General features: G+C 53.0%; 5 protein-coding genes across 18 annotated transcripts in view; 2 read left to right on the top strand and 3 right to left on the bottom strand.

The window, feature by feature from the left end:
• The first annotated feature begins 15,001 nt into the window (after window positions 1-15,001).
• Window positions 15,002-33,217, top strand: SRRM2 (serine/arginine repetitive matrix 2). 14 transcript variants are annotated; one of them, XM_046666143.1, is made up of 15 exons: window positions 15,007-15,240; window positions 18,455-18,726; window positions 19,599-19,706; window positions 19,898-20,062; window positions 20,232-20,309; window positions 20,747-20,806; window positions 20,897-20,929; window positions 21,140-21,190; window positions 21,362-21,454; window positions 22,098-22,296; window positions 23,407-30,128; window positions 30,853-31,140; window positions 32,220-32,333; window positions 32,476-32,586; window positions 32,677-33,217. In XM_046666143.1, exons 2-15 carry the CDS (start codon window positions 18,485-18,487, stop codon window positions 32,684-32,686), a joined length of 8,274 nt encoding a protein of 2,757 aa, XP_046522099.1. In that variant the 5' UTR covers window positions 15,007-15,240; window positions 18,455-18,484; the 3' UTR covers window positions 32,687-33,217. The 14 variants fall into 14 exon arrangements, with proteins under 14 accessions (XP_046522110.1, XP_046522109.1, XP_046522099.1 ...); XM_046666142.1 differs by having other exon boundaries at window positions 20,744-20,806; window positions 32,479-32,586; XM_046666140.1 differs by having other exon boundaries at window positions 20,744-20,806.
• A 435-nt stretch (window positions 33,218-33,652) lies between these two features.
• Window positions 33,653-38,582, bottom strand: ELOB (elongin B). The gene is made up of 4 exons (XM_046666155.1): window positions 38,447-38,582; window positions 38,206-38,340; window positions 36,845-36,950; window positions 33,653-33,826 (listed from the first exon to the last, which is right to left on the bottom strand). Exons 1-4 carry the CDS (start codon window positions 38,447-38,449, stop codon window positions 33,714-33,716), a joined length of 357 nt encoding a protein of 118 aa, XP_046522111.1. The 5' UTR covers window positions 38,450-38,582; the 3' UTR covers window positions 33,653-33,713.
• A 4,978-nt stretch (window positions 38,583-43,560) lies between these two features.
• On the bottom strand, window positions 43,561-46,395 carry LOC124241952 (serine protease 33). Its single transcript, XM_046666349.1, has 7 exons — window positions 46,386-46,395; window positions 46,188-46,295; window positions 45,821-45,847; window positions 45,533-45,695; window positions 45,014-45,285; window positions 44,591-44,760; window positions 43,561-44,386 (listed from the first exon to the last, which is right to left on the bottom strand). The coding sequence occupies exons 1-7, from the start codon at window positions 46,393-46,395 to the stop codon at window positions 44,228-44,230; spliced, it is 909 nt and encodes a 302-aa protein (XP_046522305.1). The 3' UTR covers window positions 43,561-44,227.
• Window positions 46,396-51,588: 5,193 nt separating this feature from the next.
• Window positions 51,589-59,832, bottom strand: LOC124241951 (serine protease 41-like). Its single transcript, XM_046666348.1, has 6 exons — window positions 59,766-59,832; window positions 59,550-59,668; window positions 59,150-59,427; window positions 58,495-58,568; window positions 52,217-52,371; window positions 51,589-51,834 (listed from the first exon to the last, which is right to left on the bottom strand). The coding sequence occupies exons 1-6, from the start codon at window positions 59,830-59,832 to the stop codon at window positions 51,589-51,591; spliced, it is 939 nt and encodes a 312-aa protein (XP_046522304.1).
• A 4,793-nt stretch (window positions 59,833-64,625) lies between these two features.
• LOC124242952 (serine protease 33-like) overlaps window positions 64,626-68,000 on the top strand; it is a 4,613-nt gene continuing 1,238 nt past the window's right edge. The window contains exons 1-4 of the mRNA XM_046668418.1: window positions 64,626-64,755; window positions 65,267-65,429; window positions 65,987-66,264; window positions 67,708-67,874. Of these exons, the coding sequence (XP_046524374.1) occupies window positions 64,635-64,755; window positions 65,267-65,429; window positions 65,987-66,264; window positions 67,708-67,874 (729 nt within the window). The 5' untranslated portion in view covers window positions 64,626-64,634. The remainder of the gene's footprint in view (window positions 64,756-65,266; window positions 65,430-65,986; window positions 66,265-67,707; window positions 67,875-68,000) is intronic.

The following is a 68,000-nucleotide window of genomic DNA, read 5'->3' as shown; positions in this document are numbered from 1 at the left end:
GCCGGGGCGCGGCCACGGAGTGGGGCCCGGGACCCTCCCCGACCTGCAGGGGCCTGTCCTCACCGGGCACTGGACGGATGGTGATGGCAGCGGGACCCTCCTTCTCCGGCAACCGAGCCGCAGCAGGTCCCGCAGCCTCTGTGCCTCGGGCCCCCGCCTCGGTTCACACCGTCACCTCAAGCTGGGGTCACGGTGCGAGCATGCGCAGCAAGGCTGGGGGGGGAGCTCATTCCTTGAGCCAACTCCCTTTCTCCGGGTCTTCCCCGGGCGGAGACGAACTGTCGGCCTGACCAATCGGCGCGCGGGGGAGGGGCCGCGGCTCGCCAAGGGGGCGTGACAAGCCCGGGATTGGGCGGTGGCCTTCAAGGGCGGAGCGTTGGGGATCCTGCGGCCTGGATTCGAGTCCTGGGCTGGGGTCTCCTAGCGCAAGGGTGTTGGGGTTGACTGAGACCCCCGGACCTCCCCCGAGGAGGGTTTGACCCCGGCTCCCCGCGAGGTAAGCCGGAGCATTTGTTGAAAGGCCTCGGTCACCCCGTCGCTTTCCTGAGCGAGCGGAGGGAGGGTGTCCGTTCATTAACCTACTGGCTCCGCTCAGCGCAGCATCATTGAGGGCGCAGCAGCCCCGCTATCGGTCCAGCCCTAGTCCATTGGTCCCACCCTGGCCCAATAGTACAGCCCTCGCCCATTGGTCCAGCCCTCGCCTATTGGCTCCTCACTCACCATTGGTCCCTCCCTCTCCCGTCGGTCCAGCCATCGCCACTGTCCCGCCCTCGCCCATTGGTCCAGCCGTCGTCCATCCGTCCAGCCGTCGTCCATCCGTCCAGCCTCCAGTAAACAGTGCACAGCCACTGGACGTTTGTCATTCTCCGACCACCCTGTGCGATGGGGACCGGGATTGCTCCGGCGCAAGGAGCTGCGGGTCTGGGCGCTGCTTTCTGGGACACTTGGCGGGTGGCTGCCGGAGCGGCCCCAGGCGTAGGGACGCCCCTGCCTCCCCTCCCGCACTGCGCCTAGGGCCCTACGCTCACCGCGGACCACCATCCCCGCCCCAGCCCTGCGGGGACCCCTTCCTCTATGCGCTCCTTCCGCTCCCCCTCGCCTGGCCGGAGCCCCCAGCCTTTGGGTGCGCGTCCTCAGCGATTGCACAGTGAAGACGCTGCTCCTCTTTAGAAAACCCCACTCTCCCTTGAGACTCCCTCCCCTCCGCCTTCCTCCTCTCTCTATAGAGCTGCTGCTGGAAGTGCCCTCTGAGCTCCAGGAGGTCCACGTCCAGGCCCCATGGGCCGCGCCTGCCCTGGGCCTCCGTGGCATTGCCCATGTCCTTCTGTGTCCTGACCCGCATCCTCTTCTTCCTGTCCAAATATCAGCGGGATCCGCACCCCCTTCAGAAAGGCTCCCTTCTTCCTCCAGGCCCTGGCTCTGCAGATCCCTTCTTCCCACCTTCGGTTCAGCTGCCATGGCTTCCACTGTCCCCCAATCCTTTCTCCGGGGGCCAGGTCATTTCCTGGGCCTTCTCCAATGTCATTCAAAGGACTTCATGAATTTGCCATATCTACTGACCATCCACTGACTACTGGCTGTTTCTAACTTTATTATAAATATCTTTATATATAAATTCCTGACATCACTGATTATTCCCTTTCTTGAAATTCCTAAAAGACATTGAAGAAGGCTAATATTTTAAAAGGCTTTTTAAACATGTTGCCAAATTGTCCCCAAGGAAGTGCACGAGCTTGGGGTCAGATAACTGGGTTCAAATCCCGGCTCTGGCATTTACTAGCTGTGTGAGTTGGGCAATTGCTTCCCCTCTCTGTTCCTCAGTATTTCATCTGGTTAATGGAGATAATAATGGCACCCACCTCATGGAGTCATTGTGAGAATTCACAGAGTGTGATCCAGTGGGTCCTGAGTTTTAATATTTATATTCCTTAGTCCAGTGGTTCTCAAACTTCTTGGTCTTAGAACCCCTTTACACTCCTTATAAATTGTTGAACAGCTCAAAGAGTCTTTGGTTATGTGGGTTATACCTATCAATATTTACAATATTAGAAATTTAACCTGAGAATGTAAAATAGCAATAAATGTACTGTATAACTATATCTTCAAACCAAACAGTGAGTGAGAAGATTGGCCATCTCTGAAAATCTCTTTCATATTGTGTTTGAGAAAACACAGCTGGGTCTTATGTCTGCCTCTGCCTTCACTCTAGTTGGATATATTGTTTTGGGTGAAGTACATGAAGAAAATCCAGCCTCACACAGAGAAGTAATTGGAAAAGGAAGAATTTTAGCAGCCTATCAGATAGTTGTGGGTACTCTTCTTTGATACGACACCAACACTCTACACGTGGTAGTTTTTTGAAGGTTCACGGCAAAATGGAATCTGAAAAGACACCAGGACACTTTCTGTATTCTATTACATTAAACTCCATTGATCTATTTTGCACTTTGAAAGGATCTTTTACCCTCCTGTAATTTTGTAACATCGTGAATTGGTCTTTTAGAAAATTTTGGTTCATTGACTTATGCAGATCTTGCAAATGTTGATGCATTTATTATACAATATAAAAAGTGCGTGACGTTCATTAATATTGCCACCAATCTCAACACAAAAGCCTTGAAATACTGGGAAGCTATGAAGCTAAAGATGGCAGACACAAGTTTTCCAAAATTTTGCTGTTTGCTAGAAGGCTAGAATTTTATCACTGGCAACAAATCCTGTCAGTTTGGTGTTACTGCCCTGATGCATACTAACAGCCACCCCTGTTTTGGCATCATCAGAGCAAAGTCAACACAGTGACAAAGGCAGCCACATCTCAGTATCACCATGGACCTCCCAGAAGGGTTCTGGGAGCCCCCAGGTTCAGCAGACCACACTGTGAGAACTGCTGCGTTATCCACTCTTCTACTGGCTTGTTCAGATTACTGATTTAAGAAATCTTTTTTATGGAACTCAGCTTAACCCTAGCATTCCACATATGGTGGAAATATCGTTTGCATTTGTCAGGGGTGGGAAGGGAAATAGGTGTATGTGTTTATAGAGTTGAATCTAATGGTCTTTTCCAGTTTGAATTTCTTTGTAAAAATTATCCTTCACAAGTTCTTCCCAAACTGACTTGCATAAATATTTGACAGCTCGTGTTAGCTTATCAGAGATGCCAAACAAAGTACCACAAATGAGGGCTTCAGCAGCAGAAACTTGTTGTCTGTAATTCTGCAGGCTGAGAGTCTGGGATCAAGGTTTCCACAGGGTCGTTCCTTCTGAGGGCTGCGAGGGAGAGTCTGTTCCCTGCCTCTCTCCTCGGCTTGTAGTTGCATCACCCCGATCTCTGCTCTTGTCTTCACATGGTGTGTTCCCTGTGTGTGTGTCAGTGTCCCAATTTCCCCTGTTTATAAGGACACCTGGCATAGTGGATTAGGGTCCACCCTAATGACCTCATCTTACTTGATCATCTGCAAAGACCCTGTTTCCAAATAATGTCACATTCACAAGCCCTGGGGGGTAGGACTCAACATCCTTTGTGGGGACATGATTCAACCCACAGCATTTGCTTTTACTGTTTTCTAGGGATGATAATATCTCATTTTCCAATTGATTCTCTCTTGTTCTGGAATTTACTTATTCAACAAATGTGTGTCTAGTACCTACTATTCCCCCAGCACTGTGAACTCGGGAACTTCCGTGAATAAAACAAAGATCTTGGGCCAGTCCGGTGGCACAGTGGTTAAGTTCCCACATTCCACTTTGGTGGCCCGGGGTTCCCCGGTTTGGATCCCGGGTGTGGACATGGCACTGCTTGGCAAGCCATGCTGTGGTAGGCGTCCCACATATAAAGTAGAGGAAGATGGGCACGGATGTGAGCTCAGGGCCAGTCTTCCTCAGCAAAAAGAGGAGGATTGGCAGCAGATGTTAGCTCAGGGCTAATGTTCTTCAAAAAAAAAAAAAAAAAAACAAAGATCTTGCCTCCAGGAGCCTGCATTCTAGGGGCCGTGGAGGAGACAGAATAAATAGATAGAATAAGTAGTTAAGTTATAGTTTGTTTAAAGGTGCTATCTAAGGGAATTTTTTGGGTGTGGGTGAGGAAGATTGGCCCTTAGCTAACATTTGTTGCCAATCTTCCTCCTCTTGCTTGAGGAAGATTATCACTGCGCTAATTGTCACTGAGCTAACATCTCTGTCAATCTTCCCCTGTTTTATGTGGGATGCCGCCCCGGTGTGGCTTGACAAGCCGTGTTAGGTCAGCACCGGGGATCTGAACCTGCATACCTGGGCCTGAAGCCGAACGCGGGGACTTAAACACTACCCCATCTAGGAGGCCCCTGAGGGAACTTCTTAAATGATGGAAATGTTCCATATGTTGATTGGGGTGGAGGTTATATATGGCAAATATACATGTTCAGAAGGGCAAATTTTATTCTATGTCAACTATACTTCACGCAAGTTGATTTTGTAAAAAGGAAGTGCTATGGAAGAAAATGGAAACAGGGAAAGGAGATGGAATGGGGCATTATGTAGGAAGTCAGGTGGAGTAAGGATCTCCCTCGCATTCTCCTGGTAGCTGGCTATCTGCTGGCCCAATCGCCCACGCTCACCCCTGCAGGAGGCACCTTAGAACTGATTCCCGGTCTTTAAAGGGCCTGAGTGAGCGTCCTGGGTCCGCAGCGCAGGACACTCTGAGACTGTGGGGTCGAAGGGCGCTCCCGGTGGCGCTCGCCGCCGGGGTACCAGGAGGGATTCGGACAGCCGCCGAGACCGCGCGCGCCCCCTCCCGGCCGCCAGGAGCATCAACCACATCATCTCCGTGGGCGGGACCTGAGAGACCAGGACCTGGTCTTCACGTTGACCCAGGAAAAGCACAGAGGTCGGGTGCACCAGGGTAACGTGGTGCTTTGTTTGTCTGGCCCCACCCCCACCCCGTTTCTGAATAATTAGAACACCTCCTGTTTATCTCTCTGACTTAGTTGTGTCACACAGTTTCACTCCTTGTCCTTTCCTGAGATGACATGGATTTAGTCACAAGTCTTTTTGAATTATTTATACCAGTGAAACAAATATGCAGTGACTCCGATGTCCATCCCATGACGAACGGAGAAGCAAAGGCGGTCCGTCCCCCCGCTGCAGTGTTGCTCAGCCGTAATAAGCAGCCAAGCGCGGATACATGCTTCACCGCGGAGAAACCTTGAGAACAATGTGCCCAGTGGAAGGAGCCGGTCACCAAAGGCCGCAGTTTATACGGGTGCATTTACGTGAAATGTCCGGATTAGGCAAATCCATAGAGATGGAAAGTAGATTAGTGGCTGCCAGGGGCTGGGAGGTTTGGGGGATGTGGAGTGACTGCTGACGGGGGCGGGGTTTCTTTGGAGTGATGGAGACGTTCTGGGATTAGATAATGGTGATGGTTGCAGAAACTTGTAACTGTACCCAAAGCTGCAGAGTTGTACACTCTAAAGTCATGAATTTTATGGCGTGTGAATTAAACCTCAATTTAAAAAGAAGAAATGAGGGCTCAAGAGAGTGGCAAATATATTAAAATTGCTCCCTCAAAGATGGTTTGGGCATCCATAATTTCATTAGTTTTACACAATTTCATTTTACATGTCAAAAAAGTGAAACTAAAATGTCCTTTTTTTTTTTTTGAGGAAGATTAGCCCTGAGCTAACATCTGCTGCCAATCCTCCTCTTTTTGCTGAGGAAGACTGGCCCCGAGCTAACATCTGTGCCCATCTTCCTCTACTTTATATGCCCCCAGCACGGCTTGACAAGCAGTGTATAGATCCACACCCAGCGTCTGAACTGGTGGATTCTGGGTGCCAAAGCGGAACGTGTGAACTTAACTGCCAGGCCACCAGGCCAGCACCAAATTAAAATGTCTTTTGTTCTTGATTCTAGGCATGCATTTTCTGGGAATTTTCGTAATATCTTTCACACTAAAATTACTAACTGTTTAAACAATACTTGCAAAGATCGCTGATATATTTTGTTTTGATACTGACTTCAAGGGATTCAGCGGACACTGGCTCCACTGTATATAGATTTTTTGATCAGATGAAGTCATGACCTTTACATAAGTGAAGAAAGGAGGTATGTTCCAGCCACTGTGCCGACTTAATCAAATTACACACGTGCCTTCAGCTCAGGTGCACACATCCACACACGAGATGAAGCTCATTTCTAAAGTGTTCAGTTTCTGCCCTGGGATAAATATAGCTGGAATCTTTTTCTGCTAATAGCTTGAAATTTAAACCAATCTATTGTTGATGCGCAAGCTGGCAGATGAGGCCACACATCATTCAATTTCCTGGTTCGTATTTTTGAAATAAAGTAGGACTGATGAAAATTTGGATCCTACACCCATTTTCAATTACTACTAGCTATAAAAATATTCCAGTTGGTTGCCACTTATTGGAGGAGGCTAAAGAGACATGACATATAAATGCATTTGGGAATATGGGTTAGATCCTGTAGCAGACTGGGAGATTAGTGGAAAAACGGGTGACATTTGAGTAAGTTTGGGAGTTTAGGAGTTTAGTTAATGGCATTGTATCAAAGTTAATTTCTATCGTTAATTACTATGGTTACGTAAGCTGGGAACAGTAGGGAAAGCTGAGAGAAGGATGTAAGGGAAATCTCTACACTTTTTTGGTGACTTTTCTTTAAATCTAAAATTATTTGAAAATAAAGTGTTTAAAAAGTGATCATTTGTGGCTAGAGAGATATTTCTTTTCCACAATTTATCATCGAAATACACACATTTATAGTATGATCTCCCTTGTGTATCAAAGAATGTACAATTGTGTGCTCCAAAAGAATATGTTTAAGTCCTACCCCCATATATGTGAAGCTACCCCCAGTAGCTGTGAATCTGGTCTTATCCGGAAATAGGGACTTTGCAGATGTAATTATATAGGACCTTGAGATGAGATCATCATGAATTCACAGTGGGCCCTAGCTCTAATGACTCGTGTCTTTCTAAGAGAAGAGAAAGAGATGGGAATGTAGACACAGAGAGAGACACAGGGGAGGAGGCAGAGACTGGAGCGATGCATCTGCAGGTCCAGGAACACCAGGAGCCTCCAGAAGCTGGAAGAGGCAGGAAGGATGCTCCCCTAGAGCCTGCAGGGGGAGGGACCTTTCGAGTTTGGACTTCTGAACTCCAGAAATGTGAAAATGAATTTCTGTTGTTTTAAGCCACGCAGATGTTCAATTTGTTAGGGCAGCCCTGGGAACTGGTACACCTACTTTGGGTTGTCTTTGCACTGAAAATATTCGGAGGGACGTGGTCCAATCCACTGGACGTGAGGACTGTCCTGAGGGGCAATGGGACCACCCCGACTATCTATTTCCAAACCTGTTTCATCACCAAAAAGGGAACTCTGTACCCAGAAAGCCGTCCTTCCCCAGTTAGTGTCTTCCCAGCCCCTTTCTCTGCCTGGTTTCCTTTTCACACAAATCAGCATAGTCTCCAAGCTCCTTCTGTCCCTGACTTTCACTTAACTGTGTGTCTGGGGGCCATTTCCTGTCAGGAGAGGTACCCTCATTCTGTTTGTTCCTCTAGCCATTCATGACATCACTTAGTCATTCAACATCCACAACTGTTTTGTTGAGACCTGCTCTTTCCCAGGCACCGTTCTAGGCCCTGGGGGTAAGCAGCAAATGAGACAGACAGACACATCCTCGGCCTTGCTGAGCTCACAGCTGCTGCAGGCTCCCTCCTCCAGTGGCAGCTTGGAAACATCTCTTTGCTCCCCAGAACTTTCTGACCAAAGACCCCGTGTGGTTTTCTAGTCCCCACTGTGGCAAGAACAGAGAACTGCACAACTAAACTGTGAAGTGGCAGGTTTCAATACCCAAAGCCAAGTGGCTGCAGTCATGAGACACTCTTACAAATCAATAAGGAAATGGTGAACACCTCAACAGAAAATGGAAAAAGAACCTGAAACGGATACCTCACCGAAAAAGGCCAATTCAAGGCTGATAAACATTGGAAAAATGCTTGACTTCATTTGTGAAGAGAAAAATACACCTTAAAAGCACAAGATTCCCTCTGGGAATGTTGGCCAGTGGTTCAGGGTGTGGCCTCTGTAGCCAGACTGCCTGGGTTCAAACGCCAGCTCCATGGCTTACCAGCTGTGCAACTTTGAGCAAGTTACCCAATAGCTCTGTGCCTTGATTTCTTCATCTATAAGTTGGAGATGCTAATAGTACCCCCTAGGAGGGCTGCTGTGAGGACTAAATGACTGTTTGGGGGTCCCCAAGACCACCCTCAAGTGTGATGATTTTGCAGAAGGATTCACAGAACTCACAAAAGCTGTTCTGGTCATGGTTATGGTTTATTACAGTGAAATGACGCAATTAGAATCAGCAAAGGAAAAGGCATAGGGCAGATCCAGGAGAGACCAGGCGCAGGCTCCCAGCGGTCCCCTCCAGTGGAGGCAGAGGGACAGGACTTAACTGTCCCAGCAATGCTGTGTGACAACATACACGAAGTATTGCCAGCCAGGGCAGCTTACCTGGTGACCACGGTTTTACTGGGGTTTGGTCACATGGGCATGGAGCACCTATGTGGCTGACTTTAGTTACTTAGTGTCGAGCACCCCCCCCCCCACAAGAGGTCTAGCTGATACCAGGTGGCCCATGGACCCCAGCAGAAATCACACTGTTAGAATGAACTCTCTGGTGTGGCCCAAGGCCCCAGGCCTTCTTATCAGGCAGGACAGTCCAAGGGCTATGGGTTTCCTCCCAGGAGCCAGTCAGGGCCAGTCCTTTCTTCAGAATGTGCAGGGTGTGGACAAGCCAGGCCTGCTGAGTTAACCCTTTAGTGCCATGGGAGTTGAGATATGTGACACAGGGCACCTGTCAGTGCCCCTCATATGGGTGGGAATTAAACAGTTCAATGATTTCCAGAATTGCAGAGAGGGCAGGAAATGGACACAATCACTCCCAATACAGAGGGGGACAATTTGGCAGCATCCACAGGTATGATAAATATGAGGCCCAGTTGTGCAAGTCTGTCCAAAAGGAATATTCCATGTGCACAGCAAGTTGTGTTCCGGAATGTTCCCTGCAGCCTTTGGGTAATGGCAAATGACTGGAGATAAATGAGATGGCCATCAGGAGGGGCTGTTAGGTCAAATATGATACAGCAGACAGAAGATGCTAAAGACATGAAAAAATGATGCCAATCCCAATTTGGTGTCAGAAAGATCTCTAATATGCATTTTGGGGGTAAAATATATATAATGTAAACTTTGCCTTTTTAACCACTTTTAAGTGTGTGATTCAGCACACTAATTATATTCACAATGTTGTTCAATCCTCACTCTCTATTTCCAAAGCTTTTTCACCACCGCAAAGAGAAACTCTGTACCCAGTAAGCAATCATCCCGCATTCCTCCCTCCCTCCAGCCACAGAACTGCAAGAGAATAAATCTGTGTTGTGTTCAGCCACTACGTTTGTGGTGAGTTGTTGTGGCAGCAATAGGAAACTACTCTAACCTCCCTCATGCATCCGTTCATTCATTCATTCACTCATTATTAATATTTATAGAGCACTGGCCTTGGGCCAGGCACTGAGGACAGACGAGAGAAGGAAATAGACACAAAACTCTGCCCCTGCCCTAGTGCACATTCTGGGAGGGAGACGGAGCCTCAGTAGCGTGACGGTGACGGGATGGGGGCATCAAGTAGTGTGGGGAGACAGTTAAGGCAGCCCTGAGGGAGCTGTGTTGTGATTCCGTCACACAGGCCCAGAGAAGTTGAGTAATGTGGCTAAGGCCACACAGTAACGTGTAGCACTGGGATGGGAATGGGTGCTATAGGGCTTCCCCACCACTGCCAGGCACCTGCCTGCTTGTTCCCGCCCTGCTTGGACAGGGGACAGCCAGTTGCCACCACAGAGCTCCCTGCAGGACAGAGCACGCTGCTTAGTCCCATGGCTGTGTTTGTGCAGACTCCTTTTGTGACCTGTGGGGTGCCCAGCAGCCCTGGAATCGCCATGGCTGATCATTTATTGTGGGTTTGCCTCTGGGGAGTGGAGCAGAGAGGAGCACTGGGGGAGCCGGTTGGGCAGTGCCCGGGAGGCGGTGCGTGGGCGATGAGAGGTAGTGGACCCAGGCAGCGGGGCCCCCTCGGAGCCCTGTTCCGCAGGCCCAGTGTCAGTCTTTGCTTTGGGAGCATAGGGCCCTCAGCTGCCTCAGGGCCCCAGAGGGATGCGGGCTGTGCAGTAGCATCATCAGAAACATCAATGAACAATGGAAAGAAAGGTCAGAGAGACACAGGCCGCAGCCGTAGCTGGATGCTGGGTCTCTGTCCCCCAAGCACAATCAGCCTATCCTCTGGGGCCCGGGGAGCCTCCCACTCTCAGCAGGGCCTCTACCTCCATCTCCTGTCCACACTGCCCCACCCCTGCAGGGACCTGGGTCAGAAGAATGCAATTCTTCTCTTTTTCATGCTTACAGCTGATTGCTGCTGGGAGTGCTGAGTGTTCTAGAAGAGCCCTCGGCCCTGGTTTGGGACCACAGCCTAGAGGTGACCTGGCAGGGCTCCATGCAGCCCTTTTCCGCTGTCAGCTTCCCTTTTCCTCTGCCTGCCTTTGAGTGTCCGAGGCAAGCGGGGTGGCTGACCCCTTTGCTAGAGTCCATCCGCTGTAGTCCATCCAGGCAGAGGGGACAGAACAGTGGAGAGTGCTGCCAGTCTGGGGCTGGAGGTCACCCCCTCCCCAGAAGGCGAAGAAAGCTCAGTAAGACACCTGCTGGATTTGCTGTGTCTGCATCTGGAGGGGTCGGCTTATGCTGAGGCCAGTGTGTGTGTGTTTGGGGGGTGGGGGCACTGGATGGTCTTTTAAACTGAAAATGACAAAGGTGGTGAAGGCTGGAAAAGAGGTCACCAGGCGAAGTGATGGTGGCCTCATACCTGCTGGAGGTCCCACCACCCCCTTTCAGGTCAAGGGCAGCAGGAAGAGAAACCTCAGCGACCCACCTGGTGAGCAGGCTAGAGGCTGGTTTTCCAGGCTGAGAGGCCAGGGGTATGAGGTCGTGTGACATAAGAAGAAACATAGATGGGTCTCCGCCTGTGGTTCCTCACACCCAGCCCCTAAAGCCCCTGTAATTTCCTGAGCGATAGGGCTGCCAGGATCTCCTTTTGTGCTAATATTTGGTTTTTGACCCCAGCTCCTGACAGAGAGCTCCTAAATCCCTTGGAGTTTCCTGTGTGACAGGAGTGTTTTTGTTCTAATGAGGCAAGTCTGAGTGGGCACCTGTGTCGGGGCTGGTCACCAGATAGACTGAGGCTTGATAAGAAACTTGGAATTTTCGGCCCATCCTCTGGGGAGGGTAGAGGGGCTGGAGCCTGAGTTAATGATTGATCATGGTTACATGATGAAGCCACCATAAAAATCCTTGAACGCCAGGACTCTTAGAGCATTGGGGTTGGTGAACAGGGAGGCACTGGGAGGGTGGTGTCCCCAGAGAGGGCCTGGAAGTTCCCCACCCCTTTCCACACCGTCCATGTGCATCTCTCACATCTGGCTGTTCCTGAGTCGTATCCTTTGTAATAAACCGGTAATCTAGCAGGTAAACTATCTCTTGGGTTTTGTGAGCCCTTCTAGCAAATTATTGAACCCATGGAGGTGTCATGGGAACCCCTGATCTGTAGCCATGTTGGACAGACCTTTGTGGGTCACTTGGGGATCCACTACCTGTGATTGGCATCTGAAGTGGGGGCAGTCTTGTGGGACTGAGCCCTTAACCTGCGGGGTTTGCGGTAACTCCTGTTTTGTCCAAACTGAGTGAAATCTGAGGAAACCCCTTGGTGTCCAGAGAGAACTGGAGACTTGCTTAATTGCTTGGTGTGGGGAATCCCACATATCTGGTGTGGGACGTGCTGGTGCCTGCCCGCAAGGGGAACGGGGGTGGCACAGAGCTGTCCTTCCTTTTCCAGGCCCTGAGGTCATGGAGGACCCAGAAGAGGATCCGGGGGTCTGGGAGATGGCCCAGGCCAGGTGGCCCCGGGGAAGGGCCAGCTGGGAGCCAGTCAGGGGCAGGGAGGCCCCATGGCTGGAGGCACTGGAGCTGGGTCTCAGAGGACCCAGAATCCTGGGATTCAGAGTTGGGTTCTGGAAATGAGTCAGGCACACAGTAGGCACTCAATAAATGCCATTCAACGAATTCTTTTTTTGCCTTAAACTTGACTTTCTTCATACCCTAAATGTCAACTGTGCATAGCATGTTGTCTCATGACATTCTCATCCCCAGGAAGGTGGGGTCTCTCTTTCCGCTGGGGGCTTAGAGAGGATTCTTGTCAATAGTGTGTGGTTCTCTTTCATTTCATCTGCAAGAGAAGAGGGGTGAGGAGGGCCCAGAGCCGACGACAGGAGGAGCGTGAGGGTGGCCAGCTGGGAGGGGCCCCACTGCCTTCTCTGGACCTGACCTGCGCCTCCCCCAAACCATTCCCGGGCCTCGCTCATACTCATGGGCATCCTCCACCTCTGTGCCCACAGCCATCCCGGGTCCTCCCAGGTGCTAATCCCAGGCCTGCAGTGACCTGTTTCAAGAGATAACAGGTGACCCCTGCGACAACCAGAAATGCAGTGAAGACTGGCGACAGCTTACACACAACGAGGCCCACAGGTCAGCACTAATGTGACCTGTCCTGAGATCACTACTTCCACCGGTATTTCATGATTCTATATGGGAGAAGAGTGGGGTGGGGTGACTTCAGTGACCTAGGCCCACCCTACAGGACAGAGATGCTGGGGGGACTGTGGGGGGCTCAGGGTCCCAGGCTGAAAGAAATGAATCAAAGCATATCTCAAATGAATAACATAAACACACTGAAGGGTGAGAAAAAATAAAACCCACTATCTCAAGTAACTTTTGAATATAGTATTTCGAGCGTATGACCCGAGGCTAAACACAAAGAACTCTAAACACATATTGACCTCTAACGGGTAGGCTTTTTTGTGTGTTTTTTTCTGGTTTGTTTTTGCAGAAGTGTGGATGAACAATTCTGAAGCTACTTCTTGTAATTCCAGGATCGAGCAAATAAATAAAAATACTGACGAAATGGAAGCCACGTTCCTCACAGTTGGAGCATGTAGTTACAAATGCTGAGAGGGGAAAGGAGAGAATGGCCCCTGTAGCTCAGATTGGAACTGGAGATGCCCCTGTTAACTCGTGGATGTGTATATCTCGTCCATTTCCCAGCTCTATCCTCCAAAAAGGCCTAGAAGTAATGATGCACAGTGACTATAAGTACACCCAGTACCCATGGTGTACTTGGTTTCTCCACACATTTCCCCCAGATCCTTTTTTTTAAAAACTACTAAGGGTAAACTAGAAATTTTTACAGCAGAGAAACCTGGTTGACCTCTTCTTTACCAAAGTCAGGTTGGTAGTAATGGCACCAGTGGGCAGCATCTCTCTCTTCACGCTATGCACCGAGGACAGAGCATCACCTCCACAGTCCTCCTGCCTAAAGTATATAACCTGAATCTAAACAGGACGAAACATCAGACAAACCCAAATGGAGAGACACTCCGCAAAATCAATGGCCTGTAGTCTTCAAAAATGGCAATGTCACGAATTACAAAGAATTAGGAACTGTTCCAGGTTAAGGGTCTAAAAACGACATGATAACAATGCAAGGCACACATGGTTTTGAATCTTCTTTTGCTACAAAGGATACTACCGGAAAACTGACACCTCAACAAGGTCCGCAGATCATAGTATTGTGCCAACGTTCCTTTCCCGAGTTTGAAGGCTGCCCTGGGGCTATGTAAGGGAATTCACTGTTGTCCCCAGAGGATGAGGCGGCCACCACCTACCCCACGGGGTGCGCGAGCATGCACCTACAGAATTTAGCACAAAATATTCCGGAGACCTAGGGAAGGGTATCAGTGGGAAGTCGGTGACAGGAAAGGGTCTCAGTGGTGGCGGGGGGCTTTAAGAAACCACCACGCCACACTCTCAACCTCAGAAATACCAGCTCAGGCCCAGAAAGACCAAGGCTGAGTGTCTCCAGAGGGGCTTCTAGCAAGGTCCAAAGGCAGGACCAGCCCCGAGGCGGCTTCACCCTCCAGGCGGGCAGGGGAAGGACAAAATGCAGCCACATCAAACACAGCCCCTCAGCCTCAGGCCACCACGCCTGTCACGTGTCACCTGGCGGCCGGCAGGGGGTCATCAGGCCAAGCCTTGGGCTCAAAAACACGGACTTAGAAACAGGGGACATTCTCAGGGGGGTGAGAAATTCAAGGGTGTGTGGAACCTTTCCCTCTTGCCACGTGTAACGCATCCCAGGTTCTGCAGGAGGAATCGCGTTGCCGCCGGGCCGCCTTACCCAGGGGTCATAGGAAATGACCCCCCAGGGCAGCTGCCCGGGCAGCACTGTCCGCAGCAGGAGGAAGCTGCAAACTCCACACAGCCTGGCTGGGCCTTTGCCCCAGGCCCTGGGCCTGAAGCGGGTCTGGGTTCCGAGGGTGCCCGGTGGCTGGGGTCTCAGGGGGCTTCTCCCGGGTGCGGAAGGCCTGGAGCGGCGCGGCCACGGGCTCGCCCCGGAAAGGCCGGCGGTCATATGGAAGCAGTGGCCTGTCTGGTCGCAGGCCATCGCCTCCTAACATGGGAAGACAAAATGGCGGCCGCGCCCCGGGCCTAAGCTACATACGGGTTCCGCGCCACGTTACAACTACAACTCCCGGAATGCTCTGCGTCTAAGGCGGGAGACCGATGTGCGCTCCACCGTCCCTCGCTGTGGCGCTAGGCCCTGTGCTCCGCCCGCCCAGCGGAAACCCCTCGGAATACGTTGTCTCCTCTGGTCCGCTACCCAGCCCTTCCTCGCATTGGCCGACGGGAGTCGTAGTTCTTCGTCAACGAAGTTGAACGTCCATCGCGCCTTAAGAAACTACACTTCCCGGTGTCATTTCGGCGCCTGCGCATAAGGCCACTGGGCATACTACGGTTCCCGGCGGGCCCTGCGATGCGCGCGGCGGCGTGCTGACGCGCTTAGTTGGTCGTGCTGACGTGCGGCGCTGCCCAGGCGGGGTGCGAGTGGCGCAGTCGGAGCCTGCTGCGGCCCCTGAGGAAGCGAAGAGGCGTCGGTGTCGGCTGAGGCGGGCGGACCGGCGAGGCGAGGCGGCGGCTCTAGGCCCCGAGGGACTCGGGAGCTCGAGCGGCAGCAGCAGTAGCGGCAGCACCTCTCCCCCTCGGAGGCGGCGGGCGGAGGCGGAGGCGGCGGCGGCGGCGGCGGGTGAGAGGGTGAGGGAGCGCGCGAGCCTGGTGGGGGAGGGGCGGCGGCCCCGGCTCGAGGCCAAAGCGCGCGGAGAACGGCCCAGGCCGCCGCGCGCACGCGCACTCGCCGCCGCTAGCTCGCGCTCGCCCTCGCTGGCCTGCCTCCCCTCCCCCTCCCCGCGTTCCTGTCGCGCGCGGGCTTTTACTCCCCTTCCCGTCCCCCATGGCAACGGCGCGCGCCGCCGACTGCGCTCGGGCTCGCGCGCGCTCTCGGCGAGGCGGGGGGAGCGCGCGGCTCGGCTTCTCGCCTCCCCCACGCGTGCGGCCGAGGAGGCCCTCGGCCCTCGGCAGCTGCCCCTTCCGACATTTTCTCGGCGGGGAGGGGCGGCGGCAGGGCCTGCTCCCGGGTCCGTGCCCCGCGCCTCTCCAGCGTCCGGCTTCCTTTCCCTTCTGGGGCCCGAGGCCCGGCCCGGAGCCTCCCAGACGCCAGGGCGTCGCGCAGCCCCCTCCCCCATCCCGCGAGGCCGAAAATAGGCCTTGGCGGCCCGGCCGTGCGGAGAAGGCCCTGAACTAAATGGCCCGGAGAGAGAGAGAGTTCGGACTCGTTATTGTTCGCCACGGAGCGTTAGGGAGAGAAGGCCCCAAACCCTCCCCAAAACACGTTTACGTACTCGGCCCAGGTATGTAAGGGCAGACCGAGTGCGCCTTTTTTTGCGCTTTTTCATCATCTTCCCAAAAGTTGTATTCAAACGAGGGAGGAGGCTGTTGGAGCCCTTCCCTGGGAAGAAAACGCTGGACTCTGTTTCAGCCGTTGTTTGGCACACAACTCTGAGCCTTGGTTTCCACTCTTCGCTTATCTAAGGTGGTTTCTGGACCAAAAATTCTGCGTTTTGTCTTCTTCCATGTGTGGGCTTAGATCGTTCCTGAGCTCGCATTAGCTTTCTGGGTTTCCTGGTGTCCACTCGGCGCCTACAGTGCCCAGTGCTGAGCTCGCTGTGCTTCCCTCTGTCCGTTTTCCCGCACCCCTCCCCCCACCTTTAACGTGTTTCTTTTCTTCAGTAGCCTGATAGTAAATTTCAAGACTTTCTTCTGTCTTCCTGAGTTTACCATCTTGATAATTCTCCAACAGAAAAAAAATTCTCTTTTATCGTCCTTTGCAGCTTGCTTTTAATTTTTGCCTTTAGCTTGGGTAACTTTTGCATACTCAGTCTCTGGACCCCAGTTTAAGAATCCCTGTCTTGCAAAGTTAACCTGGTTTTGGTGATTAGTGTGTGTGTTGTCGATGTACCCCCTTGGTCCGTCCTTCCTCTTCCTTTTAGTGTGTGTTGAGCACTGGCTTGGATGCTACTTTTTTTTTTTCCTTTTGGCTCATTCCTTAAAAGTTCTCCGATTCTTTGCGACTTAATACCCTTTGCTTAGCAGCTCCTGGTTTTCCCTCCCTAGGGAGTGGGAGGATTTTCGTGTGAGGTGGTATGGAAGTGTGGGTGAATGGTTAACATGTAGAATTGTGGATCAGGAGCATTCTGCAAAGGAAGCTGAAATTAGGTGGGGGTAGAGAGGCAAGGAAGGGCCTAGGTTTAGAACCGGGAGGATTGGTATTTGAGAAAAGGAAAGTGAGGGTTAGACAATAAAACTGATTTCTTGTTCTGTAAAGAAGTTTTGCATTTCTTTATGCATTTCTACTTGGCCTTTCCTAGATTTAGCCTCATCTGTCACTCCTCTACTGGGGCATGGTTATCTTTGTTTTCGGTTTTTGGGGGTGGGGTGGGGGGAGGTCTAGAGTTAAACTATCTCCCTTCCATTCAACATTTCTGTACGTATGTACACACACACGTATATGTAGGCTTTAGTATGTTTTTTCATGTATTTGTATGATGTTTATTGTAGAATATTTTTAAATGTAGCCTTCCCTTTTAGCCAATTCTCTATTCCCTCTACCTTCACTAATTTCTCCATTTTGTTCCTTGAGTCTTTTCCTGGGGTAGTTTTTCCTCACACATTTACTATGAAACTGTCTTGCACAGGGTGAGTTGTAGAAAAATAGAAATAGGAGAAAGGAATAGAGTATGCGTAGCCAAGAAATCTGACCTGAAAAACTGGGGCTTGAGGGCTCTTCATAGTCCTGCTGGGGTTGGGACAGGTTGAGAGGATAGAACCTGATGGGAGGCGTGGAGATAATGTGAGAGGGATAAGGCAGGGCTGGAAAAGAAAACTAGGAAATGTGAGATACAGGGGACTGGTAGGGAAAGCTGACAGCTTGTTAATGAAAGTGAGATAGAAAAAGAGGGGTTTTAATAAGTTTAAGAATAAAGTTTAGGGCAAGGAATTTAGAAAAGGTAGGGGAACAGTTGCAACATAGGAGACTAGTTTAATGTGTTTGGAGGATGGAGCTGAAAATAGATAATATCTAACAGGAGCTAGTGAGACTTGGGTGAGCTGCAAATCATGTGGGAAATCTTATTGGGAAGGAAATTGACGGTATATGGTGTCAGTCAGGGTAGTTGGTAGGAGATAGAAATATTTGGAGCTGAGGAAGTGGCCGTTTCCCTGAGAGGGGAAGTATAAGAGCATTACGTATCCAAGGTTCATGTGTGTTTCTGATGTGCACGCTGGCCTTTGGTCTGGGTGTGAGGCTGCACAGGACGCTGTAGGTTTTATCTTACGAACCAGTCGGTCCATCTGTTTGGATATTTAGGGGCTGTTTAGTCAGTTTGTATTCGTAACACGGTAGTCTGAAATCCTTAGGTTAGTTCTTCTAAGAGTCCTTAGAGTTGGACTGCAGGCCCTCAGGTGCCACAGATCTGTTTGGTGTTTGTCGTGTACCCTGTTTGGAGACCTCGGTCAGTTGCTAGAGATTAGGAATTAGAGTAGTTGGTGAAGACCCTGCTTGTGCATATTGGGGCCAAAGGAGAATAAAGGGACTGTGTGGAGAAATTTGAGAGAAATAGAATCATTGTTTGGGGTGGAAAAAGAAGAAAATCTAGGTGCAAGCAGGAACAGCTCTTGTACATTGAGGGGAAAAAGTGGGAAGAGCTGAGCTGTGATTTGGTAGAAAGCAGTGTGGGAAGGATGAGGAAGGGGTTTTGTTAAGAGACCAGAAGGATTATGCAGCTAAAGGATGTTAGGATGGAGGTCCATGTTGAAATAGGATGGAGTTGAGCAGGGATTTGGGTGGTGGTAAGTGGTTAGTTTGGGGCCAGGGGCCTGACCCGTGTCTCCCCGCTCCCCTTCAGGAGCGGTGGTGCCCCTCCGGGCACGGGGCCATGTACAACGGGATCGGGCTGCCGACGCCCCGGGGCAGCGGCACCAACGGCTACGTCCAGCGCAACCTGTCCCTGGTGCGGGGCCGCCGGGGTGAGCGGCCTGACTACAAGGGAGAGGAGGAACTGCGGCGCCTGGAGGCTGCCCTGGTGAAGCGGCCTAATCCTGACATCCTGGACCACGAGCGCAAGCGGCGCGTGGAGCTGCGATGCCTCGAGCTGGAGGAGATGATGGAAGAGCAGGGGTGAGGGGAGGGCTGGGGGAGAGCCAAGCACTGAGTGAGTGCAGAATTGGGGGAGTTATGTGGGATGTAAGGAGCTTAGGGCTGGTTGAAAGAGGCCTGGAGAAGAGTTGTAGGAGGGGAGGAGGTAAAGGAGCTAGCAAATTGAAAGGAGTTAAAGGACAGTTCAAAGTGGGAGATGTGGAAACTGTGTGAGGGAGTCTGAATTATTTAGACGGAGGCGCTTAGGGAAAGAGAGGGGCCATTGAGAAACAAAAATGTGCTTTAAGGGAGAGGTAGGAAAGCAGAGACCAGATAAGAGAAGAGATAGGTAAGCTGACAGGTGTTGTCATTGGTAGAGAAGAGGAAGACAAATGAATTTAAGGCTTGAGGCCTTGGAAAGTAGCAAAGGCAGGAAAACAGGAACTAGAATAATATCTGGATAAGAAGGGATCATGGGTTGGTTAGGGAAGTGAAATTTTGGAGCAGGAGGGCATTCAGGCAGAAAACCTTTTAGAGCAGTGGTTTTCAAACTTCAGCAGTGGCGCCCCTTTTATACAATGCATCTGATTTTGAAACCCCAGGAAATGAAAGACCTGTTCTTGTTGAAGTTGGGGAGGAGCACCTAGAACTCTGCCTGCTTAACTTTTCTCTCTTGGCCCCTGGAGTGTAGCATGTTTAAAATCCACTGTTCTAGAGGGTGTAGTAAGTGGAGGGAAGGAAGACAACAGGAAAAGATCGGGAGGATTTAAGAGAAGGGCCCTTTGGGTGACAGTGAGTGAAAAGTTCTATGTGTGCATGGAAAGGGAAGGGACTGCTGGGAATGAGGGACCTGTAAACCTGGACTGGGCAAAGTGTCTAGTCAAGCTCTAACCCGGAAGGGATTTATTCTTCAGGTACGAGGAACAGCAAATTCAGGAAAAAGTGGCGACCTTTCGACTCATGTTGCTGGAGAAGGATGTGAACCCTGGGGGCAAGGAGGAGACCCCAGGGCAGAGGCCAGCGTGAGTGTTTTGCTGTCCCTTGAGTTCCTCTGGACTCTGTACTGCTGCTTCTGCTGTCGTTTTTACCTTGGACTTTCTCCCTCCTCTTTTCTTCCTTTTCCCATGCCCGTTTGGTTCCTGCCTACAATTGTGTCAATGTGACTGCCATTTGCTCTCTATCTCCTTCAGACCGTTGCTCTTTTTTCCTCTAGGGTAACTGAGACTCACCAGTTGGCAGAATTGAATGAGAAGAAGAATGAACGACTCCGTGCTGCCTTTGGCATCAGTGATTCCTATGTGGATGGCAGCTCTTTTGATCCTCAGCGTCGTGCTCGAGAAGCTAAACAACCAGCTCCCGAGCCTCCCAAACCTTACAGGTACACAAGACCAAGAAACTAGTCGCAGTTTCTCTACTAATTCTAAACATTCAGCTCTATCTTTTTGGTGGACTCTCTCTTTCCAAATTCTTTAGATTTTGTTCTCTCAAGGTGAAATGTCTAAGGAAACTTGTCTTAGCACTTCCGTTTTATTTTCATCTTTACCCAGCCTTGTCCGGGAGTCCAGCAGTTCTCGCTCACCAACCCCAAAGCAAAAAAAGAAGAAAAAGAAGAAAGACAGAGGACGGTAAGATAGTTGGAAAGTTAGTCTAGTAGCTAGAGGACCAGCCCTGTCATACTGTCTCTCTGGAAATAAAATTCATGCTTCTAGGAAGCAGGAGAGAGTTGTCAGGGAAGAGGGAGTTACCATTCTGGTTTCAGCCAGGAGAATAAATGTGTGCTTCTTCAGTGGGGAAGGTTTAATTTTGTAGCTCTGCCAATTAAGAACTGGCTAGCAGCATTGTGGATTTCTGGGATTTTCCTTTTAATTTTGAGGTTTGTGATTTAAGGAGGAGGTACCTGTGCTTCTGGGAGAGTAAATAAATCCTGGGCTTAGGTCTGGGACATCAGTGTTGTTGGAGTTGTTTGGTGCTTTAGAAGCCTTTTTTGGGGGTGGATTGTAAGTGGGAGGGCCAGGGAAGTAGCCAAGCAGAATGACCTTGTTTCTGAACCCATTTTTAGCAGGTCAGAGAGCAGCTCTCCTCGACGAGAAAGGAAGAAGAGCTCTAAGAAGAAGAAGCACAGGTATGAGGTGGGAGTACTTGGAGTGATTGGGGAGGCTTGATGAATCCAGGCATAGGTATTGGTTTATGTTTTATGTTTTTTCCCCAACAGGTCAGAGTCTGAATCCAAGAAACGGAAGCATAGGTAAGAGCTCTTTAGGGCGTAGGGGACATAGTTGGACATGGAGTGGTGAACCATTGCTTGATGGCCTTGCTTGCTCTCTGAGAGAGGAGGAGGGGGTTCTTTTTCTTGGAGCAAAGCTCACTTCCTTGATGTTGTGTTGTCAGTTATCAATTCTTTTCACTTTTTAAAAAAAATTATAATTATTTTTAATAGTCTTGCTTTATTTCCCAGGTCTCCCACTCCAAAGAGCAAGCGTAAATCTAAGGACAAGAAGCGGAAGCGGTGAGTGAACTTGTGTGAATTGGAGCGAAATTTGCTGAGCCAAGTAGATGAATGGCACTTAGGGGAATAGGGTAGAATCAGCAATGTCCCTGTAAATGGTTGAAGCATGGATGAGGGTAATCCAGTACAGGTGTGACAGCACCCTGAGCTGTGGTGGTGGTCTTCCTTCAGGTCTCGAAGTACAACACCAGCACCCAAGAGTCGCCGGGCCCACCGTTCAACTTCTGCTGACTCTGCTTCCTCTTCTGATACTTCCCGTAGTCGGTAAGGGGGGGTCCAGGAGGAAGGGAGGGAGAGGGACTTGCGGGTTAATCAATTTAATATTTATTGAGCGCCCACGGTGTGCTAGGCGCTGCACAGACCATTCGGAAGACACGGTCCCTGCCCTCTAGGAGCTGACAGGCTAAAGCAACAGGATGGACAGACATATACATTTCCCCTTCTCTTTTTTTGTTTTGTTTTTGTTTATTTTGTTATTTTTTGTTTTGTTCTGATGTATATGGACTGCCAGAATAGGGGGGGTGGTGGTTTGTTCGTGGTGTCTGGGGGAGGAAGGAATCCTTACCCTGGCTTCCTTAATCGGGGAAGGCTTCCTGAAGGAGGTGGGCTCAGAGGTGAGTTGTGAATGAAGTGGGTAGGGAGTGGGCTGGGTGGAGGGTTTGGGGAGGATTGGGGGAGGTGAATAAAGGGGTAAAGGGAGAACATTTTTTGGGATTGTTGAGAAGAGAAGGACCAGAGTGAACTGGGCTTGATTTTCAATATGAGTGATTTGAGTCTTGTAAATAAGAGAAGGCTTTTTGGAAGAGGGTTGTAGTCAGGAAAGGTGGATGGGAGCTGGGGAGGGGGTTTTCTGTTCTCCCCTGAGCTGATTTCCTTCCTCTTCCCCGTCCTCAATTACCTCCCTTAGGTCTCGAAGTGCTGCAGCTAAAACCCATACAACTACCTTGACTGGGCGAAGTCCTTCTCCTGCCTCAGGGCATCGAGGGGAGGGAGATGTACCTTCCAAGGAACCAGGTACCACCAACACAGGGCAGCCTAGCAGCCCAGAGCCCTCTACAAAGCATCCTAGCAGCCCTTATGAAGACAAAGATAAAGACATCAAGGAGGTATGTTCCTGAGTTAATGGATGTTCATTGGGTGATAAAGCTGTAGGTTTGAGGATAGGTGTTTGAAGCGGAGGAGAGAAGTAAGAGCTTATTAAAGAGAAATGTATTCAGTTGTTTTTTTCTGCGTTCGTTTTTCAGGTATTTATCAAAGTTCTCTTTCCTATCTACAAATCCTTTAGAATTGTGGCTTTCAAACTTCACTGGATATTAATAGGTTTTACATCATTATCCTGTTTGTACACATACATAAAACTTGAACAGGTGTTTCTTCAAACTATAAATAGCCTTACTATTTATTGATTCCTCTCCTTTCTTTCATTAAATGCTGGTTGTGGCTCACTAAAATTTTTCAGCCTATTGGGTTGCTGCCTGCAGTCTGGAAACACTACGTTGAAATGGTCTTTTCCATACCTCTTCTTTTATACTTGCTATTCTAAATCAAGTCCTAATCATGTTTTCTTGTTTCAGTTATTACGGTATATTTTAATTACTCTTGCTAAATTCCTGGTGCTGCTGTCCATTTGCCATGTCATCCAGAGTTAACTTTTCAAAATATAAGTTGGATCACTTCAGAAATTTAATTTACTTCCTGTTGCTCTTGACTCATCTAAGGCTTATGTAACTTGGTCTTCTTTTCTGTCTTTTTCCTGTACTCCGTTTTAGTCTTTCTTATTTATATAAATCTTGTCCTCAAACCTTTATCTTTGTTGTTTTACTATATTATAGTTATTTTTCATGGGTGAAGTCAGATGCTACCCACTTTGGGAAATTGCTTTATCTTTCCATTTAAAAACACCTTTATGTTGTCACAGCATTTTGTAATGGTTATGTGTTGTAAAATGTGGTCCACTAGTTGTTTGCATTCTGTTTTTTTCTCTGGATTATGAGACTCTTGAGGTCACAGACTATCCATATCTTCATGTTTTCCCCACTATTTTTTGTTATATGATTTCTTTATATTGAATGAATGTGAACGCCTGTGGTAAGGAAAAGGACCAGTTGGTATAATGGGGTGTGTGGAGGAAAAGTTTGATTGGAAAAGGTGTTGGGATCTTTGGGCGATAGGAAGTTTTGGTGCTTACATATCCCTACTCTCTTTTCCACTCTTAGAAATCTGCAGTTCAACCTAGTCCCTCTCCGGAAAGGAGCAGCACAGGCCCAGAACCACCTGCTCCCACTCTGCTCCTTGCTGAGCAGCATGGCGGCTCCCCACAACCCCTTGCAACAACCCCCTTAAGTCAGGAGCCAGTGAACCCCCCATCTGAGGCTTCCCCAACCCAGGGCCGTTCACCACCTAAGTCTCCTGAGAAACCTCCTCAGTCGTCTTCAGAGAGCTGCCCACCATCCCCTCAACCTACCAAAGTTTCTCGGCATGCTAGCTCTTCCCCTGAAAGTCCTAAACCCGCACCAGCTCCTGGGTCCCGTCGGGAGATTTCTTCTTCTCCCGCATCCAAGAGTCGCTCGCATGGCCGAGCAAAGCGGGATAAATCACATTCTCATACTCCTTCTCATGGGGTGGGGAGGTCCTGTAGCCCTGCCACCACCAAGCGGGGGCGTTCTCGGTCTCGAACCCCTACTAAGAGAGGTCATTCTCGGTCCCGGTCCCCTCAGTGGTGTAGGTCCCGGTCTGCACAGAGGTGGGGGCGATCTAGAAGTCCCCAGCGACGTGGCCGCTCCAGGTCTCCTCAGCGACCGGGCTGGTCCAGGAGTAGAAATAACCAGAGAAGAGGCAGATCTAGATCAGCAAGGCGAGGCAGGTCACACTCTAGATCCTCAGCTACTAGGGGCAGATCTCGTTCTAGAACGCCAGCTCGGCGGGGCAGGTCTCGTTCCAGAACACCTGCCAGGCGGAGATCACGATCCAGAACACCCACCAGGCGTAGGTCTCGATCTAGAACACCAGCCCGGAGGGGCAGATCGCGGTCTAGAACGCCTGCTAGGCGCAGATCTAGGACCCGCTCGCCAGTGCGACGGAGGTCTCGTAGTAGGTCGCCAGCCAGGAGAAGCGGTAGGTCACGTTCTCGAACCCCAGCTAGACGAAGTGGCAGGTCACGCTCTAGAACCCCAGCTAGGCGAAGTGGTCGATCGCGCTCTAGAACCCCAGGTAGGCGAAGTGGTAGATCGCGCTCTAGAACGCCTGCCAGGAGAGGGAGATCTCGGTCTAGGACACCAGCAAGACGTGGAAGATCCCGTAGTAGAAGTCTAGTTAGACGGGGACGATCTCACTCCAGAACACCACAAAGAAGAGGCAGGTCTGGCTCATCATCAGAGCGGAAGAACAAATCCAGAACATCACAGAGAAGGAGCAGGTCCAACTCAAGCCCAGAAATGAAAAAATCTCATGTTTCTTCAAGGCGGAGCAGGTCTCTCTCTTCACCACGGTCCAAAACAAAATCTCGCTTGTCTTTGAGGCGAAGCCTTTCAGGGTCTTCTCCATGCCCTAAACAGAAGTCTCAGACTCCACCAAGGCGCAGTCGCTCTGGATCATCCCAACCTAAAGCTAAATCTAGAACACCACCAAGGCGAAGTCACTCTCGTTCTTCTTTACCTCCTAATCAGAAATCAAAAACACCATCACAACAAAATCGTTCCAGTTTATCTCCTCAATCTCAAGTGAAATCTGGAACACCACCAAGGCAAGGGTCTGTAACAAGTCCCCAGGCAAATGAGCAGTCTGCAACACCACCAAGACGGAGCCGTTCGGAATCATCACCTGATCCTGAGGTAAAATCTAGGACACCTTCCAGACACAGCTGCTCAGGGTCTTCTCCTCCTAGAGTGAAATCTAGTACACCTCTAAGACGGAGCCGATCTGGGTCATCATCTCCACAACCCAAAGTGAAGGCGTTAACATCACCAACACAAAGCCATTCTGGTTCCTCTTCTCCAAGTCCTAGTAGAGTGACATCTAAAACACCTCCAAGGCAAAGCAGATCAGAGTCTCCCTGCTCCAAGGTGGACTCTAGATCATTGCAAAGACACAGCCATTCTAGGTCCTCCTCACCAGATACCAAAGTGAAACCTGGAACACCACCAAGACAAAGTCACTCAGGGTCTACTTCGCCATGCCCCAACATCAAGCCCCAAACTCCACCAGGGCACGTTCTTTCTGGATCAAAGTCACCGTGTTCCCAAGAGAAGTCTAAAGACTCACCAGTGCAAAGTTGTTCTGGGTCCTTCTCCCTCTGCCTGGGAGTAAAGTCTAGTGCACCACCAGGAGAGGGCTATTTCGGCTCCTCATTTCTGCAACAGAAAGGACAATCTCAGACTTCACCAGACCCCAGATCTGATACTTCAAGTCCAGAAATGAGGCAGAATCACTCTGCATCTCCATCTCTGCAGAGCAAATCTCAAACATCTCCTAAGGGTGGCCAGTCCGGGTCATCATCTCCAGTCGCTGAGCTGGCACCCAGATCTCCAGCAAGACAAGATAGAAGTGAATTGTTGTCAAGTCCTAGGCTGAAATCTGCCATGTCTCCTGAGCAGAGCAGGTCCCAGTCTGACTCTTCCCCATATCCTGCAATGGACTCTAAATCTTTTCTGGGGCAGAGTAGATTGGAGCCTTTTCCTGAATCAAAAGAGAAAACGGGCTTACTCCTTCAGGAGGATGTTACTGCACCATCTCCTAGACCAAGAGACAAATTGAGTCCTCCAGCGCAGGATAGGCCTGAGTCCTCAGCAGTCCTCAAAGACACACCCAGAACCCCATCAAGGGAAAGAGGTGGTGTTGGGTCATCTCTAGATACAAAAGACCAGAGTAGTGCATTACCTCACCCGAACCAAGGTGAGGAATTAATGGAGGTGGTAGATAAATCTGAAGAATCTTCAAACCAGCTTTTGCCCCATTTGTCTCCAAAACATAAAGAAATAGCTGGAAATAATTTTGAATCATCTCCTGAGATAGAAGAAAGGCCTGTTATGTCTTTGACTCTTGACCAAAGCCAGTCACAGGTTTCTTTGGAAGCAGAAGTCCCTGTAGTGGCCTCAACTTGGAGTGGGCCCCATTTCTCTCCAGAACATAAAGAACTATCTAACTCCCCTCCCAGGGAGAATAGCTTTGGATCGCCTTTAGAATTTAGAAATTCAGGTCCTGTTACAGAAATGAATACTGGATTTTCTCCTGAGGTTAAAGAAGATTTGAATGGACCTTCTTCTAATCAGCTGGAGACAGATCCATCTTTAGACGTGAAAGAACAATCGACGAGATCTTCCAGGCGCAGCAGTTCTGATTTATCCCCAGATGCAGTAGAAAAAGCAGGAATGTCTTCAAATCAGAGTGTCTCTTCACCGGTACTTGAGGCTATACCTCGAACACCCTCGAGGGAAAGAAGTAGTTCTACATCTTCTCCTGAACTGAAAGATGGTTTACCCAGAACTCCCTCAAGGAGAAGCAGGTCTGGGTCTTCCCCAGGACTTAGAGATGGATCTGGGACTCCCTCAAGGCACAGCTTATCTGGGTCCTCTCCTGGAATGAAAGATATACCTAGAACACCATCCAGGGGGAGAAGCGAATGTGATTCTTCTCCAGAACCAAAAGCTTTGCCTCAGACTCCTAGGCCAGGGAGTCGTTCTCCATCATCCTTGGAGCTCAACAACAAGTGTCTTACTCCTCAGAGAGAAAGAAGTGGGTCAGAATCATCAGTTGAACAGAAGGCTGTGGCTAGGACTCCTCTTGGGCAGAGAAGTCGGTCTGGATCTTCTCAAGAACTTGATGGGAAACCCAGTGCATCCCCTCAGGAAAGAAGCGAATCTGACTCTTCTCCAGATTCTAAAGCGAAGACACGAATGCCACTTAGACAGAGGAGTTGCTCTGGATCATCTCCAGAGGTCGACAGCAAATCCCGACCTTCTCCTCGGCGTAGTAGATCTGGCTCATCACCTGAAGTTAAAGATAAGCCCAGAGCTGCACTCAGGGCACAGAGTGGTTCTGATTCTTCTCCTGAACCCAAGGCTCCAGCTCCTCGGGCCCTTCCCAGACGAAGCAGATCAGGTTCATCAAGCAAGGGCAGAGGCCCTTCTCCTGAAGGAAGCAGCAGTTCTGAGTCCTCTCCAGAACACCCCCCCAAATCTAGAACTGCTAGAAGAAGCTCTAGGTCATCACCAGAGCCGAAGATCAAGTCTCGCACTCCACCTCGCCGTCGCAGTTCTCGGTCATCTCCTGAGTTGACTAGGAAGGCCAGACTCTCCCGTAGAAGCCGCTCTGCGTCATCCTCACCAGAGACCCGTTCTAGAACTCCCCCAAGACGCCGAAGAAGTCCCTCGGTGTCTTCCCCAGAGCCAGCTGAAAAGTCAAGATCCTCACGTCGACGGCGTTCAGCTTCATCTCCACGCACTAAGACAACTTCAAGGAGAGGTCGTTCTCCTTCACCAAAGCCTCGTGGGCTCCAGAGGTCTCGGTCCCGCTCAAGGAGAGAGAAAACAAGAACAACCCGACGTCGAGATAGGTCCGGATCTTCTCAGTCAACGTCTAGGAGAAGACAGCGGAGCCGGTCAAGGTCTCGGGTTACTCGTCGCAGGAGAGGAGGCTCTGGTTACCATTCAAGGTCTCCTGCCCGGCAAGAGAGTTCGAGAACCTCTTCTCGACGCCGAAGAGGCCGTTCTCGGACACCCCCAACCAGTCGGAAGCGTTCCCGCTCACGTACATCACCAGCCCCATGGAAACGCTCCAGGTCTCGGGCTTCTCCAGCCACTCACCGGCGATCTAGGTCCAGGACACCACTGGTTAGTCGACGTAGGTCAAGGTCTAGAACTTCACCAGTCAGTAGGAGACGATCAAGGTCTAGGACATCAGTGACACGACGAAGATCTCGATCAAGAGCATCACCCGTGAGTCGAAGGCGATCCAGGTCCAGAACACCACTGGTAACCCGCCGTCGGTCAAGATCCAGAACACCAACTCGCCGGCGTTCCCGTTCTAGAACTCCACCGGTGACTCGCAGAAGGTCCAGATCTAGGACTCCACCAGTAACCAGGAGGCGATCTCGAAGCAGAACCTCACCTATAACTCGCAGAAGATCGAGATCTAGAACATCCCCAGTTACCCGTAGGAGGTCTCGATCTCGCACGTCTCCGGTAACACGAAGGAGGTCCCGCTCTCGAACCTCTCCAGTGACACGCCGCCGATCTAGGTCTCGAACACCTCCAGCTATTCGGCGCCGTTCTAGGTCTCGAACCCCACTGTTGCCACGCAAACGTTCTCGAAGTCGCTCACCACTTGCTATCCGCCGCCGTTCTAGGTCCCGTACTCCGCGAACAACACGGGGCAAACGGTCCTTAACAAGATCTCCTCCAGCCATCCGCAGGCGTTCTGCATCAGGAAGTAGTTCTGACCGCTCACGTTCTGCTACTCCGCCAACAACAAGGAATCATTCTGGTTCTCGCACACCTCCAGTAGCACTCAATAGCTCCAGAATGAGCTGTTTCAGTCGTCCTAGCATGTCACCAACTCCTCTCGACCGCTGTAGATCACCTGGAATGCTTGAACCCCTTGGCAGCTCTAGAACACCTATGTCTGTCCTGCAGCAAGCTGGTGGCTCCATGATGGATGGTCCAGGTCCCCGAATTCCTGATCACCCGAGAACATCTGTACCAGAAAATCATGCTCAGTCTAGAATCGCACTTGCCCTGACAGCTATCAGTCTCGGCACCGCTCGGCCTCCTCCATCTATGTCTGCTGCTGGCCTTGCTGCAAGAATGTCCCAGGTTCCAGCTCCAGTGCCTCTCATGAGTCTCAGAACAGCTCCAGCTGCCAGCCTTGCCAGCAGGATTCCTGCAGCCTCTGCAGCAGCCATGAACCTGGCTGGTGCCAGGACACCTGCCATGCCAACAGCAGTGAACCTGGCTGACTCGAGAGCACCAGCTGCAGCAGCAGCCATGAACTTGGCTAGTCCCAGAACAGCAGTGGCACCTTCAGCTGTGAACCTTGCTGACCCTCGCACCCCCACGGCCCCAGCTGTGAACCTGGCAGGAGCCAGAACCCCAGCTGCTTTGGCAGCTTTGAGTCTTACGGGCTCTGGCACACCCCCAACTCCTGGAAACTATCCCTCCAGTTCCAGAACACCCCAGGCTCCAGCCCCTGCAAACCTGGTGGGTCCTAGATCTGCACATGCCACAGCTCCTGTGAATATTGCCAGCTCGAGAACCCCTCCAGCTTTGGCCCCTGCAAGCCTCACCAGTGCTAGAATGGCTCCAGCCTTGTCTGGTGCAAACCTCACCAGCCCCAGGGTGCCCCTTTCTGCCTACGAGCGTGTTAGTGGCAGAACCTCACCACCGCTTCTTGACAGAGCCAGGTCCAGAACACCACCAGGTGGCCCAGGCTCTAGAACCCCACCATCTGCCCCGAGCCAATCTAGAATGACTTCTGAGCGGGCTCCCTCTCCTGCCTCTAGAATGGTCCAGGCTCCCTCACAGTCTGTTCTTCCTCCAGCTCAGGATCGACCTAGGTCCCCTGTGCCATCTACTTTTTCTGACCAATCCCGATCTGTGCTTGCCCAGACCACCCCTGTAGCAGGGTCTCAGTCCCTTTCCTCTGGGGTAGTGGCAAAGACCATATCTTCTGCTGGTGACCACAACAGCATACTCTCTGGCCCTGTCCCTGGGGTGTCCCACCCTGAGGATGGGGAACCACCTGCCTCTACGGGGGCCCAGCAGCCTTCTGCATTGGCCGCCCTGCAGCCGGCAAAGGAGCGGCGGAGTTCCTCCTCCTCCTCGTCCTCCAGCTCCTCCTCTTCATCATCATCGTCGTCGTCATCCTCTTCCTCCTCCTCTGGCTCAAGTTCTAGCGACTCGGAGGGCTCTAGCCTTCCCACTCAACCTGAGGTAGCACTGAAGAGGTGAGAGGGCTTGATTTTTAGAACTCTTCTACGGGGAAGGTTTTGGGATGGGTGGGGAGTGGGGAGGGAGAAGCCCTATCCAAAGGTTCTTGGCTCTTTGAAGAGGTATGGGGACCTTGACCGTTAAGCTGGGGGTAGAAGAGAATGCTGGGGTGGGGGCAAAGGGGGGAGGAATGGGACAGATAAAAGTCTCCAAAGGTTAATTCTCTAGAGGATAATGATAAGTTTTCCGTCTCTACAGAGGACAGAACTAGAGGAAATGGACTTAATTTTACAGCAGGAGGGATGGCAGTTAGACCTCAAGAGGAACTCCCTGGGCTGGAAGGATCTTCAGAGGTCATCCCATCCCTCTCCCTGCCTCCAGGCAGGACGGCCCCTCCCCCAGCCAACCTGCACACACAGGGGCCTCCCCAAGCTGTGGCTCTCCGAGGAAGGAGACCACCCAGCACCTGAGCCCAGGGGCCTTATTCCTCCATCAGGGACATTCTTGAGGTTTAGCCTTGATCCCTTGTGCTGCGGGCCCCAGCCTGTTGCTTGTGTTAGCAGAGGTTGGGTCAGCTCGGGCCCACTGCTCTCCAGAGAATGCGCTCACTGGCTCTCGGCTTGGAGAGCTCCCAGGGCCTTTCTCAGACACCCCTCCCCCACTGCCGTTCCTCCAGGCCAAGGAAGGTAGGGTTGGGGCTGGGGCACCTTGTCTCCTTGTGACACTCCTCTTCTCCCACAGGGTCCCCAGCCCTGCTCCAGCCCCAAAGGAGGCTGTTCGAGAGGGACGTCCTCAGGAGCCTACCCCAGCCAAACGGAAGAGACGCTCTAGCAGCTCCAGTTCCAGCTCCTCCTCTTCCTCCTCGTCCTCCTCTTCCTCGTCCTCCTCTTCCTCCTCCTCCTCTTCCTCTTCTTCCTCCTCCTCCTCCTCTTCCTCTTCTACTTCTTCATCCCCCTCCCCTGCTAAGCCTGGCCCTCAGGCCTTGCCCAAACCTGCAAGCCCCAAGAAGCCACCCCCTGGCGAGCAGAGGTGAGTGCTGCCTTGCTTGAGATGGAAGGGGTGGGGTGTGACCCTGGGGTGTGAGATCCCTGCTGGGGTGTTTCACATGGACTGTGGTGTCTGGTTGTATGGGAGCAGTTGGGTGCTCCTCTCCCCACCTACTCTGGTGCCCTGTTCTGGTAAAGGGCTGCACCGTCCATTTGGGTGCTCAAGCCAGAACTAGGGAGTCCTAGGTTCTTTCCTCTCCCTGCCCTGACATGCAGCCTGGTCCCAGGGAGTCTAGCTTTTAAGTTTCCCCGTTGCTACTGCCAGGGCTCTGGTCTGGCCACCGTCATCTTCTCCCGACTCTGTCCACAGCCTCTTCCCTGTCTCCCTGCCTCCACGCCATTCTCTTCCACACGTAGCCAGAGGGATCTTTCTAAAACGTACATCTGGTTACTTCCCTCCACTCCACAAATCCTTCCGGGACGCCCTGTGGCCTGCAGGATAAAGCCCCACCTCTGCGGGAATGGCGTGTGAGGCTCTTCACCAACTGGCCTTGCCTGCCCTGTGTTCTCCTCTCCTGCCCGCCCCCACACATGCCCTGTGCTCCAGCCACACCCAGCGCCTTGCAGTCTAAGGAGAACCCCATGCCTTTGGACATGCTGTTCCTTCTGCCTGGAATTCCCTTGTCCGCCTGGTGAACTCCTCGTTCTGCAAGACTCCGCTCAAACAGCACCTTCGAGAAGACTACCCTGCCCCTTCCCTTCCTTGCCCCATGTCCCCTTCCCCTGGGTCCCGAGACCCATGTACATCAGTCCCTGCGGGGCTGCTTCCCACACATGGGGCCAAGTGAGCCTCCCTTGGCCTTCCTTCACCACCAGACTGAGTCCCTCCAAGGGCAGGGACTGTCTTTATCTTTGCGTCCCCCGCTGCACCCCGTGCCCTGCCCACTGGGGCACTCGGTGGATGATGTGCGGGCGGATGGGTGAGTGAGCAGACAAAGGTGGGTCTGAGGCTGGCCCCGTGTGGTATGAGGTTTGGTGGTCAGGACCTGGGTGGGTGGTCCTGAGTGCTGGCTGGTGGGTTTGGAAGGGTGTGGCGCTATGGGGGCCTACTCTGCTCCCCAGGTCCCGCAGCCCCCGGAAGCCAATAGACTCCCTCCGGGACTCCCGGTCCCTCAGCTACTCACCTGCGGAGCGCCGCCGCACCTCGCCCCAGCCCTCACCACGGGACCAGCAGAGGTAGGGCAGTGGGTGTTGCTTTCCTTTTGCCAATAGCCAGTCCAGTTAGCTCACCACTGATTTATTAGGAAAACTTCTCAGGCTCAAAGGTGCCAGAGGTTGGTGGTGTTCTGTGTCATCTAATGTATGTCCCGTGTTGCAGCAGCAGTGAGCGGGGTTCCCGGAGAGGCCAGCGTGGGGATAGCCGCTCCCCAGGCCACAAGCGCAGGAGGGAGACACCTAGCCCCCGCCCTGTGCGGCACCGCTCCTCCAGGTGAGTGTCGTCCTCACTCCATGCCTGGGTCTCCTGAGAGCTCCAGGGCTGGCTGGGCCTGTGCATTGATTGCCATCTTCTCTGTTGCAGGTCTCCGTGAATCTTTTTTGGGGAATTCCACCATACCCCCAGTTCTGGAGCCACAGGGAGTGCTCCTTTTCTCCCCAACAGGCGTAGGAGGGGGTCCTTGTGTGCCCCCCCACCCCAACCCTGGCAGCATCTTTGGGGGAAGACTCCCTCCCCCCTCGTTTTTTTCTTTGTTCCTGTGAAATGTTAATCTCTGTGAGTTTTTCCTGGTTCACATGTTTTGGGGGGTTTGGGGTGGGTGGGTATGAGAATGGGAGTTTTGGGAGGGGAGGATACTTCAGGATGCCCCCGTCTTGAGTCAGAAAGGGCCTGGGAGACGTTGTCCCCCTTTTATCCCCAAATTCCTGGGGGGGATGATGGTTTGGGACTTGGGTGAGGTGTTTTGGAAGGGGCAGGAGTTGAAATTAGTTGGCCCCTACTGCCCCCCAGTGAGGTTGTGGCCCCCTCCCCCCAACTTTTCTTCACGTTTCTTAAAGGCATTTTGGTTTTTTAAAATCTGTACAGCAAGAGCAACTTTTTCTGTCAAATAAAAATGAGAAATGCAGGAATTGAGTCTGGAGACTGTTCATTAGGGGTTGGGGGAGGAGCTGCTCTTCTATGCTGGCTGCATCCCCCAAGGAGCGCACTGTGCAGGCCTTGGAGGACCTGTGTGGGGTGGCTCTGGGTTGTGGGTCCCCCACAGAACCTGCTCTCAAACCAACACACTGGCTCCAGCTTACACTTTCGCTCCTGGCCTCCTGGAAGGGGGGGGGGCACTCTGAGTAGAAGGCTGACCCAGGTTCTGGATTCCTCCCAGTCCTCTCCCCATGGCCTTTGAGGGCTGGGCTGGGGGTAGACAGCTGGGCCCAGAGAGCCTGTAATTGGGCAGGGCACCCTGGCAAGCAAGAGATTGAGGAGCCCCGCAGGGGAGCAGGCCCCATCCCAGTGAGGATGATGCCTGGAGGCAGGAGAGGGTGCACAGAGAGAGGCAGCAGCCAGGTGGACACCCAATTCTTTTATTGGGGAGGATGGGGCATTGGGGGATGGGCCCAAGGGCCCTCTCACTGCACGGCTTGTTCATTGGCGCTGCTTCCTGAGTCTTGCGGCTTCATCACGTCGGGCAGCTCGGGTGGGCTGGAGAAGGGCTCGATGCGCAGGGCTTCGAACGCTTCATCTGGTGGAGAGGGGAGTGGGGAGAGCTGGAATGGGTACCCACCTTTAGCTTCTGGGGACCTCCAAGCAGATACCTGCCCCTGTGAAGTGAGTCTCCACTGCTCTGACCTCCGTACCTGGTCTCCCTGCCTGGTCTCAATGGCCCTGCTGGAATGTCTCCCACTCCTCCAAGCCCAACCTGACCCCACTTCCCACCCCGAGGCTAGCCATTCGTGAGGCCCTTTTTCTCACCCTCTGCATCCATCAGTGAGCCTGTGGGCTGACCTGCATCCACCTGCTTGTCACTGGCTCCACAGCCACCATCGCCCCTCACTCAGAATCTTGTCTATCTCCTTGTACCAAGCAGTGATTTTCAAAGTCAAACCAGATTCTGCTCCTCCCCTGCTTAAAACCTAATAGCTTCCCATCACACTCTGAATAAATCTCAAGTCCTTGCTACTATGTCTCTCCACCTGTCTCCTGTGCTCCCCAGGTTACCACATCAAGCTCTTTCCTGCCTCAGGGCCTTTGTACTTCCTGGTCCCTAGCCTGCCACTCAGAATGGCATTCAGGATTCAATTCAAACATTACCTCTGAGAAGCCTTCCCCAGCCATACCATATACACAATCAGTGCATCCCAGAGCCCTGTCCACTGCCTTGGAAGCACTGACCACCAGCCCAAGGGGCCCTTTGCTGCTTCTGATCCGCTGCTTTCCCCACTAGAACAGCAGCTCCAGGAAGGCCTGCCTTGTCACCTCAGCACAGAGCAAACGAACCCCACTTTACAACTTTTCTTCTGTGCTTTCTTCTACCTGGGAGACTATTCTCTCCACCTGGCTTAGGGTTCTCAACCGATTAGGGCCCCCAGGGAAAGTTGGCCATGCCTGGTGACAGTTTTGGTTGTCACCTTGGGGGTGGCTGTGGGGGGCTGCAACCAGCATCAGTGGGTAGATGGCCATCTCTGGTAGTGGCCAGAGATGCTGCTAAACATCCTGCATAAGACAACCCCACCCAGAATCATCCAGCCCCAAATATCAGTAGTGCTGAATGATGTTCAGACACCAAGAACTAACTCATCTTCCAAAACACAAACCTGCAGTGACAATTCCTGCCTTCATCACTTCTATTCTTTGGAAATAAAGTCTGGATGATGCCATTTAAGGCCTGATTTGACAGTGTCATCTCCCTAACCTAACTGAAGCCAGTTTGGGGCTGGGGAGAGACAGCTGCGTCTCACGCCTCTTCCAGCTGCACCAGGAAACTACTACTTGGGAAACAGGCATTCAGAAGTGCATTTCTGCAAGTGAAAGTAGCCCCTGGGGGAAGTGAAGAGGCCCTGTCAAGACAGCAATTGTCCACCTGAGGGGTGATGCCACTGAGGGCCAGAGCCACTACCTCATTCAATGCCATACTGCGGGTCAGGGGGAAAAAGCAAATCACTTCCCTGTGTCATGATTTCTTCACCTGCAAAACAGATCTAGCAACATCTTCCAAGAGTCACTGCAAGCCTAGATGGTGCCTTTGTTCCAATCAGAGAACGGGACACTTCCTCTGGGAGAATGCAGCCTGACCTTGGCTTAGGAAGCGGAACAGGAGAAGAGCTTTCAGCCCTCACCTGCTCCCCTCAGAAGGGCCTCTCTCTACAGGGCCTGACCTCTATAAAGTCTGTGCCAGCCCTGCCTCTGCCACAGTGTCACTGTGAGGGTCAGAAGGAACCACATAAAGGCCCCTAAGATTTCCGTTTGCTGAGCACTCACAGGCTGGGGGCCTGAGGTGCATGGGGGCTCACACTGCCTCATGTGGGGCTGGTCCTAGGATCATACCCCTTTATAAGGATAGGAACTCCAGCCTGGGAGGGGCAGGAGCATGAAGTAGCCGTCCAAAGACACAGCTGCTGAGGCCTAGCATAGCTCTCCTTATGGCACTGAAAAGTGCGGCTGAGGCGATATGCTCCCTCCTCAGCCCTCGCTGCATTTTCTTACAAGAAGCCAGAAAAATAATTCCTTGTAAGTTCACCCAAGTTCACCCAGCCATCCCCAGAGCCCCTGGGTCCAAAGCTGTGAAACACTCTACAACCCCTGTTTAAATTTCCAGAGACAAATAATAAAATCCACATTTCCTCTCTTTTTCTTAGGGGAAGGAGGTACACTGGAGGGAAGTAAACTACTCCCACCCCTCAAGTTTCTAAACTTTGGGCAGGGGGAATGTGGTTGATGAGCATACTGGCTCTGGGGCAGGCAGGGCTGGATGTAAATACTGGATCTGACAGTCCCACCAAGCGATCTGACCTCCCCAAGCTGTTTACTCATCCTTAAAAAGGGCATAGTACAGGGCTGGCCCCGTGGCCGAGTGGTTAAGTCTGTGCGCTCCGCTGTAGGCGGCCCAGTGTTTCGTTGGTTCGAATCCTGGGAGCGGACATGGCACTGCTCATCAAACCACGCTGAGGCACCGTCCCACATGCCACAACTAAAAGGACCCACAACAAAGAATACACAACTATGTACTGGGGGGCTTTGGGGAGAAAAAGAAAAAAAAAAAAAAAAGGGTATAGTACAAGTCCGGCCTGCACAGGGATGCTGCAGGATCAAGTGATCTACCGCAAAGATAGTGCCTGGCATGGTGCCCGGCTCAGGCAAGGTCCTGGCAGTCTGCATCACCCCATGTGACTGCCAGCAAGCCTCAGTGTCCACATCTCCAAAATGGGCACAGCAGTGTTTACTCCCCAGGGCTACTGAGAGGGTGAGATGGACCAACAGAAGTCAAATGCCGAGTGCAGGGCCAGGGACTCGATAAGCCCTCTGTAAATGCAAGCTGGTATCATGACTAGGAATCTTTGACTCCTTCATGGAATAGGCTTCAATTTCTACAAGGGTCTCGTTTGCTTCTCATCTTTTTTATGGAGAAACAAATACACTGTCACAGCACATTGCCTGTACTTTGTGGACTGGGAAGTCATTGTCCTGGAGACTTGGAGGAAATGCAGGCTCGCTGACAATCGCTTTCTTTGGCTGTTTCCACCCTGCCTGGCTGCCATCTCACCTGCTCGGAAGGCCAGCCCCACAGTGGCTGGGGCCTGCGGCCGTGCTGTTTGACTAGTGAAGCCACACTCGCCCAGTGTCTTGCCGTCGTCCAGGAGCTGGTCGTCCTGAGAAGAGAGGCAGGCAGGGTCTTGGGAGAGGCCCCAGGAGAGGCAAGTCCCAGAGACTTCTCTGGTTAGCAACTACACTGGAAGTCAGAAGAGGGAAGCGAGACAGCCCCAAGTACGGCCCAGGACCACCCTAGAGGAGACCAAACACAGTTTCCAGGGCTACACCCAAGACTTTCCAAATCAGAACCTCCCAGGGTAAGGCTCTGGAATCTGTTTCCCCCCAAACTCCAGGGAATCTAATTTCAAGAGCCAGTGACCCAATCTGGCACAGGCAGACCTGGTTTGAATCCCAGCTCCGCCACCTTGGACCACGCGGTTGATCTTTTTGCTGTGAAGTTTCCTATCTGTAAAATGGGAATTACTCCAATTCCCAACTCATACAGTGGCCAGGAGGTTTCAACAGGTGACAGGGTCACAGAAAGCAGGGAGTACAGCACGTGGAAAGAGCACATGCAGCAGGAAGGGTCCTTATCAGGGAAGCCCCAGGAGGGACAAAAGGCCCTTAGAGAATAAGGGAGTGGAGGCTCAGCCTGGAGCAAAAGGCCAGATTCCAGCCAGAATCAGATCAATGCACTTTGGTGAGGGACGTCACCCCGCCAGACTTGCCTCAGGGGCCCACACACCGGATTCCCCAGTGAAACCCCAAACCCCAAGCCATGCTTGCAGTTGGTTTGTAGGGGGGAAGTGGGGGTGGGACAAGCTCTTAGAGCATTAGCAGAATGTTGAAGGGTAAACAGTTGTTGGGTGAAGAACTGGAGGGACCTGACTCATCTGGACACCCTCCATTTCTTTGTATTAAGCAGCGTCTTGGGGGGCATTGTGACTTTGATAGGCCTGCAGAGGATTAAGAGCACTGGCGTTCAAATTCTGGCTCTGCCAATGACCTTGGCCAGCTAAGCGGCCACCTCGCCGAGCCTCAGTGTCCTTAGCCGCAGAGCAAGGCTGCCAGCAGCCTGCACGTCGCGGGTGGGATCGTTGTGGGGCTCAGATGCGACGCTGGCCTTCGGCACTGAGCGCGGGGCCGGGCGCGCGACCTCGGAGCCATTCTTCCTCGAGAGCCCCGGGCAACGAGAGCTCTTGGGGCCTCACCTCCCCGAGTCCGAACGACGGGCCCACGCGGGGGAGGCCCGGGAGGCACTGTTTACATCAGCGACGCGGCCGCCCAGCGCCCACGGCCGGGGCTGGGGCGGCGGTTCCCGGCAGCGCCCGCCCCCGGCCCGGCCCCCGCTCGCCCGGCCCGGCGGGGCCGCACCTTGTACAGCCGCTGCTCGTCGGGCGGCCGCTTGAGGATGCCCTCGACGATGCGCTTCAGCTCGAACACGGTGCTCGACTCCTTGGCGTCCGTGAAGATGGTGGTCTTGTGGCGCCGGATCATGAGGAACACGTCCTGGGGGCAGCGGGCCGGCGTGAGCGCGGAGCCTGGGCCCCCCCCCCCGCGGCCAGCCGCCCCCGGCCCGCCCCGGCCCGCCGCCCCTCCCCCCGCGCCCGCTCACCATCGCGGCGACTACCTCTCCCCCTCGACGCGCCGGCGCGGCCGCGCTCCGCCCCGTTCCCGGCAGCCCGCGCGCCGGCCCCCAGCCTGCCCCGCGCCCAGCGGCCCCGCCCCACCCCGCTCTGCGGGCCCGCCCCGCCCCGCGGCCGCCATTTTAACCCGTGGCCATTTTAATGCGGTGGTCGGGCGTCCAGCCGCCATCTCGGCTGCGTGGCGCGGGGTGGCGCCGGTTGGCGCGGTGGTCGAGGTAGGGGCAAAGGGTCAGGCACCAAGCACCGGAGGGACGCAGGAGGCGATGGCGCCATCTTGGGAGTGGCAGAGGCGAGGTCCCCGTGCTGATGCATCAGGGCTCGGCGCAGGCCGAGCCTTCTTTGCGGGATGGCGGCGGCTCACTTCGCGAGCGTAGGGCATCTCCACTCCCAGGGAGAGTGAATGAATGTTCTTCTGGGCCATCGGGGTGGCAAAACAGTCGCCTCTCAGTGAGAGCAGGGCTGCCATACTGGGGGCTCTGACACACGATTGCGGGGCTCCCTGGCGGCCATTGTGAGGCGGTTCTAAATTCTGGACTCTCCGGCCACCGTAGCGGAGCGCTGTCCCGCTTTCCCCGCCTCAGCCTTGGATGTCAGGGTTGCTTAATCCTGTTCGGAGGGGCTTTACGGCCTGTAGCACCCCGGGAAGTTGTTCCGGTTAGGGAGTGGGCCGGGCTAACGTCCTGGGAAGCAGCAGCGGGCGTGGCCGGAGCTGGTGCTTGTGCTCTCCAGGAGGAGGAAAGGGGAGCCTCCTGCCCCCAGGGGCCCTCGGCGCCCGCCCGTTTCTTGCCCATGTCCACTCAGGCTCCGGAGTGGCCTGTACGCTTGATTTCCTTGGCTGGCTGCCCTCCTACGGGGGCATCCCTGCTGACAGCCTAGGCCTTCCTTCTTGGGCGCTGGGCACCGTCCTTCGTCGCCCCAAATTGCAGTTGAGCGAGGGAAGGCGGCTTTCCTTTCACCTAACCACTCCCAGGAGAGGGAGAGCTGCGGCCGTGTCATTGCCGGCCAGTGTCACAGAAGGCGTACATGGCATCCAGCGAGAGGCGAGCCGGTGGATGGCCCTGGCGGCCAGACAGCCCTGCGCCTGTTAGGGCTGCAATGTGAGAAATTCTTGAGAGTGGGCGGAATCTGAAGATGCTGCTGCCTTGGCCCTGAATCAAACCTGTGGTCAACCGCGCAGGCTCTAGGTACAGAGCAGCTGGAGTTCAAATCCTTGCTCTTGCGCTGACTGGGCAGCTTTGGGCAGTTCACCTCGCCAAGGGCCACTTTCCTTCTTTTTAAGATGGGCGAACCGTTTGTGAAGTTTGTAGCGCCTCCCCAAGAGTCAGCCCTCACTAGACCTTTCATAAACTGTAACTCGTTATTGTTGACTTCTAATCTCTGGCTCCTCAGCAGCCCTCTTAAGTCCCTTCCCCTCCTGCGACTCTCCCCTCCCTCCGCCTCAAGGCAGCCCTCGCCTCGAGCCCAGGGCAGCCCTGGCTCCCTCCCAGCACCCCAGCCCTTGGACCACGGCCTGGGCTTCAGTCGCTGAGTCAGGAGGCCATGGACAGGTACCTGGAGAGGTGAGTCCTTGGCCCAGGCTGAAGAGTTCCTTCTTAATCTCTGTATATACAGAGAGTTGGAGGCTTTAGATCCTGTGCTAATGAGGTGGGAGAGCAGGGGTGGGGGGAGGGGTGGGGACAGTGGGGGCCAAGGGGATTCTGAGGCAGGTAAAGAGTGAGTTTAGGGGTGCGGGGACAGGAGGAGCCACCTCTTCACCCGTGGTGTTCTGGCCCAGCTGCAGCCTAGGCACATCGTCCTGAATCTGGGCTCTACTGGAGACCAGCATGTAGACCTCCTGGCTCGTGGGGGCTGCTCCAGCTCAGGATGCCCATCAGGAGTCACCCTGTGGGGATGAGGGGTGGGGCAGCCCACTGGGTCCCACTCCATCTCTCCAAGGATCATGCCTGTTCCCAACCACCCTCCAGCAGACCCCCTGGGTTCAACCCCCAGCTTATTGACTGACCTTGGGCAAGGCCCTGAGCCTCCGCCTGTTTCCCATCCATGGAGGGGAATCTACAGTTGGCCCCCGTGGGGCATTTGGGAGCATGAATGAGCTGATGCGGGGAGAGCAGGGTGCCAGGCCTTGGGTAGTGACTGGTGTGTGCTTATAGCTGTCTCTGCTGTCAGAGCTCACCCAGCCTGAGGGAGGTGGCGAGCAGGGCGGGGGCTTATTTGGTGTGATCCTTACCCTCAGAGTGGGTCTCTGAGCACCCATGGTGCTGTCCACTTGGTGGGTCTGTTGTAGGAGGTGACTGCAGGCCTCCATGCCATTCAGTGCAGTGACACGTCCTGCAGTGGGAATGAGATGGGGGAAGGATGTGAGTGGGGAGCAGGGCTAACCCCTCAGCCCCTGGCTCTGTCGTCTCGCTGGGTTGAGGTCCTCCTGGGGGCCATGACATACAGAATGGGAGGCTCAAGATGGTGGGTGAGCTAGCTGCCTGGCCGTTTTTGCATCTGCACACAAAGGCCTCCTGGGCCCTTGCTGCCCTCTTGCCTCAACCACCCAGTGCTCACGACAGGGACCCTTCCCTGGGCTCCAAACTAAGCCTGTAGGGTCTTGCCTGGTGGGCCCTCTCCTCCTGTCTGCTTTATTTTTTTTTTTTTAAGGAAGATTAGCCCTGAGCTAACATCTGCTGCAGGTCCTCCTCTTTTTTTTTGCTGTGGAAGACTGGCTCTGAACTAACATCCGTGCCCATCTTCCTCTACTTTGTATGTGGGACGCCTGCCACAGCATGGCTTGATAAGCGGTGCCATGTCTGCACCCGGGATCTGAACCAGCGAACCCCGGGCCAAAGCGGAACGTGTGAATTTAACCACTGCACCACCAGGCCGGCCCCTTAACATTGTTTAATAGCACTTATCAATGACCACTAGTTATTAGTGTGCCTCTCATTTGTAGAGTGTTTTACAACTACTTTCGTCTCCATAAGGGAAGTGACATAACTCAGTGTGGAATTTGAGTCAGTCACCCACGTTCAAATCGAGCTCTACTCTTGCTGTGCGCCTTAGGGTACATCACCTAGCCTCTGGGCCTGCTTCCCCATTCATGAAATGGGAAATGAGAACACCTCATGAGTGTTCTAAGATCAACTGAGAGCACGCTTGTGCCTGGCACAGCGTATGTGTCCAGCGGGCAAAGCAATGATCACCTTAGCCGTCGTCCTGACTCTCCCAGCAGCCACGATAGTTAAGTGTTACCAGTTCAGGATACTGATGGGGAAACTGAGGTTGAGTCAGTACTCTTGGGAGAAGCTAGGCCATCTGGTTGCAGCATCACCAGCCAGAACAGGTGGGCAGCTAGGAAATGTCTGCCTTGAACAGGAACCTAGTGTTCCCTGTACTGGGGAGTTCCCAGGACCGCCCTTGCCTCCCCAGGTGCACCCTTCCAGGCTGCACAGTCTTCCAGCCTATCACCTGACAGGTGAGGCTGGGGACAGGATGCTGTTGATGCAGGGCCAGGTCACCCCTCCATGGACCTTGCTGACAGACGGGTTGCAGCAGCACAGGGTGCCAGCCTGCTGGGTAGAGAAGAGCTGCGACTTGCGCAGCCCCACGAGGCTGCCACCCCAGGAACGGGCTGAGAGGAGGGGGGCTGGGAGGCTGCACTGTTGGGGTAGGAGCAAGTGGAGAGAGCAAAGGGGGTAGTCCCCCCTCCACCATTCTCAGCTTCCTCTGGAATCAGACCAGTTGGGTTCAAATCCCCTTATACCCTCTACCAGCTGCATGGATGTGGGCCCCTCAGTTTTCACATCTGACTGATGGGGAAAACCCACCTCCCAGTGTCTGTCAGGTGAGAATCCTGTGAGATGGTGCAGGAAAGCCCTCCGCAGTGTCTGGCGAGGGCTTCACGAAGAATAGCTGGTTTCTTGTCATTCACTGACCTTTCCCTTCCATGCCCAGCTCCTGCGCCTCCTGCCCCTCCCACTTCTAGCCCCTGCTTAGCTCCTGGGTGATGCTTCAGAAACACCGGGCTCTCTGAATGGAGACCCACTACTCGAGTCACACCAGGGCCAAGACCAAGGCAGCCTGGCTGCCAGCCCCTGGGTTGTTCCTGTCTCAGTGCCTTGGACGGCATCTTGAGGAAGGTCCCTTGGCTGGTCCCAGGCTAAGGGAGGGACACAAGGACAGCCGGCATCACCCAGCAGGGGCCACCAGGGTCCCACCACAGATGTACCCACAGCTTTTTGTAGGCTGGCTGTATTCTGGGCACCCTGGTCCCTGATGACGCCCCCCCAGGGGCAGTCAAGCTCTACCCCAGGTGGATGGCCCTCAGCCTGGGGGAGAGGGCAGCCTGGAGCTCCCTCGCTGCCTCAGTCCACAGACCTACCCTGTCCGGCCCGGCCCAGCAGTGACCACCTGGTGCAGCCACTCTCTCCCCTGGGAGAAAATTAGGGAGGGAGATGAGGCTCAGGCCTGTGTGGAGCAGCTGCAGCCCGCCTGCCCCCGGCTCTGCCTGTGATGACGGCCTCCCTCTCCTTCCTCCGCTGCCCCATCAGCTCCAAAGATTAGGCTTTGAATTTTCCAGGTCTCGTTCAGTTTCTTGTTCCTTCTGCAGTTCTAGAAACTGAGCTCTGTCTGTTGGTATGGGTGGTCCTCAGCCTGGGGATAAGAAGATGGCAGGGAAGGGACAAGACACTGGGTCCCAGGCACATGAGAATGGGCAGGGAGCTGCAGAAGGCCTAGGCTAGTCTCCAGATGCAGGTGGGAGGGTTCTGGGCCTGGCGGGGGGCCTGGCCAAGGCTGGGGGACAGCCCCACACTCACCCTGGTCATGGATGGGGGTGAGGACAGAAACAACAACAACAGAAGCTAAGGCCGGGCCTGGCTGGGGCCTCCTGCCCCTCCTGGGAAGAGGGCATGATGCCAGCTGCCCCAGACTCTTGAGCCTCCTAAACTGCATGGGAAGGCCAGGGCTGGTCCACACCCTGGGGCACCTCCATCACAGTGGGGCAAAATCTGTATTCATTTTCAATTGCTGTGTAACAAATGACTACAAACAGCAGCTTAAAACAACACAAATTTATTAAACCATGGCTCTGTGGGCCAGAAGTTTGGGCAGCTCAGCTGGGCTCTCTGCGCAGGGTCTCACTGGGCTGAAATCAATGGCTCGGCCTGGCGGGGCCCTCAGCTGGAGGCTGGGTGAAGAATTCACCTCCTTGCTCATTCAGGTTGTTGTCCAGATTCGGTTCCGTGCGGTTGCAGCACTGAGGTCTCCCCTCCTGGGCTGTCAGCTGGGAGCTGCCCTCAGCTCCTGGAGGTTTCACACAGTTCCTTGCCATGTGGCCCCTCTATCTTCAAAAGCTAGCAACGAAGAATCATGTCCTTGGCGTTGAGTCCCTCTCACACTTCCAATCTCCCTGACTTCCTCCAGAAGAAGAGGGGCACACAGGCCAGACTGGGCACCGGGTCGCTTGGCCATCTCTGGGTGCCCAGGCCCAGCCCCAGGTGGGGCTCAGGGTAAATATGGACAGGAAGGGGAGAGAGTGTGAGACCCCCACACACGCAGGAGGCTCCTAGAAGAGGATAGGCAGCTCAGGTTTGGTGAGCCCCAAGGAGGAGGCAGGGGATGGACAGATGGACGGATGGCTCCTTAGTGTTATCAGGCCTCTGAGCCTCAAATCAGAAGGGGCAGGGTGGGGGGATGTGCAGGTCCCCAGGTGAACCGGCTGGCTGAGGGACCCCAGTGTCTGGCTTCAGGCGAGTGTCACTGCATCAGAGGCTGAGGTGAGCCTGTATCCAGGGGCTGTAAGTGGCCACATTGGTATAGACACCAGGACGGTTGGGCAGGGCACAGCCCTTGCCCCAGCTCACCACGCCCACCAGGACCCAGCGCCCAGACTTCACACAGGTCAGGGGTCCCCCAGAGTCACCCTGCAGGAGAAAGGTGAGCTTAGGTCCCAGCCCTCAGGGGACTTCAGATGGCAGTCCTGGGGTTTCAGTCCCCCAGGTGGTGCCTCTGGGTTGGGGGCCAGGACACTAGCCTGGAGGTGGTATCTCCTGGGTCCTGGGTTCTAGGGAGGTAGGGTGCTGGGCACAGGGGCATGGACTTGGGAGGGTCCAGGCAGCTTCGTGCACCTGGCAGGCATCCTTGTGGCCCTCGACGTAGCCGGCGCACAGGTTCCCAGGCAGCACTATGCGCTCAGCACGGGGCACGTTGGTGCCCAGGTGGTAGAGGCGGTCGCAGGCACGCACATCCAGCAGTGGCACCCTGACTCCCTGCAGAGGTCGCCACTCTGGGAGTGGCACTGGGGGGAGAGGGAGCACTTCTGAGAGCTAGGAGAGGGTGAGGCAGAAAGCAAGTGTCGTGGGAGAAGCCCTGCTTAAGAGTCGGACCTGCCAGACTAGGACTCCCCAGCCTGATTGGGAGGTTTGGGTTCCTGGAGGTTGCCCTGGGTCCCAGATTGGCGTAGTGTGGGGCTGGGATTCCCCGTGAGAGGGCAGTGTAGGGGGATCTCGGGTCCCTCTCACAATGCCCAGGTGCCCCGCCCTCTGCCTCACCTCCCGGGTGGAGGCTGCCCCAGCCAGTGACCCAGCAGGGTGTGCCGGGGGGCGGGCGGGACCCGGGCTCCGGCAGGCAGACAGGTTGGACTTGGGCGCTCAGGGGCACCGGGCGGCGCAGCTGCAGCAGCGCCAGGTCGCCGCGGGCCCTGTCCTCGGAGTAGTCGGGGGGTAGCAGCACCCTCCGCACGGGCGCCGAGAGGGCGCGGGGCGAGGCGGCACCCAGGTGCAGCGCCCCGAGGCGCACGTGGTACTCGGACGGCAGCGCCCGCCTACGAGACAGGGGAGAGGCCACTAACAGTGGACACCCCCTGCCCTAGGACTGCAGTCCCCGGCACGCAGTACCCCCTGCCTATAGGACCGCAGTCCCCGCTCCGCAGTATCCCTCCCCGCCCCACCCCAGGACCGCAGTCCCCGCCGCGCAGTCTCCGCGCCGCCGCCAGGTGGTGTCCCCGCGCCGGAGCCCTCGGGGAGCAGGGGCGCGCCCAGCCCGAGCCTGGCGGCTGGCTGCCCGCTGACCTCGGGAAGCAGTGCGCCGCCGTCAGCACCCACTGCGGGGCGATGAGCGAGCCCCCGCACACGTGCGCCCCGCGGTGCTGGATGCTCGCCTGCCACGGCCACTCTCCGTCACGGGCGTCCTGGCCCCCCACGATCCGACTAGACACGCGAGGCTGCCCGCAGGCTACGAGAGAACAAGGGGAAGGCGAGGGTGGGCGAAGGATGGGGGCCTGGGAGGAGAGTGAGGGCGAGGAGACAGGGCCAAGGTCAGGGAGGCGGTGGCGCCGCGGGACTCTGAGTCTTCCTTACCTGCAGACTGCAGTGTCCCAGCAGCTCCTGGAGGAGGAAGCGGGGAAGGGACTGGATTACGGATTTGGTGTCAGATAACGGGGTGAGGGGGGTGGAACATATTTGTCACACTGACCTGGTGCCAGTCTTTTGTGCAGTCCGTTACTGGATTTAACCCTCCCCAGAGCGCTGTGAGGTGGGGACTATGCCCATTACACAGAAGAGGACATCCGGGTTTGGAGAGCCCGAGGTCAGTGACAGAAGAACTTGAACCCAAGATTAGGATGCCCTAGAGTGCTCTAGGTCAACTAGGCCAGAGAGGGGTGAGAGGGGACCTGGGAGCCAATGTCCCTGTGGCCAACACCCCTAGCCCCTGCCCCCAACTCACCCAGCAGCATTAGGAGCAGGACTTGGAGGCAGGAGGCCCCCCTCATTCTGTCTTCAGGGCAGGGCTGGGTCAGGATGGCAGTGCCCAGGGCTAGGACTCTGTCGGAGCCTGCAGGGAGAGGAGAGGAGGGTCCTAGCCCAGGGCACTAGCCCCCCAGAGGCCCTTCTGTCTTCCCTCAGCCCCCGGTTGGTCCCGGACCTATCCCCATGGTCCAGGCTCTATGCACTTCCCTCTGCCCAGGCCCCGGGGACCATGTCTGCCCCCTCAAACCCTGCAAGATTTGGACACCCTATGCCTCCACATGAACCCTGGAGCCTGGCCCCTCCGCCAGCCTCTACTTCCATTGCCTGACAGCTGCCCTCGCTGGCCCTGGCAGCCCCTGGACCCTGCTCTCACTCTCTTGGCAGGTGCCCTCCCTGATGACTGAGCTGGGGGAGGACCTGGGGGCTTAAAAGGCCATGAGGGGGCGGGGGCCCAGCCAGGGGGTAATTAAGGAGACCAGGGCGGTACTGCGGCTTCGCCAGTCCAGCCTGGAACAAAGATGCTTTGAGCAGCGCTTTCAAGGTGGCAGGGGAAGGGATGCCTGGGTTTCTCAAAGGAAGGCTGGCTTGGGCCAAGGTGCTGAGAACTGGAGGCAGAAGCCTGGGCGCCACTGGGCCAGAGTCGGGGGCGGTGGCTGCGGTCAGGCCAGGAAGCTCTGAGGATCCTTGGCAGCTCATCTCCAAACCTGATCCTGGCTCCTGCCTCCTTGCAGTGTGGGTTGCCGTGTGAGTGCTACTGTTCTTCTTCTTTTTTTTTTTTTTTGAGGAAGATTAGCCGTGAGCTAACATCTCCCACCAATCCTCCTCTTTTTGCTGAGGGAGGCTGGCCCTGAGCTAACATCTGTGCCCATCTTCCTCTACTTTATATGTGGGACGCCTGCCACAGCATGGCTTGACCAGCAGTGCGTAGGTCCACACCCAGGATCTGAACTGGCGAACCCCGGGCCTCTGAAGCACAACATTCAAACTTAACCGCTGTGCCACCAGGCCGGTCCAAATGCTATTGTTCTGTCCAGAAATCCCAGCTTGGCCAGCCCCACAGGGAGCCCAGATCCCAGGCCTGGCTAAGCACCACCCAGATCCTGGGTCTGCACCCAGGATCAAAGTGAGGAATGGCTGGTTCAAAGCTGGCAGCACTCCTTGCAAGCCAGGAGCAGACCTGACCTTGGGAAACAGTCCATTCTTCAATTTGGGGTGGCCAGGACAGTGAGGCTGCTGGTCTCAGTGAGGCTGGGAGATGCTGGGCTCAGGGCTCAGTGAAGGGCTGGGCCTGGACCATGCCCACCACCTAGAAGACTCCCTAGCCTCTTTCTACCTTGTCAAGTCCTCCTCATCCCACAGCCCGCTGCTCCATCCCCTCCTCCTGGGAGGCCTTCCTGCCCGCCATCCCTCCTGGCTGGCCTTGTCACAGTGTGAGCTGACATGTGATAGAGGAAGTTTGATTCCCCTTAGTTTGTCTCCCCTCCATGAGGCAGGGTCTGGGTCTCTGTCCCTGTCTTAGCTCAAGGTGCCAGGGCCGAATACCACTGTCTGGGTGGCTCAGATAACAAAAACTTATTTCTCACAGTTCTGGAGGCTGAGAAGTCCAAGAACAAGGGGGGTCTTATTCTGAGGGCTCTTCTTTTGGCTTGTAGGCAGCTGCCATCTCGCTGGGTGCTCACAGGGCCTCTTCTTTGCACCTGTGGAGGGTGGGGGGTTGACATTCTCTGGAGTCTCTTCTATAAGGACACTAATCCCATGGGTTCAGAGCCCCACCTTTCTGACCTCATTTAATCTGAATTACTTCCATAAAAGGTCCATCTCCAAAGACAGTCACATTGGAGGTTAGGGCTTCAGTGGAGGAATTTTGGAGAGGACACAGACATTCAGTCCATAACAGTCCCCAATGGCCACAACAGTGCCCAGTGTAGAGTGTGCACTGAGTATTTGGGAGTGAGTGAAAGGGCAGCAGGCTGGGGGTGAGGGCGAGGAATCCAAAATGGGACCTGGTGGCGGCTGGGCCCTAGCCCTTGGTGAGGAGCAGAGGGCAGGCGGGCTCAGGCCTGACCTCTGCTGTCCATGCCCCAGGACCACACTCCAGCCCACACTCCGGTCTCGAGTCGGGCTGCAGTGCGCCCTCCCTCCAGCCCTGAGACCTTGGGGGAGCTTCCTCTTCTGTACAGCCCCCCTCTTGGATTGCTGTGAAGACTAGTGGGTTAGCCAGCTGCCCAGCGCAGGGCTCGGAGCAGTGCCTGCCTCACATCCATGCCAGAAAAGTGCTACGAGAATGAAAGACACATGGTCCTCTCATCCTCCCTGGTCCACCTCCCTGATCCAGCTCCTGACCTGGTCACCCCAGCTCAGCTGCCCTTAGATGACTCAGCTGGTCGGAGTGGGGTCAGGAGAGCAGTGTTCCCCTTGGTGCAGAGTTGGGGGCAGCTGGAGAGGCTGGTGGGAGTGAGAGTGACAAGGAACCCTGGGAACATACAGCCATCTCTGGGGACCTGGGCCAAAGTTGAGAGGGGAGCCAGCTGGAAGGCTGACGTCCTATGTAGCAGGAGACCTGGGTCTCTGCCTGTTGGAATTGGGGTGAAGGGGGAAGGCGGGGGGAGGGTCTGGAACTGGCTGAATAATGGACAGTTGAACCTTGAGGGGAGTAGGAAAGGAACCCTGGAAAGGGTCCCCAACCCCTGTCTCAGATTGAGAAAGTGGCGCGCAGACCCCTGCTGGGCTCACAGCCCCTTCAGCCCCACTGCAGAAATGGCCCCTGGGCTCTACTCGCCCTGGGAGGGTGCCTCACAACCAGCCTCCTCAGGGCCAGAGCTGAGTCAGCCCACCTTTTTCTGGTGCCAGACCTGCCCCTAGTCCCACGATGGGCTAATGACCCAAACTGGGGCCATCATCCCACTGTTTCCTCGAGGTCACAATGATTGGTCAAGAGGTGACACATGACCCAAACCCAACCAATTAGAATCATCCCCTGGGATTTTTACCCTGGAAGAGGGAGAGAGAACCCCTTGGGGCTCAGCCATAGCCGTGGCCACAGGCGAGGACTCTCAGCTGCTCTGAGAGCCTGGAACCTTCCAAGCTGAGAAAGAAGGTCCCGTGGTGTGGGAGCTCCTTATTCCAGTCATCCTCGCCCTCTCCGGGCTGCCCTTTATCCCTCTGATGCAACTTTCCTTCACTCATGCTAGTTCCAGGGGATTCTGTTGCTTACAACCAAAGTCTCTAAATGCCAAGGAGGAAAACAAAATAACTCTATTAACAGCCCCAGTGGCCCCAGAGCACACTCTGACAAAGGTGGGGGGAAGGTGTGCCCCAGCCTGCTACCCTTTCTAGGTGTGTCTCAGTGTGGCAGTGCCCAGCCCACTGTCCACAGCACAGGACTCATCTCTGACAAATGCACAGCCAGCCCTTGGCCAGACCCAGGCGCACCCGGAGAACTGGCAGTGGGAGGAGGTGGGGGTGGTTGTCCTGGGGAGACCAGACCAGACAGCAGCAGCCTCCTCAGAACCAGCTGGTGTGCACTGTTGTGGCAGATCCTGGGATGGCTGTAGCCAGAGCCCCACATCATGTGGACCTAACAACCAGGGGTTGTCCACGTCAGCCTGGCAGAGATAAAGCTGTACTGGTGAGCCAGGCCATGGGAAGGGGTTACGCTGTGGCACTTGGCAGGGGTCCTTCTGAGCCTCTAGGTAAGTGGCCCCGAACATGACTCTGTGGGTGACGTGTGCCTAGGTAGGTGCCAAGGTGTTCCTGTGGATGAGTCTGTCACACAGGCCCTGGGCCACCAGAGGCTACTCTGCCGCCGCTAGAGGAGGGGCAGTGTCAACCCTGCCAGGCGGTGCCACAGGGCATTGTCACAGGCATTAAATAGTACCATCCTCCAGCAACACCTGGGACACCAGGGTGACAAATGCTCTTCTCGGGGTCAATGGAGGGCCTTTGGGGGAGGTGAGATGGGGCCACCCTCAAGGCCACTGTCCTGGGGAGGGTGGGTGGCAGGACTGGAAATCTTGACAATGCAGGAGAGTTCTGCAGGAGACCCGAGGAGACATGTGAAGACCCCGCCATCCAGGGATCTGCTGGCCCCTCCAAGTCAGGCCTGGACAGGTCCACATACAGTGAGAGGTGGACACCGGCCCTTGTGAGCTAGGTGGCTTGGGCAGTCCTGTCACCCCGCTGAGCCTCGGTTTCCTCACTGTGAGGGGGGAGGGAAGTTCAGCCTCACAGTGCTGCACGGGGCACGACTCAAGTGCAGTGCCCTGTAAACCTGCCTGGCTGTCAGGGTTGGGGCAGAGCTGAGGAGGGCCCTCCACTCTGAAGACTCCCACCTGCTTCTCCACAGCGGGGGCTGTGGGGAGAGCAGAGGGGAGCAATCCAGGCCCCCCAGAGGTTCTCACACTTTCCTCCGCTCATAGCATTGGGGGATCTTGTGAAAATGCAAGTCTGCCTGAGCAGCTCTGAGGTGCCCCTGAGTTTGCCCTGCTGGCCTGGGAACACTGAGGCAGGGTTCTGGGACCCCAGCAGGGGGCGAGGCACAGTGGAGGCTGCCCAGTTCCCCTGATGGCTTGGCAGTGGCTCCCCAGGCACTGAGCCTCCCTGGGGCTGCTCCAGCTTGGAGTGCCTGTGCCCCCAGGACCACCCTCCACCCGTAGGAGGTCAGGGGAGAAATGCCCACGCCCAGCATCCTTGTCCTCCAGGGGGCCGATGCTGAGGTGCGTGCCCCACGGTTCTTAGAGGGCCCAAGCCGGACTGTGCCTCAGTCACCCACAACGGTAATCTCCTCGTTTGGGCAAACATCATTGGGTTTCTTCCCTCCCTGCCTCAGTTTCCCCACTCCTCACTGGGGCTTTTGATATCACCTCCCAAATAAGCTATCTGCACCCCAGTCCCAGCTCCAGGTCAGCCTTTGGGGGACAGTGGTGAGACTAGGAGCATCTCTGTGATGGGGAGCACCAGCATGAGCATGGGGGTGCTCAGGGGGTGTCCTTCACAGCACCCCCACTCATCCTCCTAGCCCCCAGGGACCCCGGCGCCACTAATGTCCTTCCATAAACTCTCTTTCTGATTGAACTGATCTGAGAGGGTTCTGCTGTTTGCAACCAAAACCTGTACAGTGCAGACAGGTGGAGAAAGATTTAGGAGTTAGGGATGGGTCCTGGGATGGACGGGACATGGGTGACCATGAGGGAGCTGTCCAGCGGGCCACTCAGGTCCACAGATGCTCTGCACGGCATCAAATTGAACATGCACATGTGTTTATTAGAAATGAGACAGAAGGGGACTGGGCCTGACCCAGCAGGCAGTCCTGCCACTGGGATGCTCACAGCCCTAGATGAATTTTCTGGCACTGTGGTAACTACTGCATCCTCACAGGCTCAGGTGCGTACAGCCAGCTGCAGGAGTGGGGCAGCCCAGAGCAGAGCGAGGGGCAGCAGCAGCTGAGTGGGGTCTGGCTTTGGTGTGCTGCGGCCCACCAGCGTCTGCATCCAGCTGAAGTACCTACTAACATTGGTGTAGATACCGGGCCGGTTGGGCCTACCACAGCCCGATCCCCCACTCACGATTCCAACCTGAATCCACAGCCCATTCTTTTGACACACCACAGGTCCACCTGAGTCACCCTGGGGAGCAGCATGAGTGAGCCAGGCCAGGGGTAGGGCAGGAGGGGCTAGTGGAGGGTGGGAGAGTGGGATGGACTGTGGGCTGGGCCGCCTGGGTGCAAATCCTATTCCTCCCCTGGAAGCAAACAAGCCCCAGTTGCTGTATCTGCAAAGGGGCCACAGTCTCCACCCGCTGGGTTTCACATGAGGAACAAAGGAGGGACAATTAAAGTAAAACAAGAAGCTTGTTTTACAGGCTGGTTAAATAAGGGATACAATTGTTTTCTCATGAATAAACTCTGAGGGTCGGTTGGTGGGGGTCATGGGGGTTGCTCTCAGGCCCAAGGTTGGGAGGGGTGGTGTTTGGTTCCAGCAAGGCCCTGGTTTGGGCAGGGGCACTCACTCTGCAGGAGTCAATGCCGCCTTCCTCAGCACCAGCACAAATCATGTCTTCGCCAACTCCCCTGAATATACTAGGCTGTCCGAACAGGTAGTTACACCTGGAATTGTTTATGATGGCGACCTCCACTTCCTGGAGATTGTAGGGAGGCAGCAGAGCTGCCAGAGGTTGAGGGTGGGAGAGAGAAAGACAACAACCTTAGCCTCTCCTCTGCCATCTGAGACAGGGAGAGGCTGAAGGGGGGGTGGACTCCCCAGGGCACCCACAGGGCCTGGGCCATTGCTCTAGCCCAGCAGCCAGCACATTGTGGGTGATGAACAATCTCACAGAAGGACCCAATGGATGGACAGGCTGTTAAGCTCCTCCCTGAGACTCAGTTTCCCTATTTGTAGAATGGAGATGACAGACCCTGCGTGAGCCAGTGGGGAGATTCCTTGGCCAAAGATGCACAGGGGGAGAGGCTGACACAGCTGAGATCATTAATGATTAATATACTGCAGTTGCCAGATCCAGGCCAAAAACTTCTCAAATTTTATGAAAGATATGAATCTACAAACTCAAGAGGCTGAACAGCTCCAAGGAAGATAAACACAAAGAGATCCACACTGAGATACCTTTTCATCAAAATATCAAGAGACAAAGACAAAGAGGGAATTTTGTAAACAGCAAGAGAGAACCTACACATCAAGTATATGGGATCTTCAACAAGATTAACAGCTGGATTCTTTTCAGACACACTGGAGGCCAGGAGGCAGTGGGATGACATATTAAAGTGCTAAAAGAATAAAACAGTTAAACAAGAATTCTATACCAGGTAAAAATATCCTTCAAAAAATAAAGGAGAGATGAAGACATTCCTAGGTAAATGAATGCTGACAGGGTTCCTCACTAGTAGATGTACCCTACAAGAAATGGAAAAGGGAGCCCTTCATGCTGAAATGAAAGGGCTCTAACCAGTAACTTAAACTCATAGGAAGGAATAAAGACCAGTAAAGGTAACGACACAGATAAATGTAAAAGCCGGTATTATTATAGTTTTGGTTTATAACTTCTATTTTCCAATATAATGTAGAAAGTAAATGCATAAAACAATAGTTATAAATCTCTGTTAATGGTCATACAATATATAAAGGTGTAAACTGTGACAATAACAACTTAAAGGGGAAGAAGAGAGCTGTATAGGAACCGAGTTTTTGTATACTATGGAAGCTAAGTTGGTACTAATTTAAAATAGATTGTTATAACTTTAAGTTGTTAATTGTAATTCCCAGGGCAACCACTATGAAAATAACTAAAAAATATGCAGAACAGGAAATGAGAAGGGAGTCAATACAGTACAGTAATAAAAATCAATTAAATACAAAAAGAGGAAATAAGAAACAAAAAGATATGACAGATACAGATATAAAAAATATGACAAGATACAGAAAACAAACAGAATAGTGGTAGAAGTAAGTCCTTCTTTATCAGTAATTCTAATGTAAATAGATTAAACACTCCAATTAAAAGGCAGAGATTGGTAGAATGGATTAAAACACAGGATCCAACTATAGGCTGTCCTCAAGATAATAATTTTAGATCCAAAGGCACACGCAGGTGGAAAGTAAAGGTTGGAAAAAGAGATTCCATGCAAACAGTGACCCAAAAAGGGCTGAGGTTGCTACACTAATGTCAGATCAAATAGACTTTCAGTTAAGGCTTGTTACAAGAGTCAAAGAAAGACATTGTATATTGATGTAAGTGTCAAATCTCTCAAGAAAATATAATAATTATAAACATCTACACACCTAACAACTGAGCCCCAAAATATATGAAGCAAAATTGACAGAAGTGGTGGGAGAAATAGATAGCTCTACAATAACAGTTGGAGACTTCAAGACCCCACTTTCAATAACGGATGGAACAACCAGAGAGAAGATCAACTAGAAAAGAGAGACCTTGAACAACACTGTAAATTAACTGGCCTAACAGACATATACAGAATAATCCACCCAACCAACAGCAGAATACACATTTCTCCCAAGTGCATGTGGATCAGGCTTCAGGATAGACAATATGTCAGGCCAAGACATAAGTTGCAGTAAATTAGAAAAGACTGAAATCATGAAAAACATATTCTCCAGCCACAATGGAATGAAGCTAGAAATCAATAATAGAAGGAAAACCTAAAAATCCACAAATATGTGGAAATTAAAGAAGTTACAAGGATAATTAGAAAATACTTTGAAATGAATGTAAATGAAAACACAACATACCAAAACTTATGGGATGCAGCAAAAGCAGTTCTCAGAAGGAAGTTTATAGCTGGAAATGCCTGTGTTAATAAAGGAGAAAAATTCTAAATCAATAACCTAACTTATACCTTAAGGAACTAGAAAAATAGCAAACTAAACCCTCAGGTAGAAGAAGAAAGGAAATAATAAAGAAAGGAATGTAAAAAATCAAACTAGGAAATAGAAAAACAATAGAGAAAATCAGCACAACCAAAAGTTGGTTCTTTGAAAGATCAACAAAATGGACAGTGAAGCGGGGACATTACTACAGTACCCTTGTGGAAATAATAAAGACTCTACGGGAATACTTTGAATACTCATATGCCAACAAATTAGACAACCTAGAGGAAATGGACAAATTCCTAGAAACACACAAACTGCCAAAACGGACTCAAGATGAAACAGAAAATCTGAACAGACCCATAATAAGTAAAGAGATTGAATCAGTAGTCAGAAACCTCTCAACAAAGAAAAACCTTGGACCAGATGGTTTCAATGGTGAATTCTACCAAACATGTGAAGAAATTAACTTCTTGAACTTTTCCAAAAAAATAGAGGACGAAAGAATATTTCCTAACTCATTCCATGAGACTAACGTTACCATGACCTCAAAGCCCAGACAAGGACACCACAAGAAAAAGAAACTACAGAGCAATATCCATTATGAATATATATGCAAAAATTCTCAACAAAATACTAGCAAACTGAATCCAGCAGCATAATGAAAGAATTGTACAGCATGACCAAGTGAGATTCATCCCATGAGTGCAAGGTGGTTCAACATAAGAAAATCAATCAATCTAACGCACTACATACCACATTAATAGAATGAAGGGGGAAACCACATGATCATCTTAACTGAGGCAAGAAAAGCATTTGGCAAAATCCAACACTCTTTCACTATAAAAACATTCAATCAACCAGGAATAGAGGAAACTTCCTCAACATGATAAAGGTCATATGTGAAAACCCCACAGCTAACATCATACTGAACGGTGAAAATCTGAACGCTTTCCCCCTAAGATCAGGAACAACACAAGGAGGCCAGTTTCTGCCACTTCTACTTAACATTTCACTGGAAGTTCTAGTCAGGAAAATCAGGGAAGGAAAAGAAATAAAACGCATGCAACTTGGAAAGGAAGAGGCAAACTATCTCTGTTCACAGATGACAGGATATATATGGAGAAAATCATAAAGAATCCACAAAAAAGGACTAGAGTTAATAAATGAGCTCAGCAAATTTGCACAACCCAAGGTCAAGACACAAAAGTCAGTTATATTTCTATCTACCACCAATGCACATTTCCGAAGGGAAATTTAAAAAGAAATTTCATTTACAATAGCATCAAAAAGAATAAAATAGGAATAAATTTAATTGAGGAGATGAAAGACTTGTACACAAAAAACTACAAAATGTTGCTGAAAGAAATTGAAGATGAACTAAATAAAGGGAACATATCCTGTGTTCATGGATTGGAGACTGAATGTTATTAAGATGGCAGTACACCCCAAAGCAATCTACAGATCCAAGGCAACCCCTATCCAAATACCAATGGCCTTTTATCAGAAATTGACAAGTTGATCCTAAAAGTCAAATGGTATATCAAGAGACCCCAAATAACCAAAATAATATTGAAAAGTAGAACAAAGTTGGAGGTCTCACACTTCCCAATTTCAAAGCATACTATAAAGCTACAGCAACCAAACAATGAGGTCCTGGCATAAGGATAAACATAGAGACAAATGGAATAGAATTGCGAGTCTAGAAATAAACCCATATATCTATGGTCAACCAATTTTTGACAAGGGTGCCCAGACAATTCAATAGAGGAGAGAACACTCAACAATGGGTGCTTGGAGAACTGGATATCCTACTGCAAGGACTGCTACCTCACAGCATCATAAAAAACCAACTCAAAATGATCAACGACATAAATGTAAGAGCTAAAGCTATAAGACTCTTCAAGAAAACATGGGAGTAAATCTTTGTGACCATGAATTTGGCAATGATTTCTTAGATATGACATCAAAAGCATAAGCAACAAAAGAAAAAGTAAATATTTGGACTTCACCAAAATTAAAACATTTTGTACATCAAAAGACACTATGAAGGGGGCTGGCCTTCTGGAGTAGTGGTTGAGTTCAGCATGCTCCACTTTGGTGGCCCATGTTCACAGGTTCAGATTCTGGGCATGGACCTACACCACTATCAGCCACGCTGTGGTAGAGCCACATACAAAATAGGGGAGGACTGGCACAGACGTTAGCTTGGGGCTAATCTTCCTCAAGCAAAAAAAGAGGAAGATTGGCAACAGATGTTAGCTCAGGATGAATCTTCCTCAGCAAAAATAAAGAAAAAGAAAAGAAAAGAAAAAAAGACTATCAAGAAAGTGAAAGTAGCCTACAGAATGGGAGAAAATATTTGCATATTTGCAAATCATATATCTGATAAGGGTCTAGTATCCAGAATATATAAAAAACTATTACAACGGAACAACAAAGACAACTCAATCTATGTATGGGTAAAGCACTTGAATAGGCATTTCTCCAAGAAGACATACAAATGGCCAACAAGCACATGGAAAGATGCTCAACATCACTAGTCATTAGAAAAATGCAAATCAAAACCACAGTGAGATACCACTTCACACCCGCTAGGATGGTCAAAATAGAAAAACTGGAAAATAACGAGTGCTGTGGAGATTGGGGAGAAATTACAACCCTCATTCATGGTTGATGGGAACGTGGAATGGTGCAGTTGCTGTGGAACACCGTCAGTTCCCCAAAAAGTTAAACAAAGAATTGCCACGTGATCCAGTAATTACACTCCTCAATATATACACAAAAGAATTAAAAAGAGGGGTTTAAACAAAAATTTGTATACTAATGTTTATAGCAGCTCTATTCACAATACTCAAAAGGTAGAAACAACACAGATGTCCATAATGAATGAACGGATAAACAAACTGTGTTATATCCATACAACGGACGTAATATTACTCAGCCATAAAAAAGAATGAAATTCTGATACATGGATGATCTTGAAAACATTTTGCTAAGTGAAAGAAGCCAAACACAAAAGGTCACATGTATGATTCCATTTACATGAAATATCCAGAATAGCTAAATCCAGAGAGATGAAAAGCAGGTTAGTGGTTGCCAAAGGCCGGAAGGAGGGGGTAATGGGAGTGACTGCTGAATGGCTATGGGATTTCCCCCGGCAGTGATGAAAATGTTTTGAAACTTGATAGAGTTGATGGTTATACATTGTGAATGTACTAAATGCCACTGAATTGTCTACTTTAAAGTGGTTAATTTAATGTTATATGAACAAAATAAAGAAAAAAAAAAGGAATGACGTATAGACACACAGACTACAACATGGATACACCTTGAAAACATTATCCTAAGTGAGAGAAGCCAGGCACAGAAGAGCACATTGTGTGTGATATGAAGAGTCCAGAATAAGTAAATCCATAGAGGCAGAAAACAGATTAGTGGTTGCCAGGAGCTACGGCCCTAGGACAATGAGGAATTGAGAGCAACAGCTAGTAAGTATGGGATTTCATTTTGAGAGGATGAAAATGCTGCGGTTAGACAGCGGTGATGGTTGCACAACTCTATGAATACACTAAAACCCACTGAGTTGTATACATTAAAAGAGAGAATTTTATGGTTTGTGAATTAAATCTTAATTAAAAACCAAAAACAATGCCAGAGGCCTTTCTTACAAGGACCCGCCCTCCCCAAACTCCCACACCCCTGCAGGCTGGCGGGTGCAGGCTGAGCCAAGCTGGCCCCCCTCTCCACCCTGGCTTCCGGCTCACAGTCTCTGGAAGGGAGAGGAACTCGGTGGGGTACAGAGGTGCTGCCCTCTCAGGGGGAGCAGAAGGAAGCAGGAGAGGAGAGAATGCTGAGCAGGCCAAACGCGGGCCCAGCTGTACAGGGACCAAGGTGGGGGCTGCTGTGGCCCAGCCGGTGATAGAGCACAATATGCCCTTTCCCCACCCATTTGTCCCCAGCCTCGGTGAGACTGCCGGGGCTGCTGCTGGGGCTCATGCGGGATACCGTCAACAGGTCTTCTTACAGGCCAAAGCGTCCAGGGGAGAAAGGGTGAGAGCCCACAGAGGCCACCACCAAAGTCCCAGACCCTGGGGGTGGGAGGGGAGGGGTGCCTCCCTCTGCCTCTCATCTGGCCAGTCACTCAACCAGCCCCTCTCCTCCCCAGCCCACCTAAGGAAAGAAGGAGCAGATGCACGGGTGCCAAAGTGGGACACTCAGCAGGGTGGAGTCAGAACAGCTTCCGAGGTGGCTGTCAGCCCAGGCCAGGCTCTGTGCCCAGCACTTACCCGGCTCAGCTCATTCCTCCCACCCCTGGGACACCTCCACGGGGGGTGGGATGAGGAAGGGGAAGGCTGGTGGTGTCATTTGGGGAGAAGAGAAGACAAGAGAGAAAAGAAAAGAACACGACACACCAATGTGCACGGGAACGTTCTGGAAGAAAGTTCTGGAAGAACCTGAACCGGGTCCTTCCAGGGGCACTAACGGGAACTCGTGTGGATGTAACTGACTGGGACTAGGTCTGGGGCTCAGGAGAACAGAAGGGCCGGGGGGTCGCGCACGTCCTGGTGGAGCCTCAGCCTCCACCCACCCCCAGACTCACTTTACAAAGCAGTGCGCGGCCGAGAGCACCCAGCGGTGGTTGAGCAGGGTCCCTCCGCAGTGGTGGCCTTTAGGCAGGCGCAGGCTGCCCATCCACGGCCAGCGCCCGTGCACCGATTCTTGTCCGCCCATCACGAGCGAGTGGATGGTCTGTCGGCCACAGGGCCCTGGGATGGACAGTCGGACACGTGGCTGAGCTGCAGGAGGCAGGCTCACCCTCGTGCCCTCGCCCACTGGGGTGCGCGAAGGGAAGGGGCTCTCCGGGAAACCGCACGCGTGCTGGGGTCGTCAGCCCACGGAGAAGGGGACGCTGGGAGCCCTCCCCACGTGGTCCGCAGGTGCCCGCCCCTTTCCCCCACGGTCCCATCAGTTACATGTGAGCAACGACGAGTTCTCGAAACCTGGAGTCGGGGAGAGAAAAAGATGAGGCGCCCTTTGCGCTCCGGCCCAGGTGCCTTACGCAGGGAAGCGCGCGTCCTGGGCGCCTTACCTGGAAACAGCACGTCCTGATCCTGCAACCCTGAGGGGAGACGAGAAGGTCAGCTGCCCTGGGTGTCCACGCGCCCCATCCTCCCCCATCACCCCTGGGTCGGCCGGCAGCTCCCGCCTGAGCTCACCCCGCTTCCCGAGTTCGACTCCCACCAACAGCTGCGTCAGCAGCAGCGCCCCGACCCGGACGTCCATGGCCTCCTCTCGGGCAGCCGCTTGGCACCCCGTCTGCTTCCGCCTGCTCCAGGGCCCGGCGGGGCGCCCCCTAGGGGAGAAAGAGCGACAGGAACCTTGGCCCCCACCGTCTGCCCCCTTGACCTCTCCGGGTGAGAGAGCTGTTTGGGAACATGATACCTCACAGTGCCCCAGCTTTGAGCTCGTGCTGGGGCTGGGTCCCCCAACCACGCCCCTTGACGTGGCCCGGGAAGCAGCGCGCCCCCACAATCCCTTTCTTGTCTGCAACCCTGGGGTTCTGGCTGCCTCCTTTTCTACCCACTCCTTCCTCCAAGAAGGCTCAAGGACGTGGCCCACAGCCAGGCCTTCCAAAGGTACGATAACGAGTCCTTGAGTGCCCACTGGAGGCCTAGCACTGTGTCACCTGCTGTTAAAATTGATGATCCTTGGGGCCGCCCCGTGGCCCAGTGGTTAAGTTCCAGCGCTCCGCTTCGGTAGCCCGGGGTTTCCCGGTTGGGATCTTGGGCGCGGACATGGCACGGCTCATCAGGTTACGCTGAGGCAGCGTCCCACATAGCGCAACCAGGGGCACTCACAACCAGAATCCACAACTATGTACTGGGGCGCTTTGGGGAGAATAAAAAAAAAAAAAGATTGGCAACAGTTGTTAGCTCAGGTGCCAATCTTTAAAAAAAAAAAAGTGATGATCCTTTAGGACCCACAGAGTAAAAGCTGGCCTGATTTTGACCACTTGGGCGGCTCTTAGCTTCCTTGTCTGCTTGCAGCCTGGCAACAGGCCCCACCAACTCCATAGAGCCTACAGGCAGCTGTCCTTTCTTGTGAGTGATGTTGCAGGGCACCAAAGTCACCAAGCTGCTCTTCAGTCATAGATGTGAATGGACAATTGAGTCAGGGTCCACGAGACCACCCGAAGTCAGTGATTCACTAGAAGGACTCAGAACTCGGCAGAGCTGTTATCCTCGTGGCTATGATTCATCACAGTGAATGGATACAGGTAACATCAGCAAATGCAAAATGTGTAAAGGACAGAAGGCAGGAGAGACCAGGTGCAGGCTCCCAGCGGTCCCCTCCCAGTGGAGTCAGACGGACAGCACTTAATTCTCCCAGCAATGCTGTGTGGCAACATGTGTGCGGTATGGCCAGCCAGGGCAGCTCCCCTGAGCCTTGGTGTCTGGAGTTTTTATTGGGGTTCCATCATGTGGCTGACCTTAGTTCTCAGACTCCAGCCCCTCCAGTGGTCCAGCAGAAACAGGGTGGCTCAAGGCCCCGTCATGAGTCACACTGTTCACATCAGCTCTCCGGCATGGCCCAAGGGCCCAGGTTTACAGAGACACTCTTTTCAGGTAGGACAGTCCGAGGGCTCAGAGGTTATTTCCTAGGAGCCGGTCATGGGCTAGTCCTTTATTTGGATCCTGCAGGGTCTGGACATCCTAGGCCTGAGCAGCCAAGGATGAAGAAATGTTCGAGGAAAACCCACACACGCACCAGAAGGATTTATTTGGATAAACTGAACTGACTCCATAGAAAACTGAGATAATACACAGAGCAGCAGACAACTTGGAAAATTCTAACTGGCTTCCTCGGATCCTAGTGTCCTGAGAGGTGTTGACAGCATTAGACAGGAATTATGTGGGAAAAGAGCACTCAGAGAACACGAATGAGTGTTTGGAAATTTATAATATTGCTGAAGGAAAACATTTTAGCCAAAGAGCTGCATAGTATGGACACAGCTAAAGAATGAATTGGCAAACTCGAAGACAAAGTAGAGAAACACATTCAGAGCTTGGAGCAGAAATTTAAAAAGGGCAGATGACATGAGAGAAAAATGTAAAGACATGGAGGGTTAGACAGGATTGGTTCTATGCTTGTCATCGTTTGAGCGAGGTGACAGGTGTAGGGTGTTTTTTTGTAGTCGTCTACATCTATGTATATTTAAATTTTTACATAATAAGTGTTTTTAGTAAAATAAAATAAAGGGTTGAGAAAAGATGACGAGCAGGCCAGGCTCTAGACTGTTAGGAAGATAGGTCCATCCTTGGCGTTGATTCCATATTCTCCAGGCATCTGTCCACAGCAGTGGGAACTGTCCTGGACCGTAAAAGTCTAAAGATGAAGACGTGTCTCCCCAACTTGTTTTTTCTCTTATGCTTTTTTGGTGAGGAAGATTGGCCCTGAGCTAACATCTGTTGCCAATCTTCCTCTTTTTTTTTTTCTCCCCAAAGCCCAGTACATAGTTACATCCTCCTAGCTGTAAGTCCTTCTAGTTCCTCTAAGTGGGGCGCCACCACAGCATGGCCTGACAAGCCGTGTGTAGGTCTGCACCCAGTATCCGAACTGGGGAACCCTGGGCCACCCAAGTGGAGTATGCAAACTTAAACACTATGCCGTGGGGCTGGCCCCTCCCCCACTTTGTATATTCCTAACATAGCAGCAGAAACAGGAGCATAATGAATACACTTGGAAAAAGAGGACTGTGAAATCTGGTTGCATTTCCGGGTCAGGTGCTTTGCTGGGCGTCCCAGTCCGTTTGGGCTGCTCTAACAAAATGCCGTGAAGAGAGTAGCTTATAAACAATGAACACTTATTTCTCACAGTTCCTGGGCTGCAGGTCTGAGTTCCAGGTGCCGGCAGGTTCAGTGTCTGGTGAGGGCCAGCTTCCTGGGTCATAGCTGTTGCTTCTCACTGTGTCCTCACATGGCAGAAGAGGCAGGACAGGTGTCCCAGTCTCTTTTATAAGGGCACTTAATCTCATTCTTGAGGGCTCCACCCTCGTGACCTAATCGCTTCCCAAAGGCCCTGCCTCTGAGCACTGTCACTCTGGGGGTTAGGATTTCAGTGTATGAATTTGGAGGGGACACTGACATTCAGACCACAGCACCGGGGCTGTGCGTATTTGACTTCCTCAGTATCACATGCAGCAGGTGACCAGCTCCCTGTGAGCACAGAAAGGGTTATTGAATGGGTGTGAGTTTTAAGTAACACTCAGTGATGATGATAAGAACTCTTGTGATGTCTCCAAATCGGATTTACTGTGAAATGTGCCAGCTCTTACATAATTCTGATAATCCAGGAATTCTCAATCACAATCTCAAGCAGGCAGGATGTGCCTTTATCCTCACAGGGTATCATTGAATCATCGAACTTCTGTTTCTTTCGCAATTACAAAAATTGATACTACTGTTAATGGAATCACGGTCATGTGCCACGTAATGACGTTTCGGTCAATGACAGACTGCATAGATGACATTGGTCCCATAAGATTAGTACCATAGAGCCTAGGTGTGCAGTAGGTGTACCATTTAGGTTTGTGTAAGTTCACGCTACGATGTTTGCACAACAACAAGATTGCCTAACAATGCATTTCTCAGAACGCATCCCTGTCATGAAGTGATACATGACTGTACTTTATTATTTTACAAGTATTCCAGCAAGTATATTCCATACAAGGGCAAGCATGAGTAGGTTAGAAATTTTATTTTTTTGTAATTTCTTTCTAAACGTCTTCTTTTTGTTTTGTTTTGATTTAAAAATATATATTGATGAAGAAATTGCAAACAAGATGAGAGTGGCTGTGGACTATCGCATATCAGATGATTTCAGCCGAAATGGAACCCAGGCTGGCGGTCCTCAGGATGGAGTGCAGGGATATCACATTGACAAAAGTTATAAGCCACTGAGAAGATGTCAGGGGCGTGAGGCGTTATGCCCCCAACAACAGAGCTTTGAAATACATAAAGCAAAAAAATGTTCTAAATACTCGGGAAACTAGTAAATCCACATTTTTTTTCTCAGAAATCAAGAGATTAGGTAAAGGAGAAAGCAATAACACCAGAGTAGTCACCAAGCAGGATTTTTGCCTAAATCAAGTGTTTGGGGCTGCTCAGAGAGCCACCACGCCCTCTGGGGTAATGAGTCCCTGGAGGAGGAGCTGCCTGGAGGCCAGGTTGATGGGAAGGCGTCGAAAGGATGGGTACTTTCTGAGAAGTGGAAAAACCTTAGGAATCAGGAGCAGTCTCTTGGATCCCTCTTCCCCCCAATGCCCAAGGCTGGTCAGCTCTCCTTTCCTGTCCACACACCCTCTGTAAGGCCCCTGACCTGGAGGCCAGGGCCTCAGCTGCAGGCCAGGGCAGTAGTGATGGACATCAAGGTGTCTGCTGTTTGTGGTCAGAGCAGAATATCAGGGGCAACGGCTTTTCAGGCTGAGAATCCCGCGTCTCCTCTGGCTGCTCCATCTCCTTGAATAAGGGGTCCCCTCTCAGGCCCAGGCATCCTGGCCTCACCTCAGGCCCTTGAGAGCCCCAGGTTGAAAATGGATGGCCAAGGGGGCTAGGGGGCCTGCCCTAGAGTCTGCAGTTCCACTGCCCCAGTCCTGGGGTGCCAGGCACCGGAGTACAGAGCACAAAGTCGATTTATCTGGCTTTGCCACTTTTAGGGCCTTGGACAAGTCATTCAACCATTAGAGTCTCGGTTCCTCTGCTGAAGGATGGGGATTGTGATAGCTCCTGGGGAATCCAAGAGGTATGCGGCATGGTTGGCAGAGTGCCAGTACACGGTAAGTGATGCGAGGGCTGGGGCTGGGGAGGGAAGCCCTGAGGGTCTTGCCAAGGATGTGGAAGAGGCCAGGGTCCCTGTGCCCAGGAGCAGTGAGAGGGCCCAGGCCTGAGGACAAGGAGAGGAGGTGTCAGCCCCACCCCAGGGCAAGCTCAGAAACTTGGGCTGGAGCTGCAATCTCCTTCCCTCTCCTGAGTGTCTGAGGACTTTGACCCCAAGAGCCAGCCCGGAAGTGGCAGTGGGAGCGCAAGATGGAGCTGGTCCTCACCACCGCCCTGCTCTCCCTCCTCCCAGGAGCCCTTCAGGGGAGCCCCCCGGCTCTCCCATCCAACTTTTCCCGGACGGATGACAGTGTGATAAACTGGGACTCAGGTAGGACAAATATCATGGTACCGCCGGAGAGAGAGCCGGGGTTTTGGGGGGCAGATAAAGAGGGGAGTGTAATAAAGACAGGTGCCCCGCTCCTTATAGCCTTGTACTTGGATGGGTCCCCTAAGGAACCCAGACATCGGGGGGCCGGCATCTACTCCCCCAGAACTCAGCGCCTTCACAGCTCCCACCCAAACCCACCCGCCAGGCACATTCTGTGTTGCGTGGCCCTGCAGCAGCATCAGATTCTCCCCAGGTGCCCAGCCGGGCCGCTCCCACCTTCCCTCTCTCACCACGCTTGGCTGAGCAATCCAGGCCCCCGGTCCCCACCTCCCCCAGCTCAGCTGCTGTGCACCCCCCAGGGTGGTCAAGTTCTCCCATCAAGGAGAGGGACGTGCCTTGCTGAGCCTGAGAAGAGGGCCCACGAGAGGCAGGGAGAAAGGAGGGCGGGTCTGCAGGGTTAGGGGAACCAACAGGGGACCTTGGTAACCTGGCCCGTGGACCTACCCCACAGTGTGTGGACGCCCACGAGTGTCAGGCCGCATTGTATCAGGGGAAGATGCCCAACCGGGTGAGTGGCCGTGGCAGGTCAGCCTGCGGGAGCATGGACAGCATGTGTGTGGGGGCTCCCTGATCGCCAAGGACTGGGTGCTGACTGCTGCCCACTGCTTTGACCAGTGAGTATCTGTCGGGGCACGAGTGTGAGCTGGGGCCAGCCAGCACCTACCCTTCACCCCTCCCTGACACCCTCCCTTCCTCATTTGAACAGGAGCCTCCTGCCCACCTGGGCAGAAGACGGACAGGGGGTGTGTCCTCCAGGGTCTCACTTGTCTACCCAGGATGGCCCCAGTTCTGGGGCTGGGCATGGTGTGGAGAGAATGGGGGAGGAGACAGTCCCAGTGCCAGTCCTCCCATTGTCCACCTCCCAAGAAATGATTCATTTCCCAGAAACCAAAAGCTCCTAAATCAGAACGTCTCTTGAGAATCCGAGGCCTCAAGTCCACTGCTCACTAGCTGGGCGGCCTTTGGACAGGTGACTTCACCTCCCAAGCCTGTTGCTCACCCGCCAAATGGAGGGAGTAGCAGGCGCCTTGCAGGGCTCCCACTGGGATGTGCTCAGCTCATAAAGAGTTTCGTCCGTAATGTTAGTTCCCTGGAATCAAGATTGCCCTTAGCCCCGTCCGTGGGGCCTAGGCATAGCCTTCCCGACCCCTTGACTTATCCGCCCCCCCAGGAAACAGCTGCTGTCTGCCTACATGGTGCTCCTGGGGTCCATCTCCTCCTACCCCCAGGTCGACGAGCCCCGAGAGTTCCGAGAAGTGGCCCAGTTCATCATCCACCCAAACTACTTGGAGGAAAACAACAGGGCTGACATCGCCCTAGTACAGCTGTCCTCACCCGTCAACTTCAGCAGCCTCATCCTTCCAGTCTGCCTCCCCAGTACTGGAGACCCCCTAGGTCACGGCACGTGGTGCTGGGTCACCGGCTGGGGGAATGTTGGCGTAAATCTACGTAAGGACGTCTACAGCTGGTGGTGGGGTGGGGGTAGGTGGGGGTGACTCAGTGGGGGCCAGTTCTGACACCCTACCTGGGGCCAGCTGCACAGCCACTACCCTCAAACAGGATGGAGGTGGAGCCCACAAACACTGGTACAGCCACAGCAGGGGGAGCCACTGAAATACTGCCATGACAGTGCAGAAGCAGCCTGCCACCCCAGACCCTCCTTTGGGCTCCCAGCATCCAAGAACCAAAGCATTAATGCCAGACCCACAGAGGGCTCCGGGATGCTGGCCCAACCTGGGGCCCAGACCATGCCACAGGCTAGTACCTGTGCCGTTAACGCTGTTAGAGAATTCACACATCACCCCTGCCCTCATGGGGTGGGGTCCGCAGCCTGGCCTCAGTCCTGGCTGGGTGACCACCAGCCTTGCTGGAGCATGGTTTCCTCCTCCGGCAAGAGAAGATCTCAAAAGTGCCAACCTCATGGGGTCAAGGTGAGGATTACATGGAATGATGAATTTCAGGCACTGCCAATAGGGCTGGGCAGTGCATCAGCCACTGTCATCATCATCGTGCTTGTATTATCCCTTCCTATCAGGGTCCTGGGGCCGCCATAACAAAGGACCACAGACTGGGTGGCTTAAGACAACAGAAACGTCTTCTCTCCCCGTTCAGGAGGCCACAAGTCTGAACTCAAGCTGTCGGCAGGGCCATGCTCCCTCTGAAGGCCCCAGGAGGGAACCCTTCCTTGTCTCTTCCAGCTTCTGGTGGCTCCTGGCAATGCTTGGTGTTCCTTGGCTGGTGGCTGCATCACTCTGGTCCCTGCCTCCGTCTTCACACAGCCTTCTCCCTGTTGTCTCCGTGTCTTCTCCTTTTCTGTCTCTTATAAGGACACTCTCTCCCTAATCCAGTACGATCTCGTCTTAACTAATTACATCTGCAAAGTGTCTATTTCCAAATAAGGTCACATTCTGAGGCTCTGGGTGGACGTGAATTTTTGAGGGCCATGATTCAACCCACGTTTGACTTGGGCCTTGGGCAGCCAAGAAGCATAAGGGGTCAGTTGGTGGGAGTGACTTGACCACAGTCCACGGCCTGAATTGGCTCCTGAAACCAGGTGTCGGCTCTTGCCCCTCACCCTGCTGCGTGTCCATCCTACCGCATTCCCCGGGCGCTGGGAGGGATCCTCCAGGCATGCCCAGCCAGGGAAGGGAGGGAACAGTTCTTCTGGCATTTTGAATGTTAAACACAGGTCCACCTTGCCATCTGGGCCTGTTCGTTGGGGTTTCATGAGGGCAAACACAGGCCCCTCTTCCTCGGGAACGAGAGGAGCGACATGCAGAAACGCCTTTGTGTCATTGGTCCACCGGAGTGTGGGCGAGTAGGGACAAGCCAGCTGAGAGCCAGGAGGCAACTGGCTCCCCTCTGAGCTCCGCTCTCTGCTCCCCACCACAGCACTCCCTCCTCCCTTCACCCTGAAGGAGCTGCAGGTGCCCCTCATTGATGCCCAGACCTGTGACACGTACTACCATGAGAATTCCGGGATCCCCACTGAGGAGCCCATCATCCTGGAGGACATGCTGTGTGCCGGCTTCGAGAGTGGCCAGAAGGATGCCTGTGGGGTGAGCAAGCACGCCCGGTTGGGGCTGGGTCTCCCACTGCCCGTCACCACTGGGGACCCCCCCAGGGCAGAGGAGAGCAACATTGTTTTAGATACAAGCATCAATTCGAAAAGAAAAAAATGTTCC

Source organism: Equus quagga, chromosome 7, assembly GCF_021613505.1.
Source record: "Equus quagga isolate Etosha38 chromosome 7, UCLA_HA_Equagga_1.0, whole genome shotgun sequence".
NCBI lineage: Eukaryota > Metazoa > Chordata > Mammalia > Perissodactyla > Equidae > Equus > Equus quagga.
The sequence above is the reverse complement of the archived record's forward strand: the minus strand, read 5'-3'. Positions and strand labels throughout refer to the sequence as shown.

Coding starts and splice junctions, on each gene's coding strand:
- SRRM2 (XM_046666140.1), top strand. CDS start 18,485: ATGTACAACGGGATCGGGCTGCCGACGCCCCGGGGCAGCGGCACCAAC. Junction 20,063..20,231: donor GAGCCTCCCAAACCTTACAG/GTACACAAGACC, acceptor ATCTTTACCCAG/CCTTGTCCGGGAGTCCAGCA. Junction 21,191..21,361: donor AAGGACAAGAAGCGGAAGCG/GTGAGTGAACTT, acceptor GTCTTCCTTCAG/GTCTCGAAGTACAACACCAG.
- ELOB (XM_046666155.1), bottom strand. Junction 36,951..38,205: donor ACGAGCAGCGGCTGTACAAG/GTGCGGCCCCGC, acceptor CTCTCTTCTCAG/GACGACCAGCTCCTGGACGA. Junction 33,827..36,844: donor GGGGCTGGCCTTCCGAGCAG/GTGAGATGGCAG, acceptor CCTCTCCACCAG/ATGAAGCGTTCGAAGCCCTG.
- LOC124241952 (XM_046666349.1), bottom strand. Junction 45,848..46,187: donor CCTGCTCCTAATGCTGCTGG/GTGAGTTGGGGG, acceptor TTCCTCCTCCAG/GAGCTGCTGGGACACTGCAG. Junction 45,696..45,820: donor TGGGACACTGCAGTCTGCAG/GTAAGGAAGACT, acceptor GTTCTCTCGTAG/CCTGCGGGCAGCCTCGCGTG.
- LOC124241951 (XM_046666348.1), bottom strand. CDS start 59,832: ATGGACGTCCGGGTCGGGGCGCTGCTGCTGACGCAGCTGTTGGTGGGA. Junction 59,669..59,765: donor AGTCGAACTCGGGAAGCGGG/GTGAGCTCAGGC, acceptor GTCTCCCCTCAG/GGTTGCAGGATCAGGACGTG. Junction 52,372..58,494: donor CCGAGGCTGGGGACAAATGG/GTGGGGAAAGGG, acceptor AACCTCTGGCAG/CTCTGCTGCCTCCCTACAAT.